The sequence below is a fragment of the Corvus hawaiiensis genome, chromosome 11, assembly GCF_020740725.1.
Source record: "Corvus hawaiiensis isolate bCorHaw1 chromosome 11, bCorHaw1.pri.cur, whole genome shotgun sequence".
NCBI classification, from domain to species: Eukaryota; Metazoa; Chordata; class Aves; order Passeriformes; family Corvidae; genus Corvus; species Corvus hawaiiensis.
The window spans coordinates 17,802,963-17,857,495 of record NC_063223.1 but is presented as its reverse complement, the minus strand read 5'-3'; the positions used below and the strand labels follow the sequence as shown (position 1 = coordinate 17,857,495).

The following is a 54,533-nucleotide window of genomic DNA, read 5'->3' as shown; positions in this document are numbered from 1 at the left end:
CTCCTGCTTCAGCCTCTATCTCTCCCCTCTGCACCCACCAGCCTGAGCTGCTTCTGGAATAAAACTGTCTTTGGTGCTCAGACCCTAGGATTAGAACAAGATGACACATACACTTACTCTGAGGATCTGAACAATTGAACAGTCATTTAATTTCTTGCCATTCAGGTTAAAACAAGGAATGCTTGGGGGAACCCACTCCTGCTCAGTCCTGCCCAGCTACAAGCAGAGTCGTGGGGAGCCACAGCTCCCTTAGCTAGGCTACACTTTGATGTTTAGAGCCACCTTTCACCCTAAAGCATCCTCATCAGCCCCTCCAGATTTCCCACGAACCATCCAGGGAAGCACAGAGGGACACAGCACAGCCCAAGTGCAACACACACCACACCCCCTTCCCCCAGAGATGCAGGAGGGGGCTCCTGCTCTCTGGGGACCCTGGGAGAACTCATCAGGTGGCTGCCCACAAGCCCCTGACTTCTTGCTTTCCAACCAAAATAAAGCCTGCTAACACAACAGTTGTGGGCAAGGCCTTGCCATGCCTTTGTAGGCCGTGCTTAAGCAGCAAACAAAAGTGTCTTTCGTTTATCTATTTATTTTTGGCACAGAGGAACGGCTGGGGTCAAAGCCAGTCCCATTCTCAAGCTGTTCTTTGTTCTCCAGTTTATCCAATACCCCCAATCCCTCTCCTCGCCCTCCCACCTCCCCCTCTCCATTTTACCACAGGTCTTAAAAATTAAGCTGTGCATGAAACCAAACACCACACTTGAACACGGACCAGCAAATGCTCTCCATGGTCACAGAAGGATCCTAATTGACCATAAAAAATGGATAAGAGCAGTGTGCCCTTATATGGGCAGAGGCTAGACAAGCATCTGACACAAACATCATTTTTAAAGAAAAAATAATATTTATTTGCAATATAAACAAAGTCCCAATATTGGATCAGTATATATAGGGTCACTAATTTTCCTTCATAACTCAGAAAGCAGAACCATTCCTCACTAACAAGCTCTCATTTGTACTAATCAGAAGATGCATCTTATTTTTTTCCTTTAAAGAATAAAGACCACTAACAGCACAGGAAGCCTTTACAAACCAGCTTAGCTGTAATGCAATACAGATGCACTGTCAAAAAATCCCTGAAAAAATAAATTCCTCCATGAGGTAAGATGCAATTAGGATATTCTCAATTTTCTCACTCACAACCGTACGCCCACTCTCCCTTCCAATGACCCACGATCCCAACATTGTGGCAAACAAAACCCAACAAACAAACAAAAAACAACCAGAAAACAAGAAACAGAAGCTCATTCCAACATTCTGATAACATCTTTAACAAAAACAACAGTTTCAGGATGTGACAGCGTCAAACATTCCTCCAGATGGAGACTTTTTTTTATTATTTTTTCTTTTTCTTGAAAAAAGTACAAAAAACTGGATATTTAGAAAAAAATCCGTGGCTTTTTTTTTTTTTTTTTCAGTTACATGAGAGTTAAAGTGGACAGGGAGGGGGGAGAAAGGAGGGACTACATTGCAGCCAATAAAGAAATCTCCAAATCCGTTCTGCCCTCCTCCCAGAAATTATTACCACTTCCTCCCCTCCCAGCCTGGTAAAAGGAGTTTGCCAAACACTAGCCAGAAATACATACAAGTCTTCTCAGAATAGAAGGCACAGCATAAAGTTATTCGAAAGAGGAAGAAAAAAAATCAGAACCTCTGCTGAAAGCTCCAATCATCTCAGAATTTGCCAGTTAATATATATATTCATATATATATATATATATATAAAAATTCTCTGTTACAATGCTCTCCTCATTTCCACACCTCTTCACTCCCCTCACACGCTCCGTGCGTGACGATTGAGTCCTGTCCCGCCACACAATCCTCGCTCTGCTCCAGGTGCTCGCTGCCTTTCCCCTCCACCCCGCACACGTGGGAAAGAATCCAGTGTGCACAAGAAACGCCAGCATCGCAACTACCTTCTGGACTCAGGAAGCTGGAATGGTTTCGGGCCAGCTGGATGACGTTAAGTCAGTCAACAGGCAGCAGAGAATGAAGCCGGGCTCAGTCATGCTTCTACCAGCTCTGGAGGCTACAAGAGTTTTACCTCTGGCAATAGCAAACTGTTTTTGGCAGGGGTGGCATTAAAAAAAAGCTTGCGGCTTAGTCACCTTGGCTGAATCAGTGCAGAGTTTGTGATTGTGAGTGCAGGAGTGGTGAAGGGGTTGCGTTCAAGCCCAACTGGCCTTCACACATAACAAAGCTTCCTACCAGATGCTAACAACAACAACAGCAGCATGTATCTCTCTCTGGAGTACCCAGTAATATGCCAGGACATACCAAGGCTTCACAAAGTGTGCAAAATGCATTTGGTCAATATAAACATTTGATTAAAAAAAATAATAAATGATCAAACAAGAAACAGAATAGAATACTGGTTTTGCAACCTCGTCTGTACAAACAGTCAAGAACTTACATACTTAAAAAGAGTTTGAACCCAAAGCTCGAGTAAGATCTACCTTTTCTTATTCTTTTTTAAAATCAAAAAAAGTAAACTTGGGTTTTAAAACAGTCTTGGCCCAACACCTTTTGTTCAAGGTTTCCAAGTGCATAAATCTCCTCATTTTCCACAGCAAGCTAACCCCCGGTAGCTCTTCACACGTGTGCGTGTTCTGACAGTCCCAATGCACCCAGGAAAGCGGTTATTGCCTGTGACAGCTGCGTTCGAAACGCTGTAACATCGCTCGTGTTAAATAACCCCCTGTAAAAACACTACCTCTTCAAACCACTTGGATCAGGATACTAGTGAGCGGCATTAGCCTTCGTAAAGCAGCAATCAGGCACCTCTACCCAGAGAAGCTACTCATCTCAGAGCTGCCTGGCAAGACAGATATTTTCGTAAGAGTTGAAATACTCAAGAGAAGCGATTCGATGCTCAAGTTCCCGACCAGGCAGCGTCCTCTTCATGTGGACTCCAGAGTGCTCAGCTGGAACAGGTTGTGGTTGGTGGGGGTGGTGAAGTAGAGCTGTTCACTGGGCGAGCGGTTGTCACAGGGGCTGTTGAGTCCCAGAGTCCTCTCAAAGTCCAGGAGTTGGCCCATGAAGTTAAAGTTTGGGGAAATGTTGGATTTTTTCCTTTTCACAAAGTCATAGGCATCGTTCAGGGACAAGTTGAGTTTTTGCATCAAGTAGGCGACAGTGACTGTTACAGACCGGCTGATGCCAGCGAGGCAGTGAACAAGGATCCCACACTTCTTGGAACGGGCCTCATCTGAAACAAGACAAGGGGAAGGGGGAGTCTATTATTCTGCACCAAAAACACGTGGCTTTGGAGCAGGGCCAGGTGGCAGCTGCGAGCTCCTAGCACGACAACTGCCAGAACTGGATCCCCTGTCCCTAGTGACACCATCCCATGTTCCTCTGACACCCACATCTCTCTCCACAGGGCTCCTGAGATATTCCCACTGCATGGCAAAGCTGTACATCCCCAGCAAGGGCAATCATCTCACATGCTTGAGAGGTATGAATCAAGTCTAGCAACACATCCCTTGCCTCGGGATCATCAGTACCCTCTACTCAGAGAGCTGGAGTAACGCACAGGAGGCAGATGGAGCTGGAGACAACAGCTCCAGGGAGATGCTGGTGGTTGGGCACAGCACACCCACCTCAACACCAACTAAACCAGGGAAGGCTGTGCACTCAGGGCAAGGCTGCAGCCCAGCAGCACATGAGTTACTCTCTTCTCCTGTTCTTGTCCTCCTTCCACTAGAAAGTTACATGAATGCAGTCAATGCCAATTTAAGCAGAGTCTGAAGTGCAGGAACTTTCCTTATTGTGAAATTGTTCTTTAGGATCGACAGAAATGCACTTCACTACAAACAAATGCTTGTGTTGGAGGAGACTCTCAGGATGAATGGTAGCGGGAAGCAGGAATGCAGGCTGGACCGAAAAATGGCGAGAGAACAGCGGCAAAATTTCCCCTCCCTTGCCACCGACTGAAAAGCACACACACACTCATTGTCTCTTGCGCAGCCGGAACAGCGTGATCCCTTTATGAATTGACATCTCAGTGCTGAAAGAGGGACACGCCACTGAGAGCACTGAATGCACGCAAGTACCCAGCGCTGCTTTTACTTCTGGGCAGCCTTATTTGAAGTCAGTCGTTTGACTGAGAGCTTGGTGGGGAGCGAAAAGGTGGCAGGAGAAAGAGGATCCTCGGGCAAAGCCTGAGGTAAGAGACACTCTGGCACCGTAAGTGCAGGGAAGGGCAAAGAAGATGCAGGCAAAACAAAAATCCAGACCCAAGCTGCAACAGGTTTTCTGCCCAGCCTCAAAAACCAGGCAAGAATTTCCAGTAGGGTGGGCAATCACCACCCAGTGTACCCAGCCCTCCCCCCAGGCTCTCCCATTCAACATTTTTCCAGACATTTTTGCCTTTCATCTGACCTGCACAGCATTTCTTGGTGTTTGGTTTTAGAGTGAGGTAATCCTCCATTTCCTGTCATTAACTGGAAAGCACAAGCTCGGTGTTCACAGAGACATCGGCTGACTGGAGCAGACAGATCCCAAATGCCACATGTCAGCAGGGACACTGTGCCTCACCCCTGACGTTTAACACCGTGCTCATGCAGGAAGTACAGACGGGACATCAGACAGGTCCCTGTTGCCACACTGAAGCGGCGGCTTCTGACCACAGTTGTGTTACTAGAGGGCAGAAGCTGGGGGCAAAGGAGAGCATGTGAGAACCATGGTTTCTGACAGCTCAAGAGCAGCCAAGGATCCACCACTGCTCTGCCCCGTTTCAGGCCTTACAGCACAGCAAGCGGCAAGCCATGGGGTGTGAAACGGGCAACACCAAAAGGGGCTGCACAGGCTTCAGTCTGCAGGTAAAGGTCCCCCTCTCCTTTACCTATACAAGTGTTTTTAATCAAACATGAAGCCATAGGACTTTTAATAGTTAACGGTGATATTACTGCCTATGCCATTCACCCCCATAAAACAGAGCTGATTAGGCTAATGACTATCATAAGCAAACAGCACAGGTCAAGCTGGAAGTGTACATCCCTGTTCAGCCCAATATATGCTTCCCACAGAATAAGAAGCAATTCTCAAAGTCAAGGCTGGCCTGAGAGAAGAGATCTTCCTTCCTTAACCCCACCACCACCAGCCAAAACTGTCGCAGGGGCTGTCTGTAGAGCAGTTTTTCCATCCAAACTCTGCAGTGTAATTATAATCACTAACTCATTGTGTTGACACTTACCTTAGAAGTATCCATACAAGAAGTTAGTTATGCTAGGGTGACTTACAGCAGGATCCCAACTAGACTAGCAAATCCCCTTGGGAAAAGAAAACGCACACACTCCCTGATTCTAACCACATTTGGGGCTAAGGAATTGCTGGCACCAGTCACACTAATGCAGCTCCCATCAACATTTCCGAGCAGAGCAGTCAAAGGAGCTCCCCACTGCCTGGGTTCAGCTATTTCACACCAGTGCAAATCCCCACACAAGGGCGAGAGGCAGCGGGGCCAGTCCGACCACTTGCAGGTAACTCAGCTGAGGTGCTGCAAGAAGGCTGAATTTTGGAAAGGGAGGCTTCCCTGAACCCAGCCAGGGTGACGTGCACCAGATGTGCCACCTCACAGCATGACACCCGGCTGCTAAGCTGATGCTGTGCCCCAGAGAGGTGAGGCTGGAGACAGCAGCAGCCCTGGGAAGCGGCACACCACATTCCCAAGCGGTGAGTATGAAAGGAGATGTTCTGCCAACTACCTACCAATGAAAGCAATGGCCTCGGGAAAGAACTGCGAGAGATTCTGGCTCCAGTGATCTGAGATGGGGATCTGCTTGTACTTGAACTCTCCGTCATGCTCAAACATGTTTGGCAGGTTAGGAGTCACATTCAGGATGTATTTAATGCCATATTTGCCCAGGACGTCCAAGTTGGTCGAATCTTTGGCACAGCCCAGGTACAGGTAAGGTAGGATCTGGACCGGAAAGGCAGGCTGATTGTTAGGGATGGGGCTCCCGTCCGACTCCGTGGCACTGCTGGGTTCCCTGTCGGATTCGCCATCCGAGCAGTCGGAACTTATCCGCAGCCCTCCCAGGCCAAGGACTGATGCTGGGGGAGAGTTGCTGGGTGAGGAGCTGTCAAGGTTTGTCTCGCAGTGCTCAGAATATTCAGTCTGAAACTTGTTAAAGCCACCTGGGAAGAGGGAAAGGAGAGAGGGAAGGGGAGAGGCAGAGAGAAAGAAAAAGGATTATTCTTCAGAATGGGAAATCCTTCTACCTGTGAATATATGTATGTTACTCAAAGTCTTTACCAGCAAAAAGTTGGCATCCCTTCAACTTCACACCAAGAAAAGCATCTCCCTGCTCCCTCATCTTCCCTGGGCAGACTGATACTGAGCAAACAGGTCCCAGGAGACCAGAGAGTGGTTCTTACAAAGTTCAATATTGCTAGTGAAAAATAGGAGCCAAATCTCAACCACAAAAGAAAGAAACACTCACAAATAAAATCAATGTCAAGACACAATCTCGCCTTGTTAGCTTCTCAAAAGTATGGGTCTGGGGCAGTTTAGGCAAGAGCTATTATGCCACTTAGACAAATACAAAAGTATCTGTGTCTGAAAAGACAGATCAAGGGCAACCACCACATACTCACCCCAGGCACTAAAACCCAACGAAATAATTCATCTCTAAGCAGGAAAAAAGACCCTAAGTTTTGCCACAGAGTGATCCTCACAACTAGCAAATCACTGCAAATAGGTTTTGCAACAGAGCAGTGTCACAGGTTTGTTCTTCACCCAAACCACAGCAGGAGTGCAAAGGGATGGGACCCTTCACGTCTGCCCCTAAGTCTTTCTCTCCAGCTCTTCAGCTCAGCAGCTTGGGACAGGGAAGCAAAAACCCCACCGATCTACCTTCTCTCCAGGCAGTATTAAAGTGGAGCTCAGCCATCGGGATCTGACACTGACAAATGGTTTAATTAGAAAGGGCTCCTGGAAACTTCGTTAGTGGGTTCAGCGGTTGTGGCGGGGTCACTGAGCAGGACAGACAGCTCCCTGCCACATCCATTCATGAAAAAGGCTCGTCCTCGCCCTCCTCCTCCCCCCGCGCCGCCAGACAGCGCCGAGGAGCCATTTTGGAATTTTAATTGGAAACATTTCCCACCGAGGCTCCCGGAAAAAGGCAGAGAAAGGGGCTCAGCTCCTCCCCTGCCCATCGGGGAGAGCTTAGAACTAACTTAAAAGCCGCTCCGTCCTGCGCGGGATGAGGACGACGGGGAGAGAAGCGGGAATGCTAAGCGAGGGAGCAACGGAGCCCATGGGGAAACCCCACACCGGGATGGGATGATGGGATGGGAGACTCGCCCACGGGCAGGGATCGGAGGGTCGAGGGGGGAATGGGATCAACCCCTGTGCTGGCTCCCCACCATGTTTTCGAAGGAGGCGTGTGCGGGCTGCGCAGCGCTAGCGGCTGGTCCCCAAATACCTGCCTGTCCCCCTGCCACCCCACCCCGCTACCAGGGCTTCCCCGGCTCCCCACAAAAGGTCTATCAAGGAACAGCCGTGTTTTTTAAAGAGCCGCAAGTGGCAACTTTCTTGACCGTTCTCCCCCAAACACGCTCCCCCGCTCTCCTGTTATTCCTGCCTCAAACCCGCCACCCAGCGACCGGACTGGGAGCATTGGGAGGATGGGAAAGGTCCCAGCAGCCCAGCTATGGGCTCTGCTCAACCCGCTGTGATCTTTCAAAACGGCAAAAAACACCCCAAAAACCAAAGCCCCCAAAGCACCCGCGGCCTTCACAGAGGGGCGTGTGCGGGGTGCGGGGCTCGGCTCCCCCGCAGCGCAGCTCCCCATCACCCTGCCCCGGGGGAGCAGCCGAGCTGCGCCCTCCCAGACCCGCTGCACTGCCTGGCAAAGGGGGAGGAAAACCCAAGCGCTTGCTTTTTGGTTGTGGAGGGAGGTAAAATAAAAATATGGGAGGGCTCTCCTGTCCCCCAGAATCCGGCCATCCCTTCCGGACGGGCTGGAGAGGAGCCTGGCGCCGGCGCGGGGAACCCTGCAAGGCTCCCTCCAGGGAGCGGAGGTGAGAGGCGCCCGGCGCTGCCCAGCCGGGGTCGGCTCGGGATGGGGCAGCGCTGGAGGGGCCGCGCCGGCAGCGGTGCTGGGGGGCTCCTCCCGCCGCTACCGGGGGAGGCGACGCAGGAAGAAGCGGGGCGCTCCCGGCCGCTTCCAGCCTGCGACCATTTTGTGCGGGAGGATTAAAGCGGGATGGGGAGGAGGGGGAAAAAAATATAGAGAAAAATAAAAATAAATCAGGCAGAGGGGATGAGGGAAGGAAGCAAAACAAGCCAGCCACCTCCGTCCGGCCAGGGGATGGGCACTCCGGGGATGCAGCGGCCGGCCAGGGGCTGCGCAGGGGGACACGGACATAGGCTGCGGGAGCGGGACGGGGCTGGAGAGAAGGCGAGGGGCACCTCACCTTTCAGGTAATAGGCTTTGCAGCCGTCATCGCGCAGCTTCTGGAGCAGGAGCCCCAGGACGGAGGTGGCGGCACCGCTGTCCTGCCAGTCGGCGGTGGCCTCGTCGTAGAGCAGCACGGTGTCGGCCTTGCAGCGCTTAACGAAGCGCTCCTTGTCCTCGTGGTTGGGGATGATGGAGCGGATGGGCAGGTTGCCCTTCTTGAGGCGGCGCAGCATGAGCCCGGGGATGGCCAGGTTGATGGCCGTCTCGATGTGCGAGCTCTCGAAAAGCTCGTGGGGGCGGCAGTCGAGCAGCAGCAGCGAGCGGCCGCCGCCCGACTCCAGCTCCTCCTGCAGCCACTCCGCGCTCTTGCACGGCATCGCCGCAGCCATGGGCGCCCGCGGGGAGCTCCCCCAGACCTGCGTTTTCATGGGGCTCGGCAGCGGCGGCCGCCAGCGCCCGGCCCGCCGGCCACCCACGCGGCGTCCGGACGCGGCCCCGCTCCGCTGGGTCGGTCTTGCGCTGCGCCGGACGCGGCTCCGCTCGGCACGGCCGTGGGTACGCGGTGTTCTGCGGCCCGGAGCGCGGCGGCCCCCGCTCTGCCCTACGCGCTGCGCCCCATCCCGGCGGCCTCAATTAAAGCGAGGCTTCGCCGGCGGCTCGGCGTGTCATGCCTCGGGAGGCGGGGCGGCGGCGGGGCCGAGCGGCTCAGCCCCGCCCGGCGCGGCGCGGCGCGGAGCGGCCGGAGCGGCACCGCGCACACGCACCCAGCGCCGGCCCCGCCCCCCCGCGCGGCCCCGCCCCCCGCGGCCCCGCAGCCAATGAAGCGCGGCGGAGGGAGCGGGGCAGCCCCGCACGGGCAGGGGCGGGGCCGCGGCGGGGGCAGAGCGCGGGAAGGGCCGCGGGAGCCGCGGGAGCCGCGGAGCCGGGCACGCCCCGCCCCGCCCCGCCCCGCCCCGCCGGGGCTGCCCCCGCAGCCCTCCCCCGGACCCCGCGCTGAAGTGTAATAGAAAGGTCAGGCAGCGAAGTGACCCGGTCCACGGGCCGGCGGGTGTGGAGGCCCGCGTGGGTTTTGAGTGGGTCGTGCCCAGCCCCGTTTGGTCTTTGACAGGAACTCACAGTTCCAAAATAAAATCGACTGAGACTCATTAAGCCTCCGCATTCCCTTTCGTTCTCAGAATGAGCTACAACATAGATGTTTTTATCTGTGCATCCTTGTTTATTTTTAGAGTATCTTCCCTGATGGTATCCACTACTATAAATACAAACCTTTTGTGCTGCAACATTAACATTTCAAGACAGGAATGTAACTGGAGGCACCCTTTGGTTTTCTTCCATCTTTTACATTCCCTTTCATGTGAATCAGTCCTCTGGTACCAGAAGTTTTCCATGCCTCACACAAACTGTTCCTATTACAAAATAGATTTGATCTTTCTCTTTTTAATGAGCAGGATGACATTAAAAACGTGGTTCCGTATGAGCCACTTCTACTGCAATCTATTTTCACCATGCAGGCAGTCAAACATTGGTGGATTGCTCAGAGAGGTTGTGCAATCTCCATCCTCACTCATTTTCAAGCTCCAACTCAATACATCCCCAGGTAACCTGGCCTGACCCCAGGGATGACCCAGCTTTCAACCAGAGGTTTGACTGGAGCTCTTCTGTGGTCCCTTCTCACATGGGTTATCCTACAAGCCCTTGCTCTCCTAATTCCTTGTGAGTATGACTGGGAACCATTCCCTCTCCACAGTCTGGGACAGATGAGCAATTCCATTCTTTTCTCCCTAACTTCTCATCTCTTTAGCCTCTTAATATAAACTTTGTCAGCACACTCTGTTTTGAAGGGAAGAGGCAGGGTCTGTTTCACCAGCAGATTCCCAGGCTCAGCCACCTGACTAGGTCTCCTCAGGTTTTTTTCCCAAATGGCTGAATTTCAAGAACTGGGCTGTAATTGTGTAACAGGAAAGATATTGCTCCTGAAACACTCCCCCACATGCAAACAAACACGTGCACACACAGAGGCTTAGTTGTAATGTTGTTGAAAACTGTGCTGTTCAAATGACATTGTCTCTAGGCAAAACTTCAAATTGATTAGTATTTGAAGATACTTCTCTTCTGGTCAAAATCTGCTTTTCTGAAAGCCAAGATCTACTACTGAAACCATTACAGAGCCACTGTCTCCTCGGTGGTCTTTTTTTATACCGTCAACACATAAAATATCCCAAGAGAGCTGCATTCCTGTGTCTTTAGTACAAAAGCAGCACTCGGATGTGCAGGGGTCCCTGCCTCCTTTTAGTCTAATTCCTAAGGCTGGATACTAATGAAAATACCGACTTAAGACAGCATTTGAGCACATGCTTAACTTTGAGCACAACGAGCATCTCATTGCAAAACACTCCATGATTTCAGCGGGAGTGCGCTCTGAACCATTCATGGATTTCATTGGCATCAGCAAAATAAATGTCTTGTTCTACATCGCTTTTTTTGTGACTCAAGTGTGCCCAAGAAAGCGGAACAGCAGAAGCTGTCCACTTCCCCTTGCCCAGTTTATTTTTACCACTGGTTGCTGTGGGAAGCTATTGTGATTCAGTGTGGCAGTAGGAAGTTCCTAACACTGCTCTTTGCAGCAGAGGATGTTGAGGTTCTTATGCAAGCCACAGGCACAGTGAAAATAGCTGACCTTTCAGAATGTTTATCGAAGCACCTTCAGTACACAAGGGGAACAGCAGCGGCTTGTGCAAAGAACTAAAATCTGGGTCTAAAGTCGCTGTTGTGCTGAAAACACCCCAGAAATCTTTACACGGATCCTTTTTGGTGCTGGGAGGGAGGCAGGTGTAGCCGCCAGCGTGTGGTCCTGTGAAACCAGAAGAGAAACGTTTCACCTCCGTTCTGCGGTCGCATCAGCAACCACATAAGTTTCGGGACAGGCTCCGGACGCGTCACCTGCAGAGACAAGACCAAATTTCGCCCTGAGAAGGGTCAAAGCAAAATAGTGTCACTTAACAGCAGGGTGACATCCTCTGCCTGCCCAGCCAGGACCTGAGGGACACTGCAAGAGCTTCCCCTTGCTTCTGCCTGCTCCTGGCTCCCTGGGGTAGGGGTCATTCCTGTGAGCGCGCCTGGATCCGGCGGGCAGGGCGGGCACGGGCGCGGACAGGGGCAGCGGTCGGTGCCAGCCCGTCTCCGTGCTGCCCTCTGGAGTCAGCCGCTCCAAAGTGCGCCTCCTGCCAGGCTCCGGGGACTGACGTCCAGGCGGGTGCCTCCCGTCAGAGAAAAAATCCCTGCTCTGCAGAGAGCTGTGGGCATTCCCCCAAATCCCTGCCACGGAGAAGGCACCTCGACCCCACAAGGTTGCCTTAGACATGGCTTGCAGGCTGGGGCCAGGACAGGGTGTGCCAACCCCTCCTTCAGCCCAGCACGGCTGGCAGGGGCTCAGGGATGGTGGTGGTGTTCATCTCCTCCCGTATGAGGCTTTGCTGACAGGCAGAAGATCAACACATGTCCAGAAATGGGCAGCTTCCAGCTCGGCTCCCAAAAGCCCCAAGTGCTTGTGACAAGGACAGCACAAAGTAATAACCACTCTACATGCGGATTCATAAAATCATAGAATATCCTGCGTTGGAAAGGACCCACAGGGATCACTGAGCCCAGCTTTGTCCTGCACGGGACCATCCCAAGAATCCCACCATGTGCCTGAGAGCATTGTCCAAACCCTTCTTGAACCCCAGCAGGTTTGGTGCCATGACCACTGCCCTGGAGAGCCTGGGGCTTGCCATCATCCCCACACCACCCTACCAGATCTGATCCCGGGTTTCTAATATGGGTTGTGTGCACCTCTCTGGCTGTTTTTCTGCTTTCTCTCCTCCAACAGTCCTTCTCCTTGATGCCCAGTGCAGTGGCCAGGCAGCTTCCCCGTGCCCACAGCCCCATCTTGCTGGCTTGGCTTCAGAGTGCTTTTTTCTTCATCTGTCCCCATCTCCTGTGACGCCGGTGCAGATGCCATCTCAGGTTCCTCATTCCATCACCACCACCTCTCTTCTCCCAGATTCTCTGGCTGCAGAGCCCACAGGCTGTTTTGGTGTTTTAGAAACAAAGTCCATGAGTCCTGGCAGAACACAAGGTAAGTGCACTGTTAGCAGATGTCTGCCCAAAACCCACTCCAGCCCCTGGCAGCCCCTGCAGAAGCATCGCTCCCAAGAACGTGACAGACCCTACTTTGAGCCAAGGGGGGAGGCAAGATGTGAGTAAAGGGCAGAAGGTGTCACACCCCAATGGGATACATGGTACTACCTACAGCTTAGGGGACGCAGGGGTGCCTAAGGATTTGAAGAGTAAAGCAAATTAGAAGCTGGTCAGAAGTTAATATGTATTTTCTTAAAAATGAATCTCTGAAAAGCTTTTTCCTTTTTCACATGAACTTTCTCCACAACATTTCACCCCAAAAGATTTTCCTTCCAGTCTCTCCCCCAACAAATCTGGACTGCAGCAGCTAAACTGTCGTAGAACTTACCTTCTCACCGCTCATCAGCTGTTTGCTACATCTAATAAGAGGTATCAGGTATGATTGGTGGCACAGATACCAATCCATAAAGCTGTTGAGCTCCTTCTAGAAGGAGTCTTCACCTGTCTCAGGTGCCTGTGGTCAAATATCCATCAGTACCAAGAGAGGAAGCACCTTCCTGGACTGGCAGCTCAAAGCAGTGTTTTGTGAGCAGGATTTCAGCTGGGAATTTGCTCAGGTAACCTGGGCCCCCAGGCCAGCTTCTGTTTTGCTCTGTGATGTTGAGTGAAATCACAGTTTTCTGTACTGCACTCTTCCCATCTGTAGAATGGGGCTGATACCTCCCATCACCTTTGCAAGCGTTTGGGTGCTAAGGAACCAGGCAGGTGGGCTGGTGTGATGTTAACATCCTCTTGCAGTGCTGAATTTCTGGGACTGAATCACTTTTTCCTGTCTTTAAAAAAAAATTTTAAAAAAGGCTTTTTATTTAACTTCAGCTTCCCTTCCTAATTATTTAATGTAGTAGGAGTTATTTTGTCAGGAAAGGGCACTTGTTGATGGTTTATCCCATGTTTCATTAATGCATGTAAGAGGTTAACTCCTGGTAGAGAAACAGATGCATGGTTTTAACAGGGGAAAAAAAAAAAGCCCCAATTTTACTTTCTACTCCTGCACTAATTTGTGACTATTTTTATCAATGTTAACACTGAGCCAGGGTAAAAATACTCCCTAGAAAGTTTAGAATTTACATTTGTCTTCATATATATTCAGCAGAAATCCAGCTCCCCAGCCTCCGCACTGCCTAATCTGGACTCATTAACTTCACCCGCCCCCGAGAAAAATGTCAGATGACTTTGGCCTGGCGAAGCCCTTCACCCACAAACGCTCAGCAGGGGGGTCCAAGTCTCCTGTCTGCAGCAAACCATCCCCGTGGAGCATCAGCTCTGGCCCTGCAGGCATCCAGCTCAGCCATGGGAACAGATTCACCCTTCCTAACACAGCCCTGCCTCAGGGCAAAGTCTCCATTGCTGGGCTCCATCCCACGAGGATGCTGAGTCCTGGAAGCATCTTCCACACGGCAAGGCAGATGGATGGGGGCTGGGGAAGAAGCACCACAAGGAGAAACCTTTGTGAAGCATCTCGTGAAGCACAAGGCAGCCACAAGCACATGGAACTGGCCTTGCCAGGTCCTGGGATGGTGCCATTTTTCTTCCATTAAATGGACATAACATTTGACTCTCTGAGATGCATTTTTGCTGCACAGCTGGAGATTTTCATGTCAATGTGTCAGTGAACTCTGCTCTAAACACCACAAAATTGTTCTCTGGCAGGCTCCTGCAGAAGAAGCAAACCATCCCCTCCTGTGCAAAAGCCAGAAGGCACAAGCAGTGTCTGAGCAGCCCGGGGCTGTTACCACCTCATAATGGTCACAGCAGCCCAGAGGGACTGAGGCTGGAGTTCCCTCTGAGGAGCATCCAGTCCATCTCATGTCTCACAGCAGCATCTCTTAGGGCAAGTACTGCACCTACTATTGGGTATCCCAGTATCTCCAAGGATGGAGACTCCACACCTTCTCCAGGCAAGCTGGTGCAGTATTTGACCACCCTCACAGTGGAAAAGTGAACTGACGCGTCCTGTGCTTCAATTTGTTCCCGTTACCCTCACTGGCCACCCAGGAAGAGTCTGGCTCCACTTTCAGGATCTGAGGAAACCCCTGCATTTTTATGGAAAGGGATGTGTTCTCTATGAAACCCAGGAGATTTCGAAAGGGGGCTCATGTTTAAGCAGGAGCCAAGAACCCAGAGGCTCCACCAGCAAGGGAAGGCAGCTCCAATCTAATTAAACTGGGAAAACATCCTTAAGCAACACTATTTCCTTTCTTCCTTGCCTCACTTCCTGGGCTCCAGGCTCCTTCCAGAGGAAGAACTGGAGAATATTTAAGATTATTTATCCTTTTAGCAGTGAGTTTTAAATGAGGAGGTCTGGAAGCCGTGTGTAACCTCCCTTAGAAAATCCCCTCCGCCCCTGCAGAGGACCAGAGGAGAGGAAAGCTCCAATGCTCCCCTTGGCATGAGACCCTCCAGAGTCTGTCACTGCAGTGATGGAGTAGGCCAGGATATTTATGGGACTTAAGAAGCCAATAACATCTACTCTCAAGCCAGTCTCAGGCATGTGTTGGACACAGCCTGCACAATGAGGAGTTCAATACAGACCTCCGTATCCCATTGATAAGCATTCATCCTTTTGTGTGCCAGAAAAGCCCTTCCTCCTTAGAGAAGAGTCAAGCAAGAGAGGGATGGCCCCAGACATGGAGTGCAGGAGCTGTTGATGCTATCTGAGCCCTGGCCCTTGGCTCTGCTCGGCTCCATCGCCTCCCTGGCCCCGCAGATCCGGCACCTGGCCCGCCCCACGCACCCGTCAGTTCCTCAGCAGCTTCTCTAAGCAGACGGGCTGTTTGCAAGAAGCAATTTCCTGCAGAGGAAGATTTTTTTTCCAAGGAGCCTAAGTGGGGAGCTTCCTGGTGCAGGCTTTTCACAGGAAACCATTGTGAAAGCAGCTTTGCCACCCACCAGGAAGGACTGTCCCTGAGCAGGCTGCACCCAGCTCTGTGTCCCCAACCCAGCTTCCCAGTACATGCCCAGGGGGTGACTTCTGTGCCCCTCACCCATCTCCCCCAAGCTGCTGCTGGGATGCTGACTTGGAGACGGGGAAGCAGCCGGACGGTGAAGATCTGGACTGGGTGCAGGCAGTGCAGAGCCTCCCAGGGAAGGTCCTGCATGGCTTCTCCAGTGCCCAGCATGTCCCTCTGGTGAGAGAAGGTGTGGGAGAAGGTGAGAGAAGCTGAGAGAAGACATAAGACTTCACCAAACTTTGGCTCACCAGCTTTTGCATTCTCCATCTTCACTATGCTGCTGGGTCTGATTTCAAGCAGGGCCACCAACTACCAGGACAGGCTTCTCCCCACATGGAGCTGGGTGGTCACTGCTCCTCAGCCTGCTTCTGGGAGGCACCTGGGTTTCTGGGTGCTCCTCTGAAATGCAAACCTGCCAGGACTTCTTCCCACTGCTGCAAGGGTGGGGCCACCCAGCTGAGTCCTACCATGGTGGAGCCAGGGCAGTCCCAGTGGCTTTAGTAGAGCTGCCTGGGATTTACACCAGAGCACGTCAGAGGCAGCCTCAGCACTGTGGCAGTGCCTCGCAGCCCTGGCTATCAGTGAAACCCCAGAATGCACCAGTTAAACCCTCAGCCAACACAGACACTGGGGCAGCAGGTTGCACTGTGCTGCTGCTTCTCACCATGGGTGGCTTTAAAGTCAATTATTGTTCATATCCTTTTATTCCAATGAGCTGTGTGTAGGTCTCCCAGCCACTGCATGTTCCCCACAGTGCTGCTTTTCATTCAGGGAATTGGTCTGGTTTGGGTGTATTTGGTGGCTATGGGTGGACAGGTAGCTCGGGCTCCTGCCCTATTTTGAGCTTTCACCACCTGTGCTGTGGCAGCACTGCTCCCACATGGAGAAGTTCTGCTGTACATCTGTGAAGATGCTCTAGTGCCAGAGGTTTTTTCCTTGCATCAAATTCTCTGGTTTTGCAACCCCTCACTGCAATTAAAATAAAACTGAACAACTCCCAGGAAGCCATTTCTGTGAAGCATTTCAGGAGCAAGGGGCCGGTTCCTCTTTCAGAGCATCAAAAAACAAGTTCTATTTTCCTCCCAGTGTTAGCAATATTCAGCTGAGCCTTGCTCTTTTTCCCCCCAAAAAAGTTTAGTTTCCAGGAAACAGGACTTTATTTTGAACACAAAGAATCTCTTTGGCCAGCTTGACACTCCTGGGTATACTCACAAATTTGGATACACATATATGACCTACAAGAACATGACCCAGTATAGTGGGAACTGAACCAGGTCTCAGGGAACAGTCTGGTCACTTCCCAACCCACCAGTGGCTTAATTGTGTGATCCTGGGCAGGTCCCTTCCCTCTGTCCGTGTCCTGCTTCCCAAGCCTTGAAATGGGGTTTAAGTTGCTTCATGCAGTACTTCACTGGACCTCAGAGTTGGCAAGAAGTATCTGAAACACTCACAAGATGCCAATCCAGTTTCCGCCAATGGCAGCAGTGCTAGGTCAGAACAGATGGATCAAAACCTCCTTCCTCCTTCTCCCTTGGCCTGCTGGCAATGCTCTTCTTAATCCAGCCCATGATGATGTTGGCTGGGAGAAAGCCCCACTGGCTCACAGTCAGCTTGTTGTCCACCAGGACCTCCCAGGTCTTTACCTGTAAAGTTGTTTTCCAGCTGGCTGGCCCCCAGTTGTAGTGGTGAGTGGGGTTATTCCTCCTTGGGGGGAGGAGTTCCTATTCCCCTTGTCGGACTTCATAAAGCTCCTCTTTGCTCATTGAGGTCCTTGTGAATGGCACCCTGGAACATGCAAAGCCAGGGGAGCAGGGAGAGCTCACAGCATTTAATAGCTCAAGTGGTGGATCTGGGAGAAAAGGATGGATTGGAGATACACATCACTTCCCTTCTGACCACTGCCCACACCAGAGCGGGGACACCGGCCTGGGCACAGCCAGGGCACAGGGAAAGGGGGATCCTGGTGCCATCTCAGCACACACCGTGCCTGCCTGTCACTGTTCCTTCACTCGCCATCTGACAAAGTGAGGAAGCAGCACTCAGGGGAAGAGGTGACCGGGCAAATTTAAGCAAAGACATCCCAGGGAATGAGTCACCAGCTCTGCATAAGAAACCAGACTCCGCTCTGGAGGGAGAAGGGCAGCAGGAAAGAGGAACACTCCTAGGAGACAGCTGCAGGATGATTAAAAGGCCTTCACTTGGACCTTGCATTGGAGACCCCCCTGCCATGGCAGCAGAGTGTGACAGCAGAGCCCTGGGTGTGCCCACAGAGCAGCTGCTGCCCACGGGGACGTGGCGCTGGGAGCTCAGCGCCTCAGGGAGGCTGCTCCCAGGAGCAGGAGAAATCACCTACCTAACCCAAGCTTTTCTCAGGAAAGGCTTGGCTCTGGTGGTGACATTTCTCATGGGAAATGTTATTTCCTTGAAAACCTCGGGTATGCAGGTGAACTCAAAGCTTTTAGCACAGTGGCACCAGACACACTGAGCTGGTTGAGTCAGAAGGTAATTTCCAATACATGTAAGGCAACTTCCAAGGACCAGAGTGCTTCATCGCCATGTTTTCCCGGTGAGAGCTTCAGTTGTTTTGCTTCTAAGAATCAGCCTTTTGTTTACTGTTTTAGCTTATTTCCTCATGGAGAGCCTTTCATTTACTCCCCAGCATTACCTGTAGCTTTTAATCTGAGCAGGTGAAGGAGGTGGAAGAGGAACAGCTCTTCAGCAGCGGGGCCAGTGTGCCAGGAATGGTACTTTTTTTTAAAGCTGTTCATAAAGATAACGAGAGATGAAAAGGTTGAGTCAGGAGCGGCATCTTCTCTAGTTGGAAAGCACGAAACACAAGAGCACTGCTGTCTCTTCTGCTGGGGCCCTGGCATTTGGGATGTTATTGCTCCCAGGGTTTGCCCTATGGAGCAGATGCCCCAGAAGGGCAGCCAAGGTGGACGGGTGGATGGCAGAGAACCTGCCAAGGGATTCACACCCATCCTAGAGGGGCTGCAAGGCCTCAAAGAGAGAAGAAAATCTGCCTGGAGAAAAAAATCTCAGAGCCCAGACTTGTTGGGTGAAAGGTGTTGGAAATGCAAATTGTTAATTTAAAGAACTGTGCCAGGAACCAGGGGTGCCAGGCTGAGCTGCTATCTGCTGCATCAGCTGCGAGCCTGGCTCGGGGTTTCAAAATAAAATTAGACTTGCAGTATATGTCTTTAAATATTTAAATTACTTTCAGTAATTCATATGGTGACATTTAAACAAAGTACACCAAGCAAACGGCTCCCAGTGCTAAAAGGAAATGTTTGCAGGTAATAATATTTAATTTAAAAGGGAACAGCTGATATCAAGGCAGAATCTTAATGCTGAATTCAACCTACATTTCGCTCTCAACCAAGCAGGGAAAAATAAATCCCCAGGCCTGCAAATGGTTAAACATGCAGAGTGGTGTGATCGAAGTGCTGGCCCCAGACACCCTAAAGAGCTGTGAATTATGTGGGTGCTCAAATAATTGCAGGATCGGGGCTGCTGTGCAGAGCAGCTTTGTGGGCTCCCAGAGGCGGGGATAAGCAGCTTCATGCTGGGAGGTGAGGACCACGGGGGCTTGGTGATGCCAACCCCTCCTGCCACACTCACCTGCCCTCCCACATCCTTCCTGGGCCCTTTGCTGTGAGTCTGTTCCAGAACTAAAGGGAAAATCCAACCTGAGTGCAAAAAAGCAAAACTCAATGAAGTCAACTCACACACAGGCGGCTTCGCCGTGGTGCTGCTGGCCAATTTGGAGAGCTTAGCTGGGTCTGTTACATCAGTCACACTGGATTTCATAACATCAGACATTTCAATGAGGGTGACTCATTCTCTCTTGAAGTGTATTGTATGTATGAGCAAAGATGATTAACTTTTGCTGAATGGTATGATTTCTCGGATGGGAACTGCTATTAATTAGGAGCGGATCTCAGATGTTCACAAACCCTGTTTTCATGGCCTACTTTGTATATTTTTCTCCATTATACTTGTTTTTTTAGCTCAGGATAAATATTAAAGTGCTCTTCCCTGCTATCTGGCACTAAAGCAGCCAGATGTCCAGCAAAGGCATCTGACTTTCATAGTCAGGCACGGCCCAGGGTTCAGTTCCTGTGGCCAAGCTGCAGCTACTTGCCCTAAAAAGCTCAGTTTTCACATTAAAAGCAAACAAAACAAAATAAAAGGGAGCTTCCAGCCAGCACAAGTGCAGCAGATAAAGTACCAAGGGAGGTAAAATAAGCACAAGTGGCTCAGAATGTAAAATCCAAAGAATTATCTTTTGTCATCCTCCCCTCAAATTTTCTTTATCCAAAGAAAATTGGGGGCTTATGCTAAGCTTGTGCTTCTGGCTGTTGAGGGTTGAGTTTTGGGGGTCAACAACACCAAGGGTCCTTAGGATAAAGAGTTTGCCAGGTTCAAGGAGGAAAATACCCTTTCATCTGTACTGGCTGCAAAGCTGGACAATTGACCAGGATAAGGCTCAGGGTGCTCAGTGGCTTCGACCACATCTGCAGCATCCAGCACTGTGGTCCTGCAGGAAGTGCCTGGAGACATTAAGACCAGCCAGCTTGGAAAAGCCAAAGGAGGCAGGCATGGGATGGAGTTGTCCTTCCCCACCCCAGGCAGTGCTGGGGGGATGCCAAGGAGAAGCCAGGCTGAAGCTGGGGACTCAACAGGTCAGTGTTTAACAGCCAGGCTATTCGGTGGTATCCTGCCACCACCTCATGATTCCCAGCATCTCCATCGGGATGACAAGGTCCCCTCCCAGATCCAGCCTATCAGCTCCCTCTGGTCCTATCCCATGGCACTGGCAGCGAGCAACACAACATCCCACAGAGCCAACCATCCCACCCTGCTGCAGCTCCATTGCTGTAAAACAGTCCTGGGAACAGACAAACTGTGGTCAGTCCCTCTGCCTGGCCAGCAGGAGCTGGAGGAAGTGTCCTGTTCTTGGTTCCTGGTGAGACACCACCGTGAAAGTCAACTGGGACTTCCAGAGAGGGAAAGGAAGGGTCACGGCTCAGCCTCGTATTCTACCAGCAAGGATGAGGTCCATGTGATTTGCCCAGTACCCCATCCCCATGCCCCCTGCAGCACTTACAGCACTCCTCAAATGTCAGGCAGGGACTGTGGGCAGCAGTTATGCAAACAAAGGTCACTGGCTCCGTGCTTTTCCCTTCCATCAGCTGAGGCTGCTCGAAGGGCACAGGCTGGAGAGCTGGTCCTGCTCCACAGCAGGCAGCAATGAGGAGCGTGAGCAAACACAAGAGAAGCAATTGTTTGTAGTTAATCGAGACAAGAAGAGATGATTTTTTTGATTAAAACTCAGGGCTGGGCATTTCAGCACAAATGGGGGGTGAGCAGTGAAAGTGCCCATGTGAGTGGCCAGCTCTACCCTGTGGGGGTTTGGAAACTTTGGGGGCAGTGACTTGCTCTCCTCCACTCCTCCCGCTTGTCACCAGGCAGTGGGCAGAGGCAGCCAGTTTGGGGTGGCCTGCCCTGGCTCAGGCACTGCACCCAGGCTGGTGGCAGCAGACCTGGAAGCACCTGCTGCCCAAGCTTCCCTGTAAGCACTGCAGCTCCCAGGCTGGCTCTCGAGAAGCTGGGAGTTGTGGGAGCTTCTCCTTCCAGACTCAACGGTGAGGAATGTGCATTCGAAATAGAGATAGGGCTGGTTTCACTTCTCCTGCACACCAAATCCAACCATGAGTCTCTTTGAGATAAAGTGGCACCTAGGGGTAGGAAATCCCCACAATTTGCCTAAATTTTGCACCTGTAAAATGCCACTGGCAGATCAAAGTGTGCCTGTATGATTCAGGCACAAGTCTGGGATGTGTGAGCCACTGCCCAAACTCCAGGCATGCAACAAAGGCTGAGCCGCGCAACACCAAGGGTTTCCTTGGAGACTGACGCAGAAGGGGCTTCTCCTCCAGAAGCATTTTCTCCCTGCCTTACCAGGCAAAGCAACACCCTAAATCCCATCCCTACCAGGAGAGCCAGCAGGGCTTCACTGCGCCACTGGAGGAAGGGGCAGTGCTGAGAGCCTGGAGGGGGGTTTTCCTCACCTCCGGGTAGCTTTCCTGTTGCGCAACTCACTCGTGCTTCTAAAAATGTTTGCTGAAGCAACAGTCTCTAAGGCGATTTCCATAACAATGGGCGCAGAAGAACGATCCATGCTGCTGGAGTGATTTGCTCGCTCACACGCTGGCTGAGGACAGGGCACACCGCAACTCCAGCGGTGAGATGTTCGTGTGAATGAGAGAAAAAGAGTATTTGAACTGCTCTCAGCAGCTGCTGGAAAGCTCCCCAGAGGCCCTGCTGTCCATGGCCCGGCCGAGGGGCACGGGCAGGGCTCTCTGCCTTGCCCCGGGGCATTGCCAGACCGCTGGACTCTGCAGGCACAAAAACACCCACAGCAAAGGTACAAAACCACAGAAAATGCTTCCACACCTTTGCCACTGGTGCGTCGCCTCTGCCCGGCAAACACGCACCGCGGCACGCACCCGCAGAGGGGCATCACCAGGCAGCAGCAGCAGCTTCACCCTGCCATCAGCCTAAGCTCCTGCTTCATCGAGGCCCCCGTCCTTAAAAGGCCCTGAGTTACACAAAGCCCCCACGTGTTTCTCTTTTATCTCACTATTCTGGGTGCTCAGCCCCAGCCAAAACCAACCAGGTTTGCTCCTTCCCCACATCTTTTCCAGCTGACCCGTTAAAATCAACACTCAGCCGCTGCCTCCAGTTTGAATCGCTCATATCCTGCCATTACAGCTTTGTTTAAATCCGTGCAGAGCTCAACCTGTTGTCAGACAGACACTAATTTGTGTGTTTCTAATTATTTGTTTCCATCTTAAAACCTGTTTTTCAGCAGATTGCAGCTTTATTTTAATACATACTTGGCTAGAGCTTGATACACTGGTTGCCAGTAACCTAGACACAAATGGAATTGCATTGCACAGGGGGAGCAGGGAGAGAAAAGAGACTGAGCTAAACTGAATTAAGAGCCTGTTCATAGAAACGAATTAAGCAAAACTGTGAAACAAGCAGCAGTGTTGCATTGCAGAAGACTGTTTCTATATTCTTGCTTCTAGCTCTCCAAATAAGATGAACCTCTGCGTTCACAAAAGGGCATTTGAAACATCTCCTTACACAAACACTTTGACCATGTTTTTTTTATGTGATTAAAGCTCTTAAACTTAGGGTTAATCCTTTTTATACTCACATGGTTGGTGTTGAAAATTAGCTCATCAGTGGGTGACCAAACCAGGATCAATCTCCAACTGCTTTCCCAGGATGTGAATGCAGACAGTCAGGCACTGTCCCTCAGCCCCTTCAGTCAAGCAACACCAACAGCCTTTGCCTCCTCCAGGAGCAGGCTGGGCCCTTTGTTTCTGGGTCATTTTCACAAAAGTCGTCAGAGGGCAGGAGAAGTAGTTGAGGTGCTGCTCTGAGGCAGCTGACACTGCTGTGGCACACCAGGCAGCACAACCAGTGAGTGCTCTGGGACCTGCCTTGCTTCATTCTCTCTCTGTAGCTCTTTCTCCTGTGCTGAGGATCTTGGGGTCTCTGATCTAAAATGCAGTTAAGGAGACTGAGGCAATTAAACAAAAAGAAAACCATATGTTATTTGCTGGCAAATACTGACTTTTTAGTGAAGGTCATGTTCTGCACAGCCCTGACTGAAGCTGCTTACAACAGTCTCACCTTTGGCTTCTCCTCTCCAGCTCCCTGCCTTTCCCTGGGTGTGGGAAAACCCAGCAAGAGCACCCCACAGACAAGAAAGCTTCAGTCCCCCCCACCTCAGGGATTGTGAGTTGCCCACCAGGACAACAGGAGCCACATGAGGAGTGGCAGTGTGCATCCAGCAGCACGTTGTCTCCCCAGCATGGCCTGACCTCTGGTTGTCTCCACAGTCGGCCACAGAGGGAGAGTGAAATCCCTGAGCAGCTCTTTCCAGCAGTGAACACACTCCAGAGACATTGATTTCTCTGCAGGCTTTTTGTCAGCAGACAAAGGGGCTCAAAAAGCTGATGCAGCTGGTGGGGTGTGAGGGTGTACTTCCCAGGAAGGACCAACTGCCAGAGGGAATCAGGTTTTCTGTTGTCAACAAAGTGGCCTAGGACTTTGGAGGAGACACTAGGCTGAGGGCACAGCCCAGAGCACTTGGTCCATCTTGCTCCTGGTGTGCAGAGGTCCAGCTGGGAGGCTGACAGGGTACATCATCTCCAGATGAACGCCAGTGACCTCCTCCCTCTGGCAGATCTTGGATTCTGTGGGATACATGGCCCAAAGCACTCATTCCATCAGTGCCAAGCAGCATGGAAGTCACCTGGGAAAAGGCCTTTGTCAGGCCAGATTTTGGGGGTGGCCTCCTGGTTTGGTCCTTGCTGAGGAGCATCTCATCCAAACATACCTACCTCCACCTGCAAACTGAGCCAGTGAGGATGGAGAGGGTCCATCACCTCCTTGCAGTCCTTTCCTATTTCCACCCAAAGACATTTTTGGTGAGCTTCTACTCCTTTTTTTATGCTAAAAAGGAAAGAAAAGAGGAAGACACGCACTTGATGTTAAGGAAATCTAACAGAGCGTGCAGCAATCCAACTGCTCAGACACATATGCCTCCTTCCTTCTGCTCCGTACCAGCGAGGCTGTGCCATATTTAGATCTGGCTCCATCTCTCACAAACTTGACCAACTGTTCCTCCACAGTGTCATCTTTGCTTGTTTACCCCCAAACTGTTCACTGAAATCTTCAATTCAGTGAGGGAGAAATAATAATAATAATTTTTAAAAAAAGGTTTTATTTTTAATGATATTTTTAATGACAGGAAAAGCACTAAATGCCAAGAAAGGCAGATCGTTACAGTGGTGGGTAAAGAGGTCAAAAGATCCCTTGGTGAGTCATCATCTCCATCAGGGACCTCCCGTGTGAGAAGGCAGATGTGTTTCCTAGAAATTGCTGTGCTGTGGCCGGGCCAGCCCCACGCTGGCTGCCAGGGCAGCATCCGGCCGCCCGAGTCATTGGCCCTGGGATGCTTCCTCAAGTGTGTGCTCCCACAGCAGGGGCCCTGGCATGCTCCCACAAATGTGTGCTCCCACAGGAGCGGCCCTGGGATGCTCCCACAAGTGTGTGCTCCCACAGGAGCGGCAGGTTCTGTGACCACACATGAAGGCAGGCACAGAGCTGTGGCCATGCTGGGGTTGCCTGGGTGTAACTCTTCCAAGGAGCTGCACTGTTCAGAGCACTGGGCATCTGCAAAGGGGTAACGGCCTCCCCGAGGGAAAGGCTGAAAGTACAGCTTTGTTGCAAGTAGGAAACATGGGAAAGAGCAGAGAGCATTTCCCTACCTTCCTCATTGTGCCAAACCATGGCAAGTTCACCCCAGTGTTTGGGCCTCAGCATCAGGACAGGAGTCAGGCAGAGCTGGTCTTGCTCCACACTTTCAGCCATGATTGTATCACAGATGAGGCAGAGGTGAGCCCTTGTCCTCCTGCACACAGTGAGGAGCCTTGGAGACTTCTCACTGAACAACCACACCTCTTCCTGGCTCGCCTTTGATGTCAAGACACTGCTGTCTACTGGAGGGCCTGGTGACAGCCTGCCCTGCAGTCTTGCAGGATGCTGCAGCCCTGCACCCCCCACACCAGCCATGGGCCTTGTGTACAAAACTTTCTCACACTCGAGGCAGATCTTACGGAGTTAAGAGCATTTTCTTGGCTTGCTGTGCTGGTGGAAGAGCGACTTACAGCAGAGCAGATGGATAAAATTCTAATTTGGGTTTCACATGATTTATATAAATAGGCTTAGACGAGGTTGCACAGAGATGGTGCAGTCATCTGCCAGCCTTGCTCTGTTTACCTCGAGACCCTCTCCTCCCCCTGTTAATGAGCACCCCAGCGGTGCCTCGTGCGCTGGCAGTAACGAGTCACCTCAGCCGTGTCACCTCCTGCCAACGCCACAGCCCCGGGCTGCGCTCCCATCGGGGCAAAGCAGCCTCCTGCCACCCCACCTGGCCAGGCACGGCTTTTATGCTCATCCCTCAAACCCAGAGACAAATTGTCAAGGAGCACACCAGAGTCACAACTCCCGTGGCTGGCTCAAGAGACTGGGGGAGCGTATGGACCATGCTGCTTCCTACCCAGGGGAGTGGGAACCAGAACGGGGCTCCTCCAGCCCCCACTCACTCACAGGACACCAAGTTCTGTCAGGGCCTCTCCCCAAGGGTGGGTGGCTCAGAGTGAAGGGACACCAGTGACCCCACAGCCACCTTCATGAAAATGACCCAGTAACTCCCCCTCCTCTCCGCTAGCGCATCACCAAGGAGCCTTCACCACATCCTGATGAAAATCATCAAGCACAACTTTGTTGGGTTTAGTTAGAAACCCCTGCCTCATCTCCACTGCTCCTCTGTCCCTCAAAGGGTGACATGAGCTGGTGCTGCTCCTAAGAAGGGGCTTGTGACAAACAGGTGAAGGTCTGGCTCCTGTGAGGCTCCAGCATGCATCTGCTGAACATCTCCATCCCACGTGTATTGTCTCCTAGGAATCAAATGTGACGTGACCCCAGCAGAAAAAAACATAGAAAACTAAGCTACTGGTTTCTTTCTGTGGTCACCAGAAGCTGGATATGTGACAGCTACATCTTCCCAGTGTCAGATACAGTTCAGGGGTCACTCACGCCTGGTGCAAGGGACAGGGGCAGGGCTCTGCTTTTAGCACACATTGACCCCCAGATATCCCAAGGTCTGAGATGCAGGGGTGATCAAATAAAAAATGCCAAGTCTGGGCTGAAATGGGAAGTGGGACACAGGTTTCTCCAGTTCAAAGGCCAAAAGCCAGACTGCCAAACAGAATGACACCTCTCCCTGTGGGCCCAAGTACCCCAATCCAACGCTTTGTCATGTAACACCTCTGAGTGCCTTTGGCTCTGGCAAAATGATTATTATCACAAAGCAGATGCATAGTTTGAGGTAGAAAATGATGGAAACATCATTTAACTAGCCCAGAGTTTGTCTGCCTGCATCCTCATTTTTACAACCTGATTTTCTACAGAAACAAGGTTTACACAGCCACACCACCCCTGCACCCCTCCTCTCCGACTCTCCTTCTTTTTGGACACTTTCAGCCACATGGTATGGGGGCTCCCAGTTATTATGGAATGTAAGCTTTGTGAGGTTTGGTGGCTGATGAGAAGGTGATGGTGTGTGTTTAGCATTTACTGGCCAGGGAAAGCTCATGCACGTCCTTTACTCCACAACACAAACCCATCGGAAACCAGGCTTTGCTGGTTTCCGCCACTCGTGGAACAAGTTGTATTATTTGTATAATTGTATCCTAGGAGCCCTCATTTCTGTCCTGCATAGTCCCTGGCATGAGCAGTATTTTCCATGGTCAGCCTGGAAGGAGGGAGCAGACTTTAACCCCCTCAGTGCAAAGAGCAGATTCCTACATCAGGTTATTCTCATGCAACCCGCCCTATGAGGAAAAAAGCCCTCCTAGGACCAAGGCACATGCAGAGAAATCTCAATGCCAGCAAGGGGTTGCCTCTAGGAGAGGTGCAGGTGGATTGAGAGCAGCTGGGGACACTCCTGGGGGGCTGCTTGAGCCTTTGCAGCTCCTGCAGCCAGTACCTTGCTCAAATCCCACCTTCAGCCTGGCCACTGCCAAAACTCTCTGATTCAGCATCCCTTTCCAGACATGAATCATAAACCAGCTCTTCAGCAGCTGGGATAAGGCACAGGTCACCAAACAAAGTAAGAAAAAGAGATTTGTCAAGGGCCAGAGCGGATAAGCCCCTGTGGTTTGACAGTTTCCCTGCTTGTGCATCTCTGCTGGAGGAGCAAAGTGATGTCATGCTGGCAGTTGGAAATACTTCTGCCCAAGGAGATGCAAGCAGAGCCAGCTCTCTGCTCTGGGCCACCATGGAAGGTAACAGGAGCTCCATCGGGCACCTCTGGCTTGAGATGGGCGGGCCAAGGCTTTGCAGAAGTGACACATGGCTTGGAGCCTTTTGGGATCTGAGTCTGGTACATGCTGAAGGACCCCAAGTGGAGAAGGGGAGGTCTTTGGGGACATCACGGCCATCCCAGAGCACAGCCCCCCCTAGTCCTTGTTGTCCAAGTTCATCACTGAGGTCCTCAGCCAGCCTGAGCCACATCAACCACCATTCCCACCCCTACTTGTTCCTGTTGTCTGAGATCCACCCCTAATTATGGGCAGCAGAGAGAAGAAAGGAAGCACAGAAAAGCTAGAGATTCACATCAAAAAGTGGGGGGATGCTGGGGACACCAGCAATTCCTGAGAGTGCCACAAATGTCCTGCAGATGAGGGCTAGGAGAGATGTAAGGAAGGGGACCAGGTGGTCCATGGAGCCCCCCACCATCAGCACCTCCAAGGGCTCAGAGCCACGCTGGGCTCTTTGTAGTGTGGGTTGTGACGTGTGTGGGCCTAAAAAGCTGGACCATAAAACTTCCGTTGAGCTTGGAGGGTCAGTTTGTGCTGCCATGGGAAAGAAGAACAAGTGGCAGGTTCAGGGCACTGCCAGCAGTTGGGCAGAGTGTTCCTGCATTTCCCAGTGCCCACAAGAGTGGCAGATGAGAAACACGTCAGGCGGAAAATATTTGGGGTTTTCTTCTAATAGCTGCTGCCTCTGTGCTGAGGACATGCAAAAAAAAGGGCTGGATCTTCTGTCAAAACCATTTCCCACTACTGCAAAGTTTTTAAACAAAACCCAAAGCATTCCAAAAGAGACTGGGGAAGACACCCAGAAATCAGAGAAAATAACTTAGGGTTGAAAAGGTTTCAGAACTGGATGATTTAATTGTTTCTGGATTTCATTTAAGCCTTCATTTTTCTAAAGTTTTTAAAAAGCACATACTTAGTAGTAATGGCAAAGATATTTCCTTGGAGAAGTGTGAGTAGCTTGTAGACGCAATGTTTGAAAAATGATAAAAAATAATAAAACTTTGCTAACTCCCTAGAGCAAAGAATAAAAATCACATTTGTCTAGGAATATACTTACACCAGCAGGATTTCACTAGCATGTGAACGAGGAGTTGGTATGGCCTCAGTCTCTGAGGCTTTCCCAGTGTCTTAGCAATGAAGTGACATTATTTCAGTCCCAAGTAGTAGAATTTCTTACACATTCCAACAAATATCCCGTCATCAAGCTGGAAGCTTTGACGAACAGGACAGCTGATTCCTGCCACAGATCACAAACCACTGCTTCCCCCCGTGAGTCAACGCTAAACACGGATTTCAGTGTGAACCATTAAGCACAAATCCAGCCTCGATCCATGCCAGCAGAAAACCTTGGATGAAGCATCTACTGAAGCCCCTTCCAGGAGCGGGGACTTTCCTGAGCTGGGTGCTCAGGTCACTGCCTCTTCCTTGGAACACAAGGGCATCCAAGCCTGGGTTATTTCAGTCTCATGTGGAGTGAAGTCACCACCACTTCAGCCACTGGTCCCCATTCACAACTCTCGTTCATTCACTCCAGAGCATTCCCATGGCCAGATGTTTATCACTCTCGTGTCACCCTCCAACTATTTTGCAGGGGTGGTAGGAGTGGCTTTTGGAAGACATTTGAGTATACACACAAATACAGGCTTGGGCTGCTGTGTGTTTGGACAAATAAATAAGTGCAACTAATCAGTAGAAATGTTTTTATGTTAGCTATGACTGGGAAGAGAGTATCCCAGCCCTGCCAGATAAAAAATCCCCGTGGGGATTTCTAAGTGCACCCAAAACCAGCTGGACAAAGACCTTGCTTGTTCACCCCATGGATTTGTGTGGGAGAAGAATTTAAAAAATATAGGAAGCTTTTAAAAAATAAAACTAAGCAAACAAAATAAGCCCTCTGCCCCTTACCTCCACACAGCCTGAATGGCTGGAAGAAGAACATGGCTGTGTGTGTTGGGCAACACAGCACTGAGCCAGGTCTCTCCAGCGCTGAGCTGGACAGGCAGCAACGATGGAGATGGTTGCTCCTGCAGCTCCCAGCACCCAGACCCAGCAGCTTCTGTCCAAAACAACCACTCATATACATGTATTCAAAAATACCTGGGTTTTTACCCCATTTATAACACACCTTGGAAGGTCGGCCTGTCTGGGAGTGCTTTTCCTGGCCTCGTGGCACGGCAGCAGCAGGCAAGCAGCAGTTCTAGTACAACATCAGTAGTAATGTCCTACCCCAGATAGAACTGTCCCAGACCCACTTACCTTGATGCTCAAAAGAGATGCTGGCAGGACCTGGTGTTCCTGCTGGTGTTCCTGCTGGTTACAGGCAATGATGAACTGTTTCCATATCAGGAGATAGTTTTGAGAAGGCAAATGACAAATCAGCAGCTGCTGCGTGGTGATGGCTCAAAGGGAGCAAGGTGGGCTTGTTTTGGAGGCAGGACCTGTACAGGGGAGGCAAAGCACAGCTGGAGCATCCACTGCCACCCTAAGTACTCAGAGATCACTGCAGCACCCAGGAAGCCAGATCCCACCCCTGCGCAGGGCAGCCCATCCTGCTGAGGTCAGTAGGGCAGATGTGCTCAACACCTGGCAGCAGGTCCTAGCCCTGATCCCTCTGAAACCAGCAGCTAAAGCTCCCATTTAACATCAATGGAGACAGGATTTGGCCTGGATCTTAACTAAACCCATGACCATCAATGGCTTTGCCTGGGGTTTAATTCCCTGGATTAAGGGGAATTTGCCCCGCAGTCACTCAGGGAGCCCCAGCTCCCTGGGCAGAGCTCAGCACCCACATCTCACCACCGTTCCACCACGGCCAACGAGAGCAAACCAACCCCAGGGCCCTGGGTTTTAAACAAACAAACAGCAAAAAGAGAAAGAAAAAGAAAAAAAGAAGAGCATTTATTTCCCCCGCAGCTGTGCTCTCCCGGACAGAGGATTTCTGTGGCAGGACAATGCCGCTTTATGCGGCGAGGTTAAGTTTCAGTTACTTGAAACTATCAGCTCTTGTGTTCGAATCATCTTATTACCTCCACAATCAAACAAGGCTTCCCCATGGGCAAGGATTCGGTCATGCTGTTTAAAATGGACACAAAGGTCAAGCAGGGCTGGATTTAAAGTGATCTAATGGGAGCTTTGGGAAGGGGAATACAGCCAGCATGGTATTCATCCTGTTGGGAGAGGCAGGTCCTGTGTGCTGAGCACCATTTGTAAGAAAGAGGAACCCAAAGTCAAGCTCTAGAGTTGGGGTTTTGGTTCCCAAATGTCCCCTCTGAGAGCAGTTTACAACCATCTAGCATCAGTCTTGGTCCTCTCCAAAGTACTTAAGGTATCTTCAGACCCAGTGTGACATCTCCAGTAGAGTTCCACTTTATCTTTCTTCAAGCAAACCCAGTGCTCTCTTGGCTGTTGCCTCTCCCACCAGCAGTTTGGGGAGGGCAGCACCTCTTCTAATTATCTATCCAAATGCTCTCCATGACCCAAGTGGAAAGAAACAGCCCTGGATCACATCAGTTGCAGTTAGGCCCAGCTTGTGAAGTTACTCAATATTTGGGCACATCCCACAGTCAGCAGCACAAAACATGTGATGAAGCCAATGTGCGTTTCAGGGCTGCAAAGCTAAAGAGAGCAGATGCTAAAGCCTGAGTGGTGCTTCTGAGCTGAGACTGCAGGGAGGCAGTCAGAGCACAGGGAAGCACATGCTGAACGTCACCTGGGGAGGCCATGGCTGACCGAGTGTTTGCATTTGTCCCCAAGCAGAGGACAGGGATTTACAGACCGCCCAGTGTGAGGGGAAACATCCCTCACATTGCACAGGTGTGGAAAGCAACATGCAGTGGAACAGGAGGAAAACAACTTGCCTGCATCTCCTTTGCTCATACCAGAACTGCTGCTCCTTCAGCCAAAACCTGGATCCCTGTCAGCCCCTGTACCACTGCAGCTTGGCATGGAGCAGGCAGCAAGCCTGGGAGCTGTGCTTGGAGCTGCTCCAGCTCTGCACAAGGCTCCAAGGGAAAAATGTGGCTTCCATGTTCTGATCCACCCCCTTGCCCAGAGGTAAGATATGTCACTGAGGAGCTGCAGAATGAAGATGTGTGTGGGGTCTCCCCTGCAACCAGCTTGCTACCCTGCAGTCTTGACTACCAAAGGAAAAGATGTTGCATTACTAGACCCAGTGCACAGCTCCAGCTCCCAGGAATTAATGCCCTGGGAAGGGAAGGTGGGGGAGCAACACAGCATTCCCTGGGGATGCACATGAGCAGGGAGCTGCGTGGAGCCGTCTTCTGGGGTGCGTACAGCAATGCACTAAGGAAGCTCCCAAAACCACAAGGCCTTTCAAACTAAAAGCCTTTTTTCTCCCACTCAGCTTCCTTCCCAGTTCCTTGGGATCTCAGTCCAGGGGAAGGAGGAAGCACAAATGCAAAGGAGTTAAGCAGAATCTTTCAGAAAAAGTGGCATGAACCATTCACCAAAGCAGGACCAGCCCTGTGTCCCAGATCCACACACCTCTTCCTCCATCTCCCTTAGGTCCTGTCCTTACAGGCACCAGCTGAGCTTGCTGGCTGGCTCCTCATGCGAGGTGACATCCTGACCTTGCCAGGCAAGCCCCAAACACTCTGCAACATGGAGCAGAAGCTCAGCTAAGCCTTCTGCACGAGCCAGCTCTGCCTGTCCCTCAGGGGCACCAGCCAAGAGCTAGAGTCACTGGTCAGGTGCTCAGGGGATGGTCTAGACACAATCAACATTTCATATGCAGATTTCATACCTTCCATCTTCAAGTAGCTCCTAAGTAGCTTGATTTAATGATCCCACACGTTTCCACCCAAGCCGCAGGCTATGGGGAAATTTGCACAGGTGTGGCAGTGTTTCACTGCACAGCAAGACAGAACAGCTTCCCAGAGCTTCCCGAGTGCTCTGGATGCTCCCTCTGCATCAGCCTCTGCTCGAGATGCTCCACGTGCAGCCAACTCGAGCCTGGGCACCTCTGAACTCACCAACACTGGGAGAGGGGCTGGCACAAATCAGAGTGCTGAGGCTGGGCACTGCTTCATCTGGTACTTGCCATCACATGGTCACCCAGGGCGTGAAAAGGCACAGGGTGAGCTAAATCCCGCAATTATTTAATATAATTAACCACAGGATTGAAATGGGCCCATTACCAAGGAGATAGGCTGATAGAAATCTTCCCTGCTCTTCTTTGACCACTAACCCGAACACAGGAAAGGCTTTGCCGTATCTTCCCAATGAGGGAGTGGAGAGGAGTAGGTCCTGCTTTTTGTTTTGCTTGTGTCTAATTAATATTATTTTCAGAGATTATTGATCCTGACTTCAAAGAGAAGCCATGTCTCATCTTGGGCTCTGGCACTGCAGGATGCCAGCATGACCCCACATTTCCAGACAGGTGTTCACACTGGTTTGGATCAAAGCAAGGGAGACAGCTGCCTTCCACATCCCCATCAACCACTTCCCAGGGCTGTGGCCAGCACCCTTCCAATGGGGAAAGTGAAATTAATTCATTAATTGCTTCCATCCTTTGGTGTTTCATGTTTTCAGCTTACAAGAACCATTCATTCTGCATTTCTACACCTTCCCAATACAAAACAGACCATTTTAAAGCATTTTTGGTCTCCAGCAGAGATCTTTTCAATGAACCTCCTTCTCGCTCTTGCAAAAGCAAAAAGGGTCCTCCCTGGACAATACACAGTGGATGGGCTCCCTTGCATGCAGCCCTTGCACCAGGGCTGGAGTGTTTCTGCAGTGCTCTTCTGAGGCAATGGTGGGGTGCAGGGATATCCCACAGCATGCTGAGGCTTGGGCTTTTTCACCAGCAATCAATTCAGCCCATGAAAGTTGTGCTGCATTAGTAGATCCCCCCCTTGTGCTTCAGGTGCAGCTGGAGAACATCACTATGACTGTAAATGGGGAAACCCTCCCCTCACAGGACTGTGGCGTTCAGTAACAGCCATACTGGGTTCATAGCCAAATAGCCAGTTCCCTCCTTTCACCTCCTCCAGAGCCAGCCAAACCCACCACTGTGACCCACAAGCCAAAACACACCTTGAGGCTCTCGGGGCTTTGAGCAGAGCCACCAAAAGCACATTATCATCCCTGGCTGGCCCCTCGCAGAATGGCATCACCTCAGTGTTTGCAAACACTGCCTGCATTGGGGTGTGAGGATGAAGACATCACTGGCAGTGCTTCTCCTGGGCTCCCTTCCAGCAGCCCTCGCTGCGAGGAGGGGTGACCAATTCCCGGAGCGGCTCCGTGAAGTCATCCTCTCCTGACAGGCCTTCTCCTCCCTGACATCATCAGCTGGGCAAAGCAGGCACAACAGCGGTCCCCTGCTGCGGGATTTGCTCCCAGAGGCACCCGAAGGGAAGCCTGGCTGCTCACAGAGCACACCCAAATGAGGGAACTGCCATGGAGCAGCAGCCCTCCAGGACTCCTGTTCAGTGAGCTGGGTGACACTGGTGGGAAAAGGCTCAGGAAAAGCAGGACAGAAACAACTCACCCAGCTCAGTCTGTCTCGATGAACCTGGCTTGGGAGCACCCTCATGCTGCAGATAACCAGGAGTCCATGGGCTCAGCAAAGCCTCTGCCTACCCCAGGGACAAGATCCTGGAGCAGAGACTGACGTGGTCCAGAGCAGGAATGCATGTGGATGTAAAAACCTTCATTTAAATGAGAGAAACAAGGCGTTAGTGATGAACATCTTCCAGAGGGGTTCCAACAGGAAAGGAGGCATGCACCCCTCACTGCAGCAAGGATTTCTCCTCCAGCCCCTTTGGTGTCCAGCACAACACCCAGGCAGAGAGGGCAAGGAGCTGCCCTAGGGGGTACCGGGAGCCCAGGCTGCTGACCCTGGAGTGGGGCATCCCTCAGAGCCAGAGAAAGCAGCTGGGAGTAGCTCCCAATTTAACAGGAGTGGGGGCTGAGCTCCTGTGTTGGAAGTATTTAAAGATTTTCTGGGCTGGCATCTTCACCTCCTCATCCACCCCAGCAGCACCCGCCATGGTTTTACCCAAAGAGAGTCCCAGTATAGCTCACCCTGCAGTGCTGGGGCTGCATCCTGCCCTTCCAAAAGCTTTTCTCTGCTCAGGATGCCCCTGCCAACACACCCACAAACACTCACCTTCTGCCCCAGTTTCCAAATCAAATGTTTTAATTTAAGGCTGGATGAATTATTTCAAGTGGGGGGAAAAAATGACAGGCAGAAACTGGAATTTCTCTGCCTTTTTCCAAAAACTAGCATGAACCATTTCTTTACTCTTTAAAGTTCTTAAGAGATTAACCAGAAAATTAAAAACATTTGGTCTTTTCATTACTTCTTCCATTTTTTCCTCCCATTTTTCTGCTGCGACAAAAAGCAAAAGAAGAAGAGACTATTGAAACCACTGAAAATCATTTACAAAAGGGAAGAAGCTTTCATTTCTCAACTACAACACAAGCAAGATTTTTAGTCTTTTTTATCATCTTCACTTTCTACCTTCTTACTCCTAGAATTTAGCAGAACAGGAAGATATCTTAAAAAGATTCAGGGAAAAAAAAAGCTCGATTCCAGAGATTCTGGCTTCTCGTGCCCAAGAGAAGTTGCCAAAACTTACTGATACTTGAAGACAATATACTAGCACAGGAACAGCGATGGTGGTGGAAATAGCCAGGAATTGATTTGAAATTAATTTGGTTTGATGGTGTTTGTACTATTTTGTGTTCACTTTCATGCCATTGGGGTTCAGTAAGAGGCTGCAGCCTTTTTGGGGCTCAAAACTCCCAACCAGAGATAGTAACATTTCTCCAGGCTGGGGACAGCAGCAAAGCCACACACAGCTGCTGTGAAGCTGCATGGCTGGGGTTTGCTCATTTGACTTCCAAACACAGTGCAATTTGAGAATAAGCTTCCCCTGACCAATCTCCATGACCAAGTCCGAGATAATCGTGGATCTCTTGACGGCAGCTCTGCCAGCAAGAGAGGATGCACTCAGGAACGGCTGGATCTGTCCTGAATGCTGGGAGTCAGCTGCCTGCAGTTTGTTCTGATGGCCAAGGGACACCAGCTTGGGAATGAGGTGTCCTTGCATGTCCCAGAGTGACAGAAAGAAAACATATCACATGAAGCTTGTGTGTAGCTCAACGTGCTTTAGAGGTGCTCTTTAAGGGGCCTACAAGCTCTTGCAAATCAAATGCACCTAAATACCAAACGGATTTCAACCTAATTCCAGAGGTAACACCACCTACTCACATGCCAAAGCAGGGAGCAGACGGCTTGCTAATTAACGTGTCTCCTTCATGAATATTGCACTTCCCGAGGAGGAATTTGGTGCTCAAGCAAGAGGCTGCTGAATTCGAGCCAAGCTGGGCTGAGCAGCAGGGATGTTCGAAACTGCTGAGATCCCTCTGGCAGGGCTGGTGCTAAAGCCAGCCCCTGGTTTTCACACCCACTGGGTGAGTCAGTGGGTGCTACCCCGGTACCACCTCCAAAACACACACTCAGCCCACAGACACATCTTGGGGGACACAGCAGAGGTGCTGGCAGGGACAGAAAGGGGAAACACAAAACCACAGGATGTTTGTGGTCCTGAACCTCTGTGACATTTGACAATACCTTGGGCCTGACCTTTTTAATCTCACAACCAAACCCTTCCCTAGAACCTTCTGGGAGCTTCCTTGGGCTGCAATACCCACCCCTGCACTGCCCTAATTTCTGTTGTATGCAGCCACCTGGGCAGTGTCCAACAGTCCCATCCACACACAGTTGTCACACAGCCCAGGGAAGGGCTAAGCACAGCCCCACACTCTGTGCTGGAAAAAGCCAGCTTTGCCAGCCTGATTGGAGCCAATTCAGGCAGGTTTCCCTTGGTCAGGGCTTTCAAGGCTCTCCCATGATGAGGTATTACCTTGGTCTCTATTTGTTTCCCCTGGCAGCCTCCTCTGATGTTACCCCATGAGACTGAGCAAGGAGACACCACAGCAACCTCACTGAGATACATGTGGCATTCTCAGAATGCAGCAAGTTTCCTTGGTGTCCTCCCCACAGCAGCATCCCCGCTCTCACTTCAGCACAGCTCAGGTGCCTGGTCCTCCAAAACCCACATGGTGCCTAAATCCTGTTGATCTTGTGCATGGTTAGATACTGAAGTAGAAATTGCGCTCCTAAGCCCCCCCAGGAATCTCACTTTACGAGTTGTACTTGAACCGGACAAGGAAAGCCAGGTCTGACCACATTAAAAGGGTTCCTGCTTTTTTAACCAAACTGCTGGAACTGTCGTGCTGGGGTCAAAGGACTCATCATTTCAGATCCCTGCAAACCCAGCTACTGTGCTGACAGTGCTGGAGAGCAACCAACCAACAGCCCCAACAACATCAACCAACACCAGTGACCTACAACAGTCCTATCCTGGCCTCATTTGCAAGAGACTTCCAGAGGTACCAAATGGACCCCTTTGGACTACACCCCATCTCCAGAGGAGATCATCACTGGCCAAGCCGAGACAGTCCTGCCCAGCCCTTGCTCTTAAGAGATCAAATTCAAGGGCTGTGTGGGAGCTCTCCCCCCAGCCTGGCTGTTGGCATTCAGCCCATGACAAACAGCAATCCTAGCACCAGGCTCCAAGCTGAGACTGGATCCCACAGTGTTAAAGCTATTTCTGACAAAATACACAGCCCATGTTATCACCCCATGGGACAAGGAGACTTCAGAGACCTGTGCTGTAGCCCTTTCTGGACAACCATCCTTTAAATTTAGCTCCTACTACATGTGTGCATGAAATCTGCTTGGCAGAGCAAAAAAACATCCCAGAAAATTCACTCAATCTTTATTAGCATCTCCAGGATTGCACAAACAGCCTCCCTAGCCACTGGAAAGTCTGCCTTTACCCAGCCAAAATGTTTCTTTGCAAGTCATTTGAGCTCTTACCTCAGAAAACTCCTTTCCTGCCCGCACACACAGCAAAGGAGCTGTAATCTGACTTTATTATGGTCACGCACGTGCTGTTGCCATGGAAATGGACACGATGCTACTGGGTCTGACTGCAGCATGACCAGGCACAGCCAGGGGCCACAGCCAGGATCCTTGAGGCAGTGCTGCTGGAGAATCTCCCTTGGCCAGCTTGCTAAAAAATTCCCCAACCAACAGCAGTAAAACCCTTCAGACCAGGAACCCTGGGGTAGCACCAATGGCAAGTACACCAGAGACCACTGGAGACCACTTGACACTTATGGTGGTAGCAATGCAGCTCCTGCTTTGTCACACAAAGTGTGCTTACAAACACACCTGCTCCATCAGCTCCACTGAAAGTTACTAAGCCAAGGGAAAAACATCTCCAAATGTTTCTTGTTCTTCAGGTAACTATGCTCAAGGACTTGGTCTCTTCAGTCGTTTGGCCAGTCAAGTCAGCCCTGTGCAGGTGTGACATCGGCCACCACAAGAAGACAGAAAGTCCTGGCAGTGAAAAGCAGGACAGATCCCAGCATGATGCACCATCCTCAGACTTGAACCTGCAAGGTGCAGCCCCTCAGGAAAGTAACAGCAGCCTTGGTGATGGGGTTATTTCCACAGAGCCTGGAGGACAAGCTTAAGTTGTGATAATAACAGAGGCTGTACATTCCTGGAGAAGCCATCCTCTCTTAAGAATGATGGAAACCATCATTGCCAGGGGAAGCAGAGTTTAAACCATGGCTTGCCAAGGGCTGCCTGCCAGGGAAGGATGGGTCTACATACGCCCCTGATTCTTCTTCTAACCTCCTGGCATCCCTCACAATTGCTGCTGGAAACAGGAGATGCTTCCAGTTGGACACACAAAGGCTGTACTTATCTCCTCCTTCAGGTCTGTGCTCAAGCCCTGGGCTGGGCAGGGCTGGGGACAAGTCCAAATACAAGGCTCAGGCTGTGCCAAAAGGGACCACACTCAATCCTGCAGCAGCCTGCCCCAGGGGGCAGGATGGAGGACGCTGTCCTCAAGTCCTGTGAGTTTGGGACTTACCAGCATGTCAAGCAGAAAGGGCTCCATGTTCAAGGCCAGGCTGCACAGGGGCTTTGAGGCAAGCTCATCTAGTGAAAGGTGTCCCTGCCCATGGCAAGGAGCTGGAACTCAATGATCTTTAAGGTCCATTCTAACCCAAACCATTCTATGGCCCTATGATGATGCAGATTGCGAAGGAAAGCAGAATAAAAACTTGATTCACTGAAGACAGAGAGAGGACAAAGCTTCGCCTGTCACATGTGGGACCTGATGAAGCAAAAATGCTCCTCTAAGGCCCAAGGAAAGGCATCACAGCACCAACCTGCCCACTGATGTCCAACTGCTCCATCACAGGGTGTGTGGGGAGTGCCAGCGCTCCAGACCCCTCAGCCTCGAGCAGCCATGGAAATGTCAGGGGTGCACCCAGTGCCGCGTCACCCAGGTTCAGCTCTTCGTGTGGGCAGGAGGGCTTTCAGCATCCTGCCATGCTGGAGCCAGCGTGAGCTATCTCCCAGGCTGGTGTTGGCAGGTAGGAGCCATGGCAAAGGGAGATCCTACATCAAGCACATGGCTCTGTGCTGCACCTGGAGCTGCCAGCTCGCATGGCTGAGCTCCCTGCTCACAATTACACATCTGCCCCTTCCTCTGGCCCTTTCATCATCCCAGACATGCAATACCAACCAAACCTGGCAACAGCCTCTCATTTACCTTCCCAAGGGTTGAAAGAACCTGGCCAATATTTATAGCAGCAAATCAAGCCAGTAGTGCACTGGTTGCTTTGAGAAAAAAGAGCTGAGGCTTTTCTGAGTCCAGGATTATTTACTATTCATCAGTTTGGGTTCCAGCTTCCCCCATTCATTTTTATGTGTTGTTTTTCCTAAAATATGGATTTTAGTTTATGATGAGGTTTTACTTAAGGATTAAAAAGGAAGACACAGAAAGGCAAAACAGGAGAAAGGAAAACAGGATGATAAAAAAAAGGCATTCTGTAAAAACAACAAAATTTTCAGCGAACAAAAATTACCCTCGCAGAAACCAGCAACGGCCAGGACATCAACAAAAGTGACAGTGCACATTTTTTATGAATTACTTTATATCAATTACTCAATGGATCAAGAACCCACTCTGGGAGGGCTGGAGCAGGCAGGAGGGGCAGGAAAAGGTACTTGGCTGATGCAAGGCTCCTGCTCAGAGCACCTTGCTCTCCTGTCAGCCACCTGGAGCACATCTGACACAGCCAGCTGACCACAGGGCCGTGAGAAAAGGATGGGATCTGCAACTGAGTTACCACATCTATTTTCTCCAGGGCTTGCCCAGGAGTGAGTCATGCCAAGAGGAGGCTTTGAGCAGGGTCTGGACCTGGGCAGATAAAAGCAGTGTTATTTGTGTATGTTTGCTTGAATCAGCCAGAGAGGAAAGTGCACAACACATCAATTCTGTAAAATAAATACGGCACCGTAGAGGCTTACCCGGGAGAGATGTCCTGGGAAATGTTCTCCTTCATTCATCACCTGCCCAGGGAGGAGAAACCACAAAGAAAGAACCAGCCATGGCCAGAGGAGAGATGCCAAGGCACAGGACACCCTGTGCCCACCCAAGCGCTGTGGGGGTGGCTGGGGCAGACAGTGCCCGGAACTACACAGGGCTGGGAGTGAAATGATGGGATCAGATCTTTCTGGGATCGTTCCTCCTGGGTCTTTACCCTTTTCCCTTACAGAAAGGCACCCCAGAGCAGAACAAAACTCCTGTCTCGGAGGTGGGAGAAAAAGGGATGATCCCTTCCCCAGCACCAAAAGCAAGGCAGAACTGACTACAGTTACATCCTGCTTGGCACAAGGCTGCAGTGGGCACATGGTCCCTTCCCCCTGCACCAGGGACCCAATGCTGTGGGGTCAGGGTAAGAATTACCCACAGCTGAACAAGGACACTCTCCTACAGTGCTGCCAAGCCCTGAATAGGGAGGGGAAACAACCAGGGGAGCTCCTTCCTGAGCAGAGTCTTTTGGGAGAGCCATCATAAGAGCTCTAATGCAGTCAGGCAGGCATTTCCCATTTCCCTGGTTACTCCAGCCATGAATGCTCTCTCCCCTGAGTTACAGGTATTCTCCACTGCTGCAGGATCACGTCAGGACAAGCTCTGCAGTCCCCAGGGCTTGAGCAAGTGCAAGTCAGACAGGCAGAGCCTGAGTGTGTCTCTTCCATGCCAAGGGGAGGGAGAGACAGCAAGAACCACTTAAATGAGGAAAAACAAGTTCACAGAAGAGGTACTGCTTCATGGAACCAAATCCGCCACAAAAATCCAAACCCAATACCAGGATGTTGGTGGGAAGAAGGCTACAGAGCAGGCTTAGGATGGAAGACCAGGAAGGGGGAGAGAGCAGCACCTGCAGTAGAGACCATGGCTGGAAAGAGAAGAACCAGGCTCAGGAAGACACCAGGAAAGGCAAGAGACACCTCCACAGCAAGAAACAGATGGCCCAAATGACAGGCAGGTCCTTGCACGTCACGTCAGGCACCCTGGGTAAACATTCACTGCTGACATTTCACACCTACACAAGGCTGCATCATCACATCTCAACACCCAGAAGGGGAGACAACATCCTCACTGCACTTGTCCCCAGTGCCAGGTCCTCCAGCCCAGAGCTCCGGAATTAGACTTCAGGTCTGTTCCCTGGAGAGTCTAAACAGAAGGTCTGGAGTCCAGTTCAACTGGTTTGTTGCTCTGAAGAGCTGCTATGCCTGAGATATCTTTGCTCTGGAGGTCTCCAATTTATTTGGTCACTTTTCCCTTGCTGCTTGGTCCAGGGCAAGGATTTGCAAGGATTTTCCAGGGACACAAAAGTCCCTGAATTCTCCTTGATTTCCTCACCAACCCAAGGGTCACAGCAGCCTTCCAAGGCTTGTGGTAAAGGGCCACATCACCTGGAAGGGGACACCATGAACATCAATGAGTCATTCTGTCATCCAAGGCCAGAGGGGAAGCCAAGCAGGTAACATCACAGCAAGATCTTGCCAAGCCAGGGTGTGTGATTTAGGGAGCCTTTTCCTTCCTGACATCTTTGAAATTAGCTCTGATGTCCTAATGCCTCGATCATTCAAGAGTTTATCTTCCCCCATCTTCACAAGCTTCAACACAGGACAAACTGAGCAGCTTCTTACTTGACTGAAAAAATGCTGAATAAAACAAGATGAGTAGGATTTAGGAGCTGGGAAAAATGGATTCAGATCTTGCTGGAAGCAAGAGGAAGTTGCACTTGGATGCAATTCCAAGAGAGTGCTTTGAGCACAGGGGAGCAGCAAAAATCTCAGCACTGCCCTGACCAAAGCCAGGCTAAATCTGTGAAAGGCTCAGGGGTAAAGGAAGTGACATTTTTCTGCAAATTTGCTATTCACCCCTATCTTTCACCCAACTTCGCTCACAGCAAGTCAGTAGATGCTGGCTGGCAGCAAATGCCACCTTGCTGATGTTTCAGAATGACTCCCACTGAAGCGCTAAACTGACTCCCACAATTTCCACCTTTGGTAAAGAAAATTTTCCCCAATGCTACCCAATAAGAATTCTATTATATTTCAATAATAGCAAGAAAATAATAACCACTTGTCCTTTGGAAGGCTACAAACAACTAAGCAATAAGAAACAAGCAATTTCAAACAGGACAATAAATTTTCTCTCTGTCATAAAAAAAAAGTTGTCATTTTTTTTCCCTCAAAGACCCCAGAGGTCTCTAAATGTTAATGAAAACCAGAAAATTGCTGCTTGATTCCTCCTCCACAACACAACTCTGAGTCTATGGAAACATCTATGGCATCTATGTAACAGAGAAAAGAAATCAGAATTACCTCTAAAAGAGCAATGAAGCTCCAAGTCCCTGATAACTGACTGTGGCCATTACCCCTTATACCTGCATTGCAAAATTTATGCTAAGGGCAATTAAACCTCCCCCCGCCCAAACATTTTGATCAGATCTGGACGCTGCTGGAAAACAAAGGCACTTTTTATGGGAAAAGATTCACAATTGTTTTTCCATCCACACATGTCAAAACTGGGGGGGAAATTAGGAAAGACAACCAATCAGAGAATGGAATAGTGTAATTATTTCCACCAAGGTACTTGTCCATCCTTGCCCAGTGACTGTGTACCCTGGCAGGCTCACAACCCACCTGGACAGAGCGAAAGTTTCACACTTCAAACACTTCCTTAACACCTGCAACAGGTATGACACATTTCCAAGAGCTGTCAGCTCTACCCCAGCTCTCAAGCACCTCAAGGCAGTCAGCACTTCTTCTAGACCCACCTCAGTTCCTGATGGAGGGTACATAACCATGGCACACTCAGCACTGCTTCCAGTGACATCAGCTCCTTCAGCTTGGGAGCCAAGAAGGCGTTTTATTGACCTGGGTCATAAGATTTAATAACTGCTAGACCTCTGAAACAGCCCACACAAAATGAGCTTGTGCAGAAACATTGGATGGGCTTTGGGAAGAGCAGACATCTGCCCTGGACTGAGGACATCCTTGCTGCAGTGAAACACAGCTCCTTCAACGAGAGTTTACACCAGTTAAGTGTTTCCTAGCAGTGCAGACATTCTATTCCAGAAAACTGGGGTGAAGTTGGAGGGCCACACTCCCTTCCCTTCATTCACCATATTGAGTGCCATTTTCAGCTCCACAACATGAAACCTCACTCTCTAGGGCAGTACAGAGACCTGAGGCATGGGATCCAGGGGAAGCAAATAGTTGAAGTCAGCGAACGCAGAGGCTTTCCACAAGCAGCATGCAACCAAGACAAGTTATTGCAAGCTTCCTTTCATAGCCAGGCATCTGCTGCTCACCCAGCCACACCACAGCAACCACCTGGTAAACTCACTTCTACCTGTAAGCTTTTGTTGCAGAAGGCACAACTGAGAGCATTTAGATAAGAGATGGCATTTAAGATATGAGAAGGTATGATAATCTCCTGATTATGCCTCCCATGCAGCCTAATCTGTCCCCACAATCTGCACAGAGACCACCAAAGCACTGTTCCCACACTGCTGGATGACCCACGGACCCCCAGGCAGGATCCAAGGAGCACTGGGTGATGAAGGGCAGATGAAGTGCACACAGCTTGGCCAACCTCATCTGCCTTTGATCTGCAGCTTATTGTCTTGGCATGGTTTAGGGAGCTAATCCTCCCCTGAGGCTGGGAGAGGACACTGACCTCCCCAGCTTCCTTCAGCTGCACAGCCCCACACAGCGATGGGGTGGGGGGAACTGAGCCGCCTGGGGGCAGGTCAAGCTCACAAGCTCAGGGGAAGTGTTGAGCACACCCAAACTGTGTGGATTTTGTCTGAAATCCTTCTACTCCACAGCAGCCAGCCTAAGCAGCGGGAGCCTCTCCTCCTGGGTCCTTCCCCTGCCTGTTGCAGCAGCCTCTCCTCATGTCCCAAGCCACCCCGGGCAACGGTAAAAGTGCGGGTGTCACCCCAAACGCATTAGAGAAAGATCTAACACTGCCTGAGCAACCCACTTTGTGCAATGCAGGTGTAACACAACCCACCAGGGCAGATCCCATCCAGCACAGGCTTATCTCATCAGCACAAGCTCCGTGGGTCAGGCTTGAGAGGTGATTTCACACTGCACATTATCCCAGCGGTGAGAGGCTGGGAAGGGAAATTTAAGTTTGTGATTTGCATGTGAAGCCCACCACCAGGGAAACCAGTCTCAAAGTGGTGGCAATAGCCTGCTCCACACCTGATGCTTGAGGAAAGATATGGTTGTCAGGAACTGCAAATCCTATTAGGAAATTCTGAGCATATTCAGGGTGAGCCAAGAAAATGGACTTGAAGCAGGGACACACTCTCGGTCACTCAGGCACAACACAATAGGGAGAAAGGCCTTTTATCAGGAGATGCAGTCTGCAGGGAAGAAAAAAGGAGAGAGGGATCCCTCCCTTCTCAGAGGTCTCCAGCGAACCTAACAGGCAGCATGAAACCCTCAGGAGACAAAGAGAAAAAAGTAAGACACAAAATCCTAGTGTAGAAAGCAGCCTGTGAAGAGTCAGCAAGGGAGGAGGTTTGGTGTGGGAGACAAGAAAGCTTCTTGAGAAAGATCTCGAGAGATGAGCCGTGAGATGCACAGGAAATGAAACAGCACCCAGAGCCCTGCACCTGGGTTGTCACCCAACCAAACACATTTCAACACAGCCATGAGCTATTTCCTCACAGACACTGGTGAGGGATGCAGGCAACTGTGAGGACCTGTCTTTAGGATGCTGTTCTGCAATCTCCTGATAGACTGGTTCACCCTCAGCAGCCTGTTTTGACTGACATTTCCACCTCTTGGACTGTAACAACAGAGGGGAGAACATCACCGCAGTGCGGTTTCTTGTAGCATTCCACACCAGCAGGTCTTTCATCAGGAACTCTGGTACCACTTAGTTTTGACTTCCACACTTCCTTTGGTACCACTTAGCTTTGACTTCCACACTTCCTTTGGTACCACTTAGCTTTCACTTCCTTTCATAGAAATATTATCCCTATCTATGGAGAAACAGGCCTCTCAAGGTCTCCAGGGCCGACTCACCAGCTCCAGCTCAGGACAGGGAGTCCAGAGCCAAACCAAACTTTCGCTGCAACACCACATCCCTATCCAGCGCCCAAACTCTGGGGCACCTTCCAGTAGGCAAAGCCACTAGTGTCCCACGGGACAGCCAAAAGAAACAGAAACACGGGTGCTGATCTTGGCACAGCCGCTACAGCTGCAAAGCTGAGCTGCACACAGGCTGCAACACCCAGCTGAGACAGTGGCAGAACAGCTGGATGCTCCAGCCACGCTGTACTCCCACTGCCAGCAGCACCCAGCCAGCTTCAGCTACACCTGCCTCGCCATGGCCCAGCTGGACATCACAGCACAACCACCTGCAGGCAAGTGCCACGGTCTGACACAAGTCACTCCACCTTCCAGTGAGTCAGGATCCCTGTCCACGAAGAGTGGTCAGCGTATGACCTCTCCTATCTCACAGGTCTCCAGCAAAGATCCCAAGGATGCCTTTGCCATGCTGGGATTACAAGACATCCCATCTGTGTGACAGCTTCCATCAGACAGGAGAGCAGGGAAACCTTCCAGCAGGGGTGCAGTGGGGCTCCAGGAAGGATTATCAGCTGGAGAAAAGGACTGTTTCCAGCACTGTCCCAGACTCTTGGATGTAGTTTGACTCACACACATACCAGCACACACAAGCGGTGCATGTTTTTCCCTCCAGCCCTGTGTTGTCTCACAGCACTGGCCCTGAAATCCTTTTGAAAGGGGCTTTGAAAAACCCTCCAACCAGCACCTCAGCTGTGGGGCCTGCAGAAGCCCGTGGCTGCCAGGGTGTGATGAGAAACACGGTGCACACAGTTCTCAGTCAGGCCAGGCTTCTTGAGAGGCTACAGGAAAGCAGAAGCAAACAAAAACCAGAGTGGACCCATAGCCCCTGCTGAGCTTTTCAGGGGGCTGCAGCCATGTTTTTCCTCTTAAATTTTTCCATTGCTTTCCTTAGCATTCCTGACATGTTTTCCTGGCTTTACCTGGCTGTCATGCTAGAGGGTGATGAGAGGTTTCCAAGGGCATGTCATCACTCTGAGCCAGAGTCTATAGCATCTGATGGACTTCATCCCTACATGAGAACAAAGACCACAAAATTAAACACAACCCCACACAAAGCCTCCTGGAAAAACCATCTTCCACAGTTTGCACCACCAGCCCATCTGTTTTTCAGATGTGACAGGACCCATTTGACCACCAGCTGCAGGGACTACATGCAACATATCCTGCAAGGTCACAAGGCAGCTTTATATCCAGCCAGGACGAAAATTCAAGCAAAGAAAAGCCTTAGGAAAAAGGAAAAACAGCGTTGTGACTGAGAGGAAAGGAGGCATTAGAGCCTCTCCAGCACAACAGTCCTGTAAATGATTGCAAAGATGCTGTGTTGAGTCAAGAACAGTTTCACTGCTGTGTCTCTGCACTCACGTGTTTTACATTTGGACACCTCATCAGAGCTGATAACCTTGGAAGGGGCCCCCTGAGCTATCTGGCCCCAACTCCAGCTCTGAGCAATCTTCACATAGGTACCTGATCTCCCCTCCAGTGAGGCAAAGCTCCCAGGCAGCCAGCTGGGACTTCACTACTCAATCTGTGCAATTGGGAAGGCAGAGGGTTAAATCCCTTCCAAAACCCCTTTTGTTCAGCCCCAGGGGCTCGTTTTAACTAACCTCGGGGATTTCAGTGGAGTTATTAGTCAAAGTGGTGCAGATAGATGTGGATGGATTATAGCAGCACTGCTAAGTTTGCCAAGGAACTGACTTCAGATGAACTGATGCAAATGTTCTTAAGAACAGTTTCCATGCAGCTTAAGAGTGAGCAACAGCAAGAAAGGAAAATACCTTAATTAAAATAGTTAAATCACATAAAGTTTCTCACTGGATGAAAACAAAGATTGCTTAGCAGAAAAAAGGCAAAGGGATCCTAAGAAGAGGAGTGGCTAACACAGGGTAGTTCCGTACATTCCAAAAGCCATAGCTCATCAAAGGCCCTGGGGTGATTCATGTCTTGGGGAAAGCAGAAATACCTGGGAAGGAGGTGGAGCCAGATCCAGCATCTCCCTGGTGGGCAGGAAAGTCTCATCAGTCTGTGAAGGCAGGAGGGTTTCAGGAGGATGGAGGCAGGTTACTGGTTGCCACAGGAGAGGTAAGTATGCCACACACCAGGAATAAAGCTCCTGCAGAGGCTGGGGGAAGATACTTGCAGTGAGCGGCGTTTGGTCCAGGGTGGTGGGAAGCTGATGAAGGGTAACAAGGGGACCCAGGACATTAAATAAATTCTGGATAAGAATCAGTCATGCTCTTAAAGAGGTTTCTGCCAAGGCCACAGCATGCACTTTCTCCTGGTCTTGGTGGCTGCACTGCCTTGCCACTCACTGCAGACAGACAGACACACTGGCTCCAACCATGGTGCCAGAGTCACAGTCCCTTTGTCACTCACAGCCTTGAGCTCCCTGAACATCTCAGATACCGCAGGGTCCATTTCACGTCGGTCTTGAAGACAGGGAAAGCCTTTTCCAGTGTCTGCTGGAGATCCACCATTTGGTATTTCAGCACCTCTCCACCTCCAGCAACTTCTTGCAAAGCCTGGGCTCCCAGGACAGGGCCAGAGCAGCTTGCTGCAGGATGAGTGGCAGCTGATCCCGCAGCTCTTTGATCCAGACTGTGAACTGCTGGGGTGGATTAAGGAAAGAGGACTTCAGTTGACCTTCATTAGCTTTCTGCTGCTCCTTTCCCAACTTGTAAATTAGCAAGTATTTGCATCCAAAAGGCAGGTGAGCCAACCCGCTGGGGCCAGGGCAGAGGCACAAGCAGAATGGGGCAAAGGGGCTTTTCATTTAAGTGAGGGAATAAAAAGAATCTACTTTCCTGTCTACCGGGCCAGGCTGGAAAAGCCAGGTAACACAGATGCAACCTGGCTTTCTCCTCTCCTCTGGTGCCATAATGGAGCCTGGCACAGAGCTGGCCAGATGACCACGTGAGATTTCAAAGCTGCCTCCCAACTTCAATAGGTGGGAGAGCAGGAAGGAAAACAGCCCCTCAATCACCACACCAATTTTCATTGCCATTAAATATAATCATCTCTGCTCTCTTTCATCTTCACTTCTCCTGTGAGAGCTGGCAATGAAGGCAGCACACAGTGAGGAGAGGCAGAGTGGGGGAATTGCAGCAAAGAACATAACCTCCAAAATGCTCTGCCCAGCCACAGGCAGGGAGAACAGGGAAACCAACAGGCCCATTGCCATCCAAGGGTGGGAAAAGGGAGCAGACACAGAAATTTGCTCAGCTTTGTTTCTTGCCCTCACCACAGCTGCAATGTCTCCAGAGCACTCTGAGCCTGCTCAACAGCACCAACAACCCCTCTTAAAGGTATCCTAAGAATTTTGAGCATACTCTGCAGCACAGAGCCTGGACCACGCCTCCCATCTCCCACCTGGGCTGGCGAATTTAGTGGTGGCCCACCCTTATTTCTGGCCCTGATTCACTGTGTGACCTGCAGGTACTCAGGCAAGAATTTCTGCTTCTGCCCCCATCACCTGGGCTGCTGTCAAGGTGTTTTCCTGGACAATCCTCTTCTCTCCAGCAAAGACGCCGGGCTGATGGGAAAGGCCATGCCAGCGGGCAGGTTTTCACTTTCGCCTCAGCACACCTTGCGCTCCAGACACTTTGTGGTAAGTGTTCCTTTTTAAGATCTATTGATTTAATAAATAATAGAGTAAAAGAAAGAAACACATCACATAAATACACAGGTCAAATAATCTCTCCCTTAGGAAACAAACAGGAGCTACAAAGAAAAAAATAGCCCAGCAGGCGAGCATTGATCTTTAAGCAGGAGATCAAGTGGCATTAGAGTTATTTGTTAATTAACTTAACAGCATATAGATAGGGCCATATTCAAACAGGTCACCTTGCAGGTCTTGCTCCACAAACAGGAGTCTTGAAGCCTGTCTTTCTCACTCCAGGAGCACTCAGCACTTTCTGCAACACCACAGCTAGCTCTGCCTTGGTTCTACTGACTGAAGTCCACAAGGGACAAGTGCCAAAAGCCAAAATCTTCATCCCTAACTCCTGGAAAAAGCTCCTGGCCTAGGGAACCCAACATGGAATGAGAAACTTTTCCAGCCACAGGTCTGCATCAGAAGACTCTGGCACAGAAATCAACACCTACTGCTCACAGGATGAAAAGAAAAATGTCTTCTGAAGAAACCACAGCCAGAAGAACAAAAGGAAAAGGATATTCCTGGGCTTTCACAGGATGAAAACCATCTCAGTTAACCCTGGTTAGCACAAGGCACCTGCTTCAGCACACGGGCCAAGTGTAACAGGAGACAGGCACAGCCTTTGTGGCATCTACACGTGGCAGAGTGGATTCACACAAGGGGAAAAGCAATGACCCCCTCAGCCCCTGCCCATACCATGCTGCCAGCAGGATCTCCTGGTGCCCAGCATACTCCAAGTGCTCATTTCAGCTGAAACAGGCAGAAGTCCTTCCTCCAGATGGAAGATCTGCACACCTAAGCTCAGCTCTGGCTGTGAAAACGTGAGGAGGGAATCATTGCCAAGAGCAGCCACCCCAGAGGGAAGCGAGGCCATGCAGGAGCTCCATCCAGGCAGCTGCTTAGCTTAACCCTTTCAGTCACCAGATGCAAGAACAGCTACCACCAGTGGCACATGCTCCATGCAGCCACAAGCTCTTGGAGTAAGCAGGATCAGCCTCAGTAGCATTCCCCACCGGCAATTTGCAGAAAAATCCTTGTGCCATGCACTGTATCCTCAGCTTGCCTGGTCTCTGGAAGGCAGCAGTGAGTTATTGGCTGCATGGAAGGTGCCTGCAGGGAGCAGAAACAGCAAGGGAGAACAGAGGTGACAGGTTTTTGGCACTGGGTCACAGCACTGATTCAAGCCTAGCATTTTTGTGACAACAGAATGGTGCGTTTCCAGCTGTATCTCATTATCAGGGAGGGAGGGCTGGAGTGAGTATAAAGAAATCTAAAGGTGGTCACTGGGGAAGACTTCCTTGCAGATGGCAAATTCCTGGCCTCCAGCAGTGGTCACCTGGCCTGTCTCAGCTGCAGCTAAGCAGACAATGACCTGCTGCTGGAACATCCCCAGGTGTTCATGATGCTCATCCCCCACCAGAAACCACCCCACAGCACCTTCTCCCAGCTTGCTGGTTTAACCATGTACCCCTGCCTTTGCTCAGCAGTGATACCAGATAACTTCAAACTCTACCCGAGGCAACAGCCACCACTTGTGCAGTGCAACACAAAGGCTCTCAGCACCCCTTCACCAGCAGCACTGGCTGCTGTGCTGCAAGGAGACAGGGAGAAGGTAAGGGATGCCAGAGACCTGTGCCCTGGAAGCCCATCACTCTCTTCACTGACACCCCACATTCAAATCTCTGACGAGCTCTTCTTTCATGGAACCTGTACCTCGACAGAGGAAGTAATTTACAGACGTCTCCCCTGACAAGGAGAACAGGGGGACTGAAGAGTGATGTCTGCCTGCAGTGACAGTTCTGTTGCAGAGCTACAAATAGATCCCAGCTTTCCCTGAGACACACGTAAAACTTCCTACAGTACACTAAATCCAGGTCAAATACGCAGAGGAGTATCAATAAGAGAATCTTCTTTCCCAGCTTATTTCCTTTCCAAAACTACAGGTCCAGCCACTTGAGAAGCACTTGCAGACCAACCGTTTCCAAAAGCAAGAGAAGAAACACAGCCCTGCTCTCACGTCAGAGTGACAAACCTTTGTAAAACGATTCGCTTCCCTCCCCTCCTACTCACTCGTGTTTCAAAAAACATTTCGTTCAAAAGCAGCTCTTTAAAGAGGTTATATAATAAGTGATTTGTACCACGCGGCTGGCTAGTTTTAGCCCAGCTACTTAGATCATAGTTGGATTTTATTTCCTAGTTAGCTGGTGGACTCATGTCCAGTGACGAGCCTGTGGGCACAGGATGCTCCTGGCCATTGCACTTCCCGGCCAGGAGAGTCAGTACCACAGTGCTCTGCTGTTTCTGCCTATTCAGTAACGAGCTCTGCTGTCACATCTGTCCAATTCCAGCTCCCAGACAGGAAGGAAAGTGGGCAGTGCTTGAAGATTCTTACTTTTTCACAGATCACGGTCATGTTTAACATGCTCCATATTCACAGCAGCCAAAAAGCCATTTGCAGCAGCACCGGGCTCCCCAGGGGCCAATCTCGGCACAAAGAACCCTTGCTGAAAGTTTAGTGAGGTCATATGTCTGGCAAATGTAATGGCAACAAATTAAACTACTTTTTTAAGAACTTGGCTTCCACCCTGCCTTGGAAATCCAAAACAAAATCCTTAACTCTTCGTAGCCTCCCCCTGCACAGAGCTCACCACAAAGGTTTTCAAGGCAGGATTTGTCCTCAAGCAGCGCAGAGGCCATGTCAGCCCAAGGACAAACCACAGGCTGCTCCTCACTTGGCTGCTCCACTGCTCCCCAAGTTAACAGCCTCACAAATGGGACACTGCAGATGTGCCCACATTAAAAAAAAAAGATCATGAGTGTAAAAATGAAAGTGGGTTTAACTCACTCTTACTCTCTCTTCAGTACTCAAAAACTGTGGTGCTCAGTAGATAAAGAAAGCATGGAGCCTCAGGACAAGACAGGCAATAGGATTTGGGCTCCTTAAGATTTTTTTTTTTGAGGTTGTTGCTCAATCTTTAAGCACAAGCATTAAAATGTAAATCTTGTCTTTTCCAAGCCTTGCCTGCCTCTCAAGCAATAGCCAGCCTTCAGAAGTCCTACTCCAGGTAAGAGAGTTGTAAGGGGGAAAATGAAGTTGCTGAGATTTGAAGGGAGATAACACTGTCAGAGTATTTTCAGATTACCTTTCTTGCCACCTAAATCACACAGAGGTTGTTAGATTCCCTCTCCTCCTGACTCTCCACACCCATGCACCCACCCTGGGTTACCTCTAAAACAACAACAACATGGGACAAGAAGTTAAGTCCAGAAAAGCAATTTTCCCGATCTGCTGCTTTTGGTGGGATTAGAGTTACTTTTTTTCCTAGTAGCTCCTATGGGGCTGTTTCAGATTTGTGCTGGTAACAGAGCTGATAATTCAGGGATGCTTTAGTTGTTGCTGAGCAGTGCTTACACAGAGTCAAGGCCTTTTCTGCTTCTCACCCCACCCCAAGAGAGGAGGCTGGGGGACAAGGAGTTGGGAGGGGACAACCAGGACAGCTGAGCCTGACTGATCCAAGGGATATCCCAGACCTCATGGCATCATGCTCAGCATATAAAGCTGGGGAAAGAAAGAGAAAGGGGGGACAATCAGAGCGATGGCATTTATCTTCCCAAGTCATCACTACAGGTGACAGAGCCCTGCTGTCCTGGGGATGGCTGAACACCTGCCTGCCCATGGGAAGTGGTGAATGAATTCCACATTTTACTTTACCTGATCAACTGTCTTTATCTCAGCCCGTAAGTTTTCTCACTTTTACTTTTCTGATTCTCTTCCCCATCCCACTTGGGATGAGTGACTGAGGGGCTGTGTGGAGATTAGATGCCAAATGGGGTTAAAACACAACACCCTACATCCCACTTGTCCTCAGCACTTGAGCACTTCATCTATTTTAGAGGCACAATTACATCTTCCAAATGGATTCACTCAGAACATCCAAAAAGGAAAAGCATCTGTATCAAACATGCCCAAATGTGGACACCTGTAAGCACACATCATATGTGTCAATTGTACTGCCATCCTGTCTAAAAAACCACACACAGATTGCTTCTGTGGTCTCTAAGACATTAGAAACTACACATTAAAAGGATGCAAAGGCTATTTTTAAAGTAAACCCCAGAATCACAGAATATTCTGATTTGGAAGGGACCCACAAGGATCACTGAATTCAACTCTAAAATGAATGGCCCATACACGGATCAAATCCACAACCTTGGCATTATTAGCACCATGCTCTGACCAACTGAGCTTAAAAAATGCCGTTGGAATGCTTAAATTTTCCCCTCCATACCCCAGTCCCAAAGGCCAGTCCACAACACTGAGGATCAAGTGGAAAGTTTAGGCTCTTGCAACTGATTTTTGTCATCGCTTCAGTGGCAGATCAGGGCAGGAACAGCCTTTTTCTAACAGCAAATTGGCCACAGTACCTTTGAGTCCTCTTCTCCCCACCCATCTGCATCACCACACAAGCTCATTTCAATGAAAATGATGTCAGTCTCTCAGCAAAAAGCCACTGAAAGCTTAGAGCAAGAGCACAGAATATCACCACTGAATTGATTCCATTAAGGGAAAGTAATGATTTATCAGACTCAGAGCCTGGAAACACAAAACAAAGTCCGTGGCAGAGCAGAGAGAAACTCATCATCAACCAAGCATGGAAATAAGAAAGCTCTCAGCCTCCCACAAATGAAGGAGTGAAATACTGTGATCATGCCAGCAAGGGGTTCTTAGAGATGTACAAAGAACCAGGAGGGAAGAAGACCAGAAGCTTCTTAGTGCTGGCAGGAAAACACAAGCAGCTCCCACCAGGTGGGATGAAGAGCATTAACACCCCCAAGGTGCTGTCCTGTAACAGCCTGTAACAAAACAGGTGCAACACCAAAAACCATCCCAAAGCCAAACCCACACGGCCTGGCCGTAAAACCAGCTAAACCCCATGTGAAGTAAGGATGCCAGCCCATCCTCAGGTAAGCATCCAGAGTGCCACAACACATGTGGAGATGGAGGCCCTGGAAGCTGTGCAAGGCTGGCAGGTGCTGGTGGCACAAGGTACCACCAAGGGCAGGGACCGAGGCAGCCTCCCTGTCTGCAGAGGTCAGACAGACAGGGGTGAGGAGGGTTACATTAACCCTGAGGTGCTCAAGTTCCTGCAGCTGATTTCTCCAGGAATGTGGGTCAGAGTTTATTGCAAGAAAGGAGACCTCCAGTATGTGTTAGCAGAAGAGGTGTTGGAAACAGGATCTCCCAGAAGTCCAAATTCTTGTGCAGCTACATACTGAACACCTGCTCAAGCCCCAAAAAAGTCAGGAGGAGCGATGACGGGAGGAGGGTGCCAGTGATGAGTTACTCAACTGTGAAAACATCTGCAAAATGACTGAAAATTAAAGGCAGTCCAGTATGAGAAGAAGAGAGTTCCATGATGGAGAAAACATTGCACTGCTTAGTTGCCTTCCTCTCCCTTTGTCCTGCCTTTAATTTAAGAAGCAAAGATGAAGTAAAATCTCCTTGGAAATCACACTGCATCTGACACAGTGGGGCCTTTGTTCCAGCCCCAATAATTTGTTTTTCCTATACTGCACACGGGAGCATGCTTAAATGTATTGGATTTAATCACCTCTGCACAAATATCATCCAGGATCTCAACTGCTGTGTCAGATTTGCCATGTGCGACTCAGCTAAGACAAACCCTTCCAGGTGTCAGTTGCACAAGACCTCACCTGCTCGATATGGTC

The 54,533-nt window shown here is 50.5% G+C and overlaps 1 protein-coding gene and 2 long non-coding RNA genes across 15 annotated transcripts; all 3 read right to left on the bottom strand.

Annotated features, from left to right (window-relative positions):
* Nucleotides 1-881: 881 nt before the first annotated feature.
* DUSP7 (dual specificity phosphatase 7) lies at nt 882-9,116 on the bottom strand. Its single transcript, XM_048315845.1, has 3 exons — nt 8,485-9,116; nt 5,773-6,201; nt 882-3,268 (listed from the first exon to the last, which is right to left on the bottom strand). The coding sequence occupies exons 1-3, from the start codon at nt 8,894-8,896 to the stop codon at nt 2,961-2,963; spliced, it is 1,149 nt and encodes a 382-aa protein (XP_048171802.1). The 5' UTR covers nt 8,897-9,116; the 3' UTR covers nt 882-2,960.
* Nucleotides 9,117-9,661: 545 nt separating this feature from the next.
* Nucleotides 9,662-47,255, bottom strand: LOC125331569. Of its 13 annotated transcripts, XR_007206115.1 has the most exons (11): nt 47,112-47,255; nt 46,072-46,160; nt 34,076-34,235; nt 29,824-30,005; nt 24,022-24,133; nt 21,673-23,874; nt 20,709-20,831; nt 18,264-18,358; nt 13,089-13,420; nt 12,261-12,570; nt 9,662-11,408 (listed from the first exon to the last, which is right to left on the bottom strand). It is a non-coding gene; the product is annotated as an uncharacterized LOC125331569 (long non-coding RNA). The 13 variants fall into 13 exon arrangements; XR_007206109.1 differs by having other exon boundaries at nt 9,662-12,570; XR_007206112.1 differs by lacking the exon at nt 13,089-13,420 and having other exon boundaries at nt 9,662-12,570.
* A 9-nt stretch (nt 47,256-47,264) lies between these two features.
* LOC125331571 lies at nt 47,265-49,910 on the bottom strand. The gene is made up of 3 exons (XR_007206119.1): nt 49,500-49,910; nt 48,621-48,776; nt 47,265-47,756 (listed from the first exon to the last, which is right to left on the bottom strand). It is a non-coding gene; the product is annotated as an uncharacterized LOC125331571 (long non-coding RNA).
* Nucleotides 49,911-54,533: the final 4,623 nt, after the last annotated feature.

Bases quoted from the DNA above. Each gene is read 5' to 3' on its own strand.
- DUSP7 (XM_048315845.1), bottom strand. From the start codon at position 8,896: ATGAAAACGCAGGTCTGGGGGAGCTCCCCGCGGGCGCCCATGGCTGCG. The intron at 6,202-8,484 runs GTGAGGTGCCCC...CCCTCTTCCCAG, and splicing joins CAAAGCCTATTACCTGAAAG to GTGGCTTTAACAAGTTTCAG. The intron at 3,269-5,772 runs GTAGGTAGTTGG...GTCTTGTTTCAG, and splicing joins CGAGGCCATTGCTTTCATTG to ATGAGGCCCGTTCCAAGAAG.